Source organism: Corythoichthys intestinalis, chromosome 17, assembly GCF_030265065.1.
Source record: "Corythoichthys intestinalis isolate RoL2023-P3 chromosome 17, ASM3026506v1, whole genome shotgun sequence".
NCBI classification, from domain to species: domain Eukaryota; kingdom Metazoa; phylum Chordata; class Actinopteri; order Syngnathiformes; family Syngnathidae; genus Corythoichthys; species Corythoichthys intestinalis.
The window spans coordinates 48,847,947-48,920,035 of NC_080411.1; positions in this window are offsets into that span (position 1 = coordinate 48,847,947).

Consider the following 72,089-nt stretch of genomic DNA (forward strand, 5'->3'; position numbering starts at 1 on the left):
TTTTCAAATGTAACTACTAGAATGTGATACAATACACTATTGGGTGAAGTTTAGTTGACTTCTGCGCAGCGGTTTGGGAGTTAACATCAAAATTACATTTCTCGGCCATATCGCATAGATCTCACTGTGAAAAGGCTTAAATGGCTTTTTTGACCTAAATTTAATGATTGCGCTCAAACCAAATGTCCTAGAACGAAATTTTCAAATGTAACTACTAGAATGTGATACAATACACTATTGGGTGAAGTTTGGTTGACTTCTGTGCAGCGGTTTGGGAGTTAACATCAAAATTACATTTCTCGGCCATATCGCATAGATCTCACTGTGAAAAGGCTTAAATGACTTTTTTGACCTAAGTTTAATGATTGCGCTCAAACCAAATGTCCAATAACCAAATTTCCACATGTAACTACTAGATTGTGATACAATACACTAATGGGTGAAGTTTGGTTGACTTCTGCGAGGCGGTTTGGGAGTTAACATCAAAATTACATTTCTCGGCCATATCGCATAGATCTCACTGTGAAAAGGCTTAAATGACTTTTTTAATTAAGTTTGATGATTGCGTTCAAACAAAATGTCATAGAACAAAATTTTCAAATGTAACTACTAGATTGTGATACAATACACTATTGGGTGAAGTTTGGTTGACTTCTGCGCAGCGGTTTGGGAGTTAACATCAAAATTACATTTCTCGGCCATATCGCATAGATCTCACTGTGAAAAGGCTTAAATGGCTTTTTTGACCTAAGTTTGAGGATTGCGCTCAAATCAAATGTCCTAGAACCAAATTTCCACATGTAACTACTAGATTGTGATACAATACACTAATGGGTGAAGTTTGGTTGACTTCTGCGCAGAGGTTTGGGAGTTAACATCAAAATTACATTTCTCGGCCATATCGCATAGATCTCACTGTGAAAAGGCTTAAATGACTTTTTTAATTAAGTTTGATGATTGCGCTCAAACAAAATTTCCTAGAACAAAATTTTCAAATGTAACTACTAGATTGTGATACAATACACTATTGGGTGAAGTTTGGTTGACTTCTGCGCAGCGGTTTGGGAGTTAACATCAAAATTACATTTCTCGGCCATATCGCATAGATCTCACTGTGAAAAGGCTTAAATGGCTTTTTTGACCTAAGTTTGAGGATTGCGCTCAAATCAAATGTCCTAGAACCAAATTTCCACATGTAATTACTAGATTGTGATACAATACACTAATGGGTGAAGTTTGGTTGACTTCTGCGCAGCGGTTTGGGAGTTAACATCAAAATTACATTTCTCGGCCATATCGCATAGATCTCACTGTGAAAAGGCTTAAATGACTTTTTTAATTAAGTTTAATGATTGCGCTCAAATCAAATGTCCAAGAACTAAATTTCCAAATGTAACTACTAGATTGTGATAAAATACACTATTGGGTGAAGTTTGGTTGACTTCTGCGCAGCGGTTTGGGAGTTAACATCAAAATTACATTTCTCGGCCATATCGCATAGATCTCACTGTGAAAAGGCTTAAATGACTTTTTTAATTAAGTTTGATGATTGCGTTCAAACAAAATGTCCTAGAACAAAATTTTCAAATGTAACTACTAGATTTTGATACAATACACTATTGGGTGAAGTTTGGTTGACTTCTGCGCAGCGGTTTTGGAGTTAACATCAAAATTACATTTCTCGGCCATATCGCATAGATCTCACTGTGAAAAGGCTTAAATGGCTTTTTTGACCTAAGTTTGAGGATTGCGCTCAAATCAAATGTCCAAGAACCAAATTTCCAAATGTAACTACTAGATTGTGATACAATACACTATTGGGTGAAGTTTGGTTGACTTCTGCGCAGCGGTTTGGGAGTTAACATCAAAATTACATTTCTCGGCAATATCGCATAGATCTCACTGTGAAAAGGCTTAAATGACTTTTTTAATTAAGTTTGATGATTGCGTTCAAACAAAATGTCCTAGAACAAAATTTTCAAATGTAACTACTAGATTGTGATACAATACACTATTGGGTGAAGTTTGGTTGACTTCTGCGCAGCGGTTTGGGAGTTAACATCAAAATTACATTTCTCGGCCATATCGCATAGATCTCACTGTGAAAAGGCTTAAATGGCTTTTTTGACCTAAGTTTAAAGATTGCGCTCAAACCAAATGTCCTAGAACGAAATTTTCAAATGTAACTACTAGAATGTGATACAATACACTATTGGGTGAAGTTTGGTTGACTTCTGCGCAGCGGTTTGGGAGTTAACATCAAAATTACATTTCTCGGCCATATCGCATAGATCTCACTGTGAAAAGGCTTAAATGGCTTTTTTGACCTAAGTTTGAGGATTGCGCTCAAATCAAATGTCCTAGAACCAAATTTCCACATGTAACTACTAGATTGTGATACAATACACTAATGGGTGAAGTTTGGTTGACTTCTGCGCAGAGGTTTGGGAGTTAACATCAAAATTACATTTCTCGGCCATATCGCATAGATCTCACTGTGAAAAGGCTTAAATGACTTTTTTAATTAAGTTTGATGATTGCGCTCAAACAAAATTTCCTAGAACAAAATTTTCAAATGTAACTACTAGATTGTGATACAATACACTATTGGGTGAAGTTTGGTTGACTTCTGCGCAGCGGTTTGGGAGTTAACATCAAAATTACATTTCTCGGCCATATCGCATAGATCTCACTGTGAAAAGGCTTAAATGGCTTTTTTGACCTAAGTTTAATGATTGCGCTCAAACCAAATGTCCAATAACCAAATTTCCACATGTAACTACTAGATTGTGATACAATACACTAATGGGTGAAGTTTGGTTGACTTCTGCGCAGCGGTTTGGGAGTTAACATCAAAATTACATTTCTCGGCCATATCGCATAGATCTCACTGTGAAAAGGCTTAAATGACTTTTTTAATTAAGTTTGATGATTGCGTTCAAACAAAATGTCATAGAACAAAATTTTCAAATGTAACTACTAGATTGTGATACAATACACTATTGGGTGAAGTTTGGTTGACTTCTGCGCAGCGGTTTGGGAGTTAACATCAAAATTACATTTCTCGGCCATATCGCATAGATCTCACTGTGAAAAGGCTTAAATGGCTTTTTTGACCTAAGTTTGAGGATTGCGCTCAAATCAAATGTCCTAGAACCAAATTTCCACATGTAATTACTAGATTGTGATACAATACACTAATGGGTGAAGTTTGGTTGACTTCTGCGCAGCGGTTTGGGAGTTAACATCAAAATTACATTTCTCGGCCATATCGCATAGATCTCACTGTGAAAAGGCTTAAATGACTTTTTTAATTAAGTTTAATGATTGCGCTCAAACCAAATGTCCTAGAACAAAATTTTCAAATGTAACTACTAGAATGTGATACAATACACTATTGGGTGAAGTTTAGTTGACTTCTGCGCAGCGGTTTGGGAGTTAACATCAAAATTACATTTCTCGGCCATATCGCATAGATCTCACTGTGAAAAGGCTTAAATGGCTTTTTTGACCTAAGTTTAATGATTGCGCTCAAACCAAATGTCCTAGAACGAAATTTTCAAATGTAACTACTAGAATGTGATACAATACACTATTGGGTGAAGTTTGGTTGACTTCTGCGCAGCGGTTTGGGAGTTAACATCAAAATTACATTTCTTGGCCATATCGCATAGATCTCACCGTGAAAAGGCTTAAATGACTTTTTTAATTAAGTTTGATGATTGCGTTCAAACAAAATGTCCTAGAACAAAATTTTCAAATGTAACTACTAGATTGTGATACAATACACTATTGGGTGAAGTTTGGTTGACTTCTGCGCAGCGGTTTGGGAGTTAACATCAAAATTACATTTCTCGGCCATATCGCATAGATCTCACTGTGAAAAGGCTTAAATGGCTTTTTTGACCTAAGTTTAAAGATTGCGCTCAAACCAAATGTCCTAGAACGAAATTTTCAAATGTAACTACTAGAATGTGATACAATACACTATTGGGTGAAGTTTGGTTGACTTCTGCGCAGCGGTTTGGGAGTTAACATCAAAATTACATTTCTCGGCCATATCGCATAGATCTCACTGTGAAAAGGCTTAAATGGCTTTTTTGACCTAAGTTTGAGGATTGCGCTCAAATCAAATGTCCTAGAACCAAATTTTCACATGTAACTACTAGATTGTGATACAATACACTAATGGGTGAAGTTTGGTTGACTTCTGCGCAGCGGTTTGGGAGTTAACATCAAAATTACATTTCTCGGCCATATCGCATAGATCTCACTGTGAAAAGGCTTAAATGACATTTTTAATTAAGTTTGATGATTGCGCTCAGACAAAATTTCCTAGAAGAAAATTTTCAAATGTAACTACTAGATTGTGATACAATACACTATTGGGTGAAGTTTGGTTGACTTCTGCGCAGCGGTTTGGGAGTTAACATCAAAATTACATTTCTCGGCCATATCGCATAGATCTCACTGTGAAAAGGCTTAAATGGCTTTTTTGACCTAAGTTTAATGATTGCGCTCAAACCAAATGTCCTAGAACGAAATTTTCAAATGTAACTACTAGAATGTGATACAATACACTATTGGGTGAAGTTTGGTTGACTTCTGCGCAGCGGTTTGGGAGTTAACATCAAAATTACATTTCTCGGCCATATCGCATAGATCTCACTGTGAAAAGGCTTAAATGACTTTTTTAATTAAGTTTGATGATTGCGTTCAAACAAAATGTCCTAGAACAAAATTTTCAAATGTAACTACTAGATTGTGATACAATACACTATTGGGTGAAGTTTGGTTGACTTCTGCGCAGCGGTTTGGGAGTTAACATCAAAATTACATTTCTCGGCCATATCGCATAGATCTCACTGTGAAAAGGCTTAAATGGCTTTTTTGACCTAAGTTTGAGGATTGCGCTCAAATCAAATGTCCAAGAACCAAATTTCCAAATGTAACTACTAGATTGTGATACAATACACTATTGGGTGAAGTTTGGTTGACTTCTGCGCAGCGGTTTGGGAGTTAACATCAAAATTACATTTCTCGGCCATATCGCATAGATCTCACTGTGAAAAGGCTTAAATGGCTTTTTTGACCTAAGTTTGAGGACTGCGCTCAAATCAAATGTCCTAGAACCAAATTTCCACATGTAACTACTAGATTGTGATACAATACACTAATGGGTGAAGTTTGGTTGACTTCTGCGCAGAGGTTTGGGAGTTAACATCAAAATTACATTTCTCGGCCATATCGCATAGATCTCACTGTGAAAAGGCTTAAATGACTTTTTTAATTAAGTTTGATGATTGCGCTCAAACAAAATTTCCTAGAACAAAATTTTCAAATGTAACTACTAGATTGTGATACAATACACTATTGGGTGAAGTTTAGTTGACTTCTGCGCAGCGGTTTGGGAGTTAACATCAAAATTACATTTCTCGGCCATATCGCATAGATCTCACTGTGAAAAGGCTTAAATGACTTTTTTAATTAAGTTTGATGATTGCGCTCAAACAAAATTTCCTAGAACAAAATTTTCAAATGTAACTACTAGATTGTGATACAATACACTATTGGGTGAAGTTTGGTTGACTTCTGCGCAGCGGTTTGGGAGTTAACATCAAAATTACATTTCTCGGCCATATCGCATAGATCTCACTGTGAAAAGGCTTAAATGGCTTTTTTGACCTAAGTTTAATGATTGCGCTCAAACCAAATGTCCAATAACCAAATTTCCACATGTAACTACTAGATTGTGATACAATACACTAATGGGTGAAGTTTGGTTGACTTCTGCGCAGCGGTTTGGGAGTTAACATCAAAATTACATTTCTCGGCCATATCGCATAGATCTCACTGTGAAAAGGCTTAAATGACTTTTTTAATTAAGTTTGATGATTGCGTTCAAACAAAATGTCCTAGAACAAAATTTTCAAATGTAACTACTAGATTGTGATACAATACACTATTGGGTGAAGTTTGGTTGACTTCTGCGCAGCGGTTTGGGAGTTAACATCAAAATTACATTTCTCGGCCATATCGCATAGATCTCACTGTGAAAAGGCTTAAATGGCTTTTTTGACCTAAGTTTAAAGATTGCTCTCAAATCAAATGTCCTAGAACCAAATTTCCACATGTAACTACTAGATTGTGATACAATACACTATTGGGTGAAGTTTGGTTGACTTCTGCGCAGAGGTTTGGGAGTTAACATCAAAATTACATTTCTCGGCCATATCGCATAGATCTCACTGTGAAAAGGCTTAAATGACTTTTTTAATTAAGTTTGATGATTGCGCTCAAACAAAATTTCCTAGAACAAAATTTTCAAATGTAACTACTAGATTGTGATACAATACACTATTGGGTGAAGTTTGGTTGACTTCTGCGCAGCGGTTTGGGAGTTAACATCAAAATTACATTTCTCGGCCATATCGCATAGATCTCACTGTGAAAAGGCTTAAATGGCTTTTTTGACCTAAGTTTGATGATTGCGCTCAAACCAAATGTCCAATAACCAAATTTCCACATGTAACTACTAGATTGTGATACAATACACTAATGGGTGAAGTTTGGTTGACTTCTGCGCAGCGGTTTGGGAGTTAACATCAAAATTACATTTCTCGGCCATATCGCATAGATCTCACTGTGAAAAGGCTTAAATGACTTTTTTAATTAAGTTTGATGATTGCGTTCAAACAAAATGTCATAGAACAAAATTTTCAAATGTAACTACTAGATTGTGATACAATACACTATTGGGTGAAGTTTGGTTGACTTCTGCGCAGCGGTTTGGGAGTTAACATCAAAATTACATTTCTCGGCCATATCGCATAGATCTCACTGTGAAAAGGCTTCAATGACTTTTTTAATTAAGTTTGATGATTGCGTTCAAACAAAATGTCCTAGAACAAAATTTTCAAATGTAACTACTAGATTGTGATACAATACACTATTGGGTGAAGTTTGGTTGACTTCTGCGCAGCGGTTTTGGAGTTAACATCAAAATTACATTTCTCGGCCATATCGCATAGATCTCACTGTGAAAAGGCTTAAATGGCTTTTTTGACCTAAGTTTAATGATTGCGCTCAAACCAAATGTCCAATAACCAAATTTCCACATGTAACTACTAGATTGTGATACAATACACTAATGGGTGAAGTTTGGTTGACTTCTGCGAGGCGGTTTGGGAGTTAACATCAAAATTACATTTCTTGGCCATATCGCATAGATCTCACTGTGAAAAGGCTTAAATGACTTTTTTAATTAAGTTTGATGATTGCGTTCAAACAAAATGTCATAGAATAAAATTTTCAAATGTAACTACTAGATTGTGATACAATACACTATTGGGTGAAGTTTGGTTGACTTCTGCGCAGCGGTTTGGGAGTTAACATCAAAATTACATTTCTCGGCCATATCGCATAGATCTCACTGTGAAAAGGCTTAAATGGCTTTTTTGACCTAAGTTTGAGGATTGCGCTCAAATCAAATGTCCTAGAACCAAATTTCCACATGTAATTACTAGATTGTGATACAATACACTAATGGGTGAAGTTTGGTTGACTTCTGCGCAGCGGTTTGGGAGTTAACATCAAAATTACATTTCTCGGCCATATCGCATAGATCTCACTGTGAAAAGGCTTAAATGACTTTTTTAATTAAGTTTAATGATTGCGCTCAAACCAAATGTCCTAGAACGAAATTTTCAAATGTAACTACTAGAATGTGATACAATACACTATTGGGTGAAGTTTAGTTGACTTCTGCGCAGCGGTTTGGGAGTTAACATCAAAATTACATTTCTCGGCCATATCGCATAGATCTCACTGTGAAAAGGCTTAAATGGCTTTTTTGACCTAAATTTAATGATTGCGCTCAAACCAAATGTCCTAGAACGAAATTTTCAAATGTAACTACTAGAATGTGATACAATACACTATTGGGTGAAGTTTGGTTGACTTCTGCGCAGCGGTTTGGGAGTTAACATCAAAATTACATTTCTCGGCCATATCGCATAGATCTCACTGTGAAAAGGCTTAAATGACTTTTTTGACCTAAGTTTAATGATTGCGCTCAAACCAAATGTCCAATAACCAAATTTCCACATGTAACTACTAGATTGTGATACAATACACTAATGGGTGAAGTTTGGTTGACTTCTGCGAGGCGGTTTGGGAGTTAACATCAAAATTACATTTCTCGGCCATATCGCATAGATCTCACTGTGAAAAGGCTTAAATGACTTTTTTAATTAAGTTTGATGATTGCGTTCAAACAAAATGTCATAGAACAAAATTTTCAAATGTAACTACTAGATTGTGATACAATACACTATTGGGTGAAGTTTGGTTGACTTCTGCGCAGCGGTTTGGGAGTTAACATCAAAATTACATTTCTCGGCCATATCGCATAGATCTCACTGTGAAAAGGCTTAAATGGCTTTTTTGACCTAAGTTTGAGGATTGCGCTCAAATCAAATGTCCTAGAACCAAATTTCCACATGTAACTACTAGATTGTGATACAATACACTAATGGGTGAAGTTTGGTTGACTTCTGCGCAGAGGTTTGGGAGTTAACATCAAAATTACATTTCTCGGCCATATCGCATAGATCTCACTGTGAAAAGGCTTAAATGACTTTTTTAATTAAGTTTGATGATTGCGCTCAAACAAAATTTCCTAGAACAAAATTTTCAAATGTAACTACTAGATTGTGATACAATACACTATTGGGTGAAGTTTGGTTGACTTCTGCGCAGCGGTTTGGGAGTTAACATCAAAATTACATTTCTCGGCCATATCGCATAGATCTCACTGTGAAAAGGCTTAAATGGCTTTTTTGACCTAAGTTTAAAGATTGCGCTCAAACCAAATGTCCTAGAACGAAATTTTCAAATGTAACTACTAGAATGTGATACAATACACTATTGGGTGAAGTTTGGTTGACTTCTGCGCAGCGGTTTGGGAGTTAACATCAAAATTACATTTCTCGGCCATATCGCATAGATCTCACTGTGAAAAGGCTTAAATGGCTTTTTTGACCTAAGTTTGAGGATTGCGCTCAAATCAAATGTCCTAGAACCAAATTTCCACATGTAACTACTAGATTGTGATACAATACACTAATGGGTGAAGTTTGGTTGACTTCTGCGCAGAGGTTTGGGAGTTAACATCAAAATTACATTTCTCGGCCATATCGCATAGATCTCACTGTGAAAAGGCTTAAATGACTTTTTTAATTAAGTTTGATGATTGCGCTCAAACAAAATTTCCTAGAACAAAATTTTCAAATGTAACTACTAGATTGTGATACAATACACTATTGGGTGAAGTTTGGTTGACTTCTGCGCAGCGGTTTGGGAGTTAACATCAAAATTACATTTCTCGGCCATATCGCATAGATCTCACTGTGAAAAGGCTTAAATGGCTTTTTTGACCTAAGTTTAATGATTGCGCTCAAACCAAATGTCCAATAACCAAATTTCCACATGTAACTACTAGATTGTGATACAATACACTAATGGGTGAAGTTTGGTTGACTTCTGCGCAGCGGTTTGGGAGTTAACATCAAAATTACATTTCTCGGCCATATCGCATAGATCTCACTGTGAAAAGGCTTAAATGACTTTTTTAATTAAGTTTGATGATTGCGTTCAAACAAAATGTCATAGAACAAAATTTTCAAATGTAACTACTAGATTGTGATACAATACACTATTGGGTGAAGTTTGGTTGACTTCTGCGCAGCGGTTTGGGAGTTAACATCAAAATTACATTTCTCGGCCATATCGCATAGATCTCACTGTGAAAAGGCTTAAATGGCTTTTTTGACCTAAGTTTAATGATTGCGCTCAAACCAAATGTCCTAGAACGAAATTTTCAAATGTAACTACTAGAATGTGATACAATACACTATTGGGTGAAGTTTGGTTGACTTCTGCGCAGCGGTTTGGGAGTTAACATCAAAATTACATTTCTTGGCCATATCGCATAGATCTCACCGTGAAAAGGCTTAAATGACTTTTTTAATTAAGTTTGATGATTGCGTTCAAACAAAATGTCCTAGAACAAAATTTTCAAATGTAACTACTAGATTGTGATACAATACACTATTGGGTGAAGTTTGGTTGACTTCTGCGCAGCGGTTTGGGAGTTAACATCAAAATTACATTTCTCGGCCATATCGCATAGATCTCACTGTGAAAAGGCTTAAATGGCTTTTTTGACCTAAGTTTAAAGATTGCGCTCAAACCAAATGTCCTAGAACGAAATTTTCAAATGTAACTACTAGAATGTGATACAATACACTATTGGGTGAAGTTTGGTTGACTTCTGCGCAGCGGTTTGGGAGTTAACATCAAAATTACATTTCTCGGCCATATCGCATAGATCTCACTGTGAAAAGGCTTAAATGGCTTTTTTGACCTAAGTTTGAGGATTGCGCTCAAATCAAATGTCCTAGAACCAAATTTTCACATGTAACTACTAGATTGTGATACAATACACTAATGGGTGAAGTTTGGTTGACTTCTGCGCAGCGGTTTGGGAGTTAACATCAAAATTACATTTCTCGGCCATATCGCATAGATCTCACTGTGAAAAGGCTTAAATGACATTTTTAATTAAGTTTGATGATTGCGCTCAGACAAAATTTCCTAGAAGAAAATTTTCAAATGTAACTACTAGATTGTGATACAATACACTATTGGGTGAAGTTTGGTTGACTTCTGCGCAGCGGTTTGGGAGTTAACATCAAAATTACATTTCTCGGCCATATCGCATAGATCTCACTGTGAAAAGGCTTAAATGGCTTTTTTGACCTAAGTTTAATGATTGCGCTCAAACCAAATGTCCTAGAACGAAATTTTCAAATGTAACTACTAGAATGTGATAAAATACACTATTGGGTGAAGTTTGGTTGACTTCTGCGCAGCGGTTTGGGAGTTAACATCAAAATTACATTTCTCGGCCATATCGCATAGATCTCACTGTGAAAAGGCTTAAATGACTTTTTTAATTAAGTTTGATGATTGCGTTCAAACAAAATGTCCTAGAACAAAATTTTCAAATGTAACTACTAGATTGTGATACAATACACTATTGGGTGAAGTTTGGTTGACTTCTGCGCAGCGGTTTGGGAGTTAACATCAAAATTACATTTCTCGGCCATATCGCATAGATCTCACTGTGAAAAGGCTTAAATGGCTTTTTTGACCTAAGTTTGAGGATTGCGCTCAAATCAAATGTCCAAGAACCAAATTTCCAAATGTAACTACTAGATTGTGATACAATACACTATTGGGTGAAGTTTGGTTGACTTCTGCGCAGCGGTTTGGGAGTTAACATCAAAATTACATTTCTCGGCCATATCGCATAGATCTCACTGTGAAAAGGCTTAAATGGCTTTTTTGACCTAAGTTTGAGGACTGCGCTCAAATCAAATGTCCTAGAACCAAATTTCCACATGTAACTACTAGATTGTGATACAATACACTAATGGGTGAAGTTTGGTTGACTTCTGCGCAGAGGTTTGGGAGTTAACATCAAAATTACATTTCTCGGCCATATCGCATAGATCTCACTGTGAAAAGGCTTAAATGACTTTTTTAATTAAGTTTGATGATTGCGCTCAAACAAAATTTCCTAGAACAAAATTTTCAAATGTAACTACTAGATTGTGATACAATACACTATTGGGTGAAGTTTAGTTGACTTCTGCGCAGCGGTTTGGGAGTTAACATCAAAATTACATTTCTCGGCCATATCGCATAGATCTCACTGTGAAAAGGCTTAAATGACTTTTTTAATTAAGTTTGATGATTGCGCTCAAACAAAATTTCCTAGAACAAAATTTTCAAATGTAACTACTAGATTGTGATACAATACACTATTGGGTGAAGTTTGGTTGACTTCTGCGCAGCGGTTTGGGAGTTAACATCAAAATTACATTTCTCGGCCATATCGCATAGATCTCACTGTGAAAAGGCTTAAATGGCTTTTTTGACCTAAGTTTAATGATTGCGCTCAAACCAAATGTCCAATAACCAAATTTCCACATGTAACTACTAGATTGTGATACAATACACTAATGGGTGAAGTTTGGTTGACTTCTGCGCAGCGGTTTGGGAGTTAACATCAAAATTACATTTCTCGGCCATATCGCATAGATCTCACTGTGAAAAGGCTTAAATGACTTTTTTAATTAAGTTTGATGATTGCGTTCAAACAAAATGTCATAGAACAAAATTTTCAAATGTAACTACTAGATTGTGATACAATACACTATTGGGTGAAGTTTGGTTGACTTCTGCGCAGCGGTTTGGGAGTTAACATCAAAATTACATTTCTCGGCCATATCGCATAGATCTCACTGTGAAAAGGCTTAAATGGCTTTTTTGACCTAAGTTTGAGGATTGCGCTCAAATCAAATGTCCTAGAACCAAATTTCCACATGTAATTACTAGATTGTGATACAATACACTAATGGGTGAAGTTTGGTTGACTTCTGCGCAGCGGTTTGGGAGTTAACATCAAAATTACATTTCTCGGCCATATCGCATAGATCTCACTGTGAAAAGGCTTAAATGACTTTTTTAATTAAGTTTAATGATTGCGCTCAAACCAAATGTCCTAGAACAAAATTTTCAAATGTAACTACTAGAATGTGATACAATACACTATTGGGTGAAGTTTAGTTGACTTCTGCGCAGCGGTTTGGGAGTTAACATCAAAATTACATTTCTCGGCCATATCGCATAGATCTCACTGTGAAAAGGCTTAAATGGCTTTTTTGACCTAAGTTTAATGATTGCGCTCAAACCAAATGTCCTAGAACGAAATTTTCAAATGTAACTACTAGAATGTGATACAATACACTATTGGGTGAAGTTTGGTTGACTTCTGCGCAGCGGTTTGGGAGTTAACATCAAAATTACATTTCTTGGCCATATCGCATAGATCTCACCGTGAAAAGGCTTAAATGACTTTTTTAATTAAGTTTGATGATTGCGTTCAAACAAAATGTCCTAGAACAAAATTTTCAAATGTAACTACTAGATTGTGATACAATACACTATTGGGTGAAGTTTGGTTGACTTCTGCGCAGCGGTGTGGGAGTTAACATCAAAATTACATTTCTCGGCCATATCGCATAGATCTCACTGTGAAAAGGCTTAAATGGCTTTTTTGACCTAAGTTTAAAGATTGCGCTCAAACCAAATGTCCTAGAACGAAATTTTCAAATGTAACTACTAGAATGTGATACAATACACTATTGGGTGAAGTTTGGTTGACTTCTGCGCAGCGGTTTGGGAGTTAACATCAAAATTACATTTCTCGGCCATATCGCATAGATCTCACTGTGAAAAGGCTTAAATGGCTTTTTTGACCTAAATTTGAGGATTGCGCTCAAATCAAATGTCCTAGAACCAAATTTTCACATGTAACTACTAGATTGTGATACAATACACTAATGGGTGAAGTTTGGTTGACTTCTGCGCAGCGGTTTGGGAGTTAACATCAAAATTACATTTCTCGGCCATATCGCATAGATCTCACTGTGAAAAGGCTTAAATGACATTTTTAATTAAGTTTGATGATTGCGCTCAGACAAAATTTCCTAGAAGAAAATTTTCAAATGTAACTACTAGATTGTGATACAATACACTATTGGGTGAAGTTTGGTTGACTTCTGCGCAGCGGTTTGGGAGTTAACATCAAAATTACATTTCTCGGCCATATCGCATAGATCTCACTGTGAAAAGGCTTAAATGGCTTTTTTGACCTAAGTTTAATGATTGCGCTCAAACCAAATGTCCTAGAACGAAATTTTCAAATGTAACTACTAGAATGTGATACAATACACTATTGGGTGAAGTTTGGTTGACTTCTGCGCAGCGGTTTGGGAGTTAACATCAAAATTACATTTCTCGGCCATATCGCATAGATCTCACTGTGAAAAGGCTTAAATGACTTTTTTAATTAAGTTTGATGATTGCGTTCAAACAAAATGTCCTAGAACAAAATTTTCAAATGTAACTACTAGATTGTGATACAATACACTATTGGGTGAAGTTTGGTTGACTTCTGCGCAGCGGTTTGGGAGTTAACATCAAAATTACATTTCTCGGCCATATCGCATAGATCTCACTGTGAAAAGGCTTAAATGGCTTTTTTGACCTAAGTTTGAGGATTGCGCTCAAATCAAATGTCCAAGAACCAAATTTCCAAATGTAACTACTAGATTGTGATACAATACACTATTGGGTGAAGTTTGGTTGACTTCTGCGCAGCGGTTTGGGAGTTAACATCAAAATTACATTTCTCGGCCATATCGCATAGATCTCACTGTGAAAAGGCTTAAATGGCTTTTTTGACCTAAATTTGAGGATTGCGCTCAAATCAAATGTCCTAGAACCAAATTTCCACATGTAACTACTAGATTGTGATACAATACACTAATGGGTGAAGTTTGGTTGACTTCTGCGCAGAGGTTTGGGAGTTAACATCAAAATTACATTTCTCGGCCATATCGCATAGATCTCACTGTGAAAAGGCTTAAATGACTTTTTTAATTAAGTTTGATGATTGCGCTCAAACAAAATTTCCTAGAACAAAATTTTCAAATGTAACTACTAGATTGTGATACAATACACTATTGGGTGAAGTTTAGTTGACTTCTGCGCAGCGGTTTGGGAGTTAACATCAAAATTACATTTCTCGGCCATATCGCATAGATCTCACTGTGAAAAGGCTTAAATGGCTTTTTTGACCTAAGTTTAATGATTGCGCTCAAACCAAATGTCCAATAACCAAATTTCCACATGTAACTACTAGATTGTGATACAATACACTAATGGGTGAAGTTTGGTTGACTTCTGCGCAGCGGTTTGGGAGTTAACATCAAAATTACATTTCTCGGCCATATCGCATAGATCTCACTGTGAAAAGGCTTAAATGACTTTTTTAATTAAGTTTGATGATTGCGTTCAAACAAAATGTCATAGAACAAAATTTTCAAATGTAACTACTAGATTGTGATACAATACACTATTGGGTGAAATTTGGTTGACTTCTGCGCAGCGGTTTGGGAGTTAACATCAAAATTACATTTCTCGGCCATATCGCATAGATCTCACTGTGAAAAGGCTTAAATGGCTTTTTTGACCTAAGTTTGAGGATTGCGCTCAAATCAAATGTCCTAGAACCAAATTTCCACATGTAATTACTAGATTGTGATACAATACACTAATGGGTGAAGTTTGGTTGACTTCTGCGCAGCGGTTTGGGAGTTAACATCAAAATTACATTTCTCGGCCATATCGCATAGATCTCACTGTGAAAAGGCTTAAATGACTTTTTTAATTAAGTTTAATGATTGCGCTCAAACCAAATGTCCTAGAACGAAATTTTCAAATGTAACTACTAGAATGTGATACAATACACTATTGGGTGAAGTTTAGTTGACTTCTGCGCAGCGGTTTGGGAGTTAACATCAAAATTACATTTCTCAGCCATATCGCATAGATCTCACTGTGAAAAGGCTTAAATGGCTTTTTTGACCTAAGTTTAATGATTGCGCTCAAACCAAATGTCCTAGAACGAAATTTTCAAATGTAACTACTAGAATGTGATACAATACACTATTGGGTGAAGTTTGGTTGACTTCTGCGCAGCGGTTTGGGAGTTAACATCAAAATTACATTTCTCGGCCATATCGCATAGATCTCACTGTGAAAAGGCTTAAATGGCTTTTTTGACCTAAGTTTGAGGATTGCGCTCAAATCAAATGTCCTAGAACCAAATTTTCACATGTAACTACTAGATTGTGATACAATACACTAATGGGTGAAGTTTGGTTGACTTCTGCGCAGCGGTTTGGGAGTTAACATCAAAATTACATTTCTCGGCCATATCGCATAGATCTCACTGTGAAAAGGCTTAAATGACTTTTTTAATTAAGTTTGATGATTGCGCTCAAACAAAATTTCCTAGAACAAAATTTTCAAATGTAACTACTAGACTGTGATACAATACACTATTGGGTGAAGTTTGGTTGACTTCTGCGCAGCGGTTTGGGAGTTAACATCAAAATTACATTTCTCGGCCATATCGCATAGATCTCACTGTGAAAAGGCTTAAATGGCTTTTTTGACCTAAGTTTAATGATTGCGCTCAAACCAAATGTCCTAGAACGAAATTTTCAAATGTAACTACTAGAATGTGATACAATACACTATTGGGTGAAGTTTGGTTGACTTCTGCGCAGCGGTTTGGGAGTTAACATCAAAATTACATTTCTCGGCCATATCGCATAGATCTCACTGTGAAAAGGCTTAAATGACTTTTTTAATTGAGTTTGATGATTGCGTTCAAACAAAATGTCCTAGAACAAAATTTTCAAATGTAACTACTAGATTGTGATACAATACACTATTGGGTGAAGTTTGGTTGACTTCTGCGCAGCGGTTTGGGAGTTAACATCAAAATTACATTTCTCGGCCATATCGCATAGATCTCACTGTGAAAAGGCTTAAATGGCTTTTTTGACCTAAGTTTGAGGATTGCGCTCAAATCAAATGTCCAAGAACCAAATTTCCAAATGTAACTACTAGATTGTGATACAATACACTATTGGGTGAAGTTTGGTTGACTTCTGCGCAGCGGTTTGGGAGTTAACATCAAAATTACATTTCTCGGCCATATCGCATAGATCTCACTGTGAAAAGGCTTAAATGACTTTTTTAATTAAGTTTGATGATTGCGTTCAAACAAAATGTCATAGAACAAAATTTTCAAATGTAACTACTAGATTGTGATACAATACACTATTGGGTGAAGTTTGGTTGACTTCTGCGCAGCGGTTTTGGAGTTAACATCAAAATTACATTTCTCGGCCATATCGCATAGATCTCACTGTGAAAAGGCTTAAATGGCTTTTTTGACCTAAGTTTGAGGATTGCGCTCAAATCAAATGTCCTAGAACCAAATTTTCACATGTAATTACTAGATTGTGATACAATACACTAATGGGTGAAGTTTGGTTGACTTCTGCGCAGCGGTTTGGGAGTTAACATCAAAATTACATTTCTCGGCCATATCGCATAGATCTCACTGTGAAAAGGCTTAAATGACTTTTTTAAGTTTAATGATTGCGCTCAAACCAAATGTCCTAGAACGAAATTTTCAAATGTAACTACTAGAATGTGATACAATACACTATTGGGTGGTTTAGTTGACTTCTGCGCAGCGGTTTGGGAGTTAACATCAAAATTACATTTCTCGGCCATATCGCATAGATCTCACTGTGAAAAGGCTTAAATGGCTTTTTTGACCTAAGTTTAATGATTGCGCTCAAACCAAATGTCCTAGAACGAAATTTTCAAATGTAACTACTAGAATGTGATACAATACACTATTGGGTGAAGTTTGGTTGACTTCTGCGCAGCGGTTTGGGAGTTAACATCAAAATTATATTTCTCGGCCATATCGCATAGATCTCACTGTGAAAAGGCTTAAATGGCTTTTTTGACCTAAGTTTGAGGATTGCGCTCAAATCAAATGTCCTAGAACCAAATTTTCACATGAAACTACTAGATTGTGATACAATACACTAATGGGTGAAGTTTGGTTGACTTCTGCGCAGCGGTTTGGGAGTTAACATCAAAATTACATTTCTCGGCCATATCGCATAGATCTCACTGTGAAAAGGCTTAAATGACTTTTTTAATTAAGTTTGATGATTGCGCTCAAACAAAATTTCCTAGAACAAAATTTTCAAATGTAACTACTAGATTGTGATACAATACACTATTGGGTGAAGTTTAGTTGACTTCTGCGCAGCGGTTTGGGAGTTAACATCAAAATTACATTTCTCGGCCATATCGCATAGATCTCACTGTGAAAAGGCTTAAATGGCTTTTTTGACCTAAGTTTAATGATTGCGCTCAAACCAAATGTCCTAGAACGAAATTTTCAAATGTAACTACTAGAATGTGATACAATACACTATTGGGTGAAGTTTGGTTGACTTCTGCGCAGCGGTTTGGGAGTTAACATCAAAATTACATTTCTCGGCCATATCGCATAGATCTCACTGTGAAAAGGCTTAAATGGCTTTTTTGACCTAAGTTTGAGGATTGCGCTCAAATCAAATGTCCTAGAACCAAATTTCCACATGTAATTACTAGATTGTGATACAATACACTAATGGGTGAAGTTTGGTTGACTTCTGCGCAGCGGTTTGGGAGTTAACATCAAAATTACATTTCTCGGCCATATCGCATAGATCTCACTGTGAAAAGGCTTAAATGACTTTTTTAATTAAGTTTAATGATTGCGCTCAAACCAAATGTCCTAGAACAAAATTTTCAAATGTAACTACTAGAATGTGATACAATACACTATTGGGTGAAGTTTAGTTGACTTCTGCGCAGCGGTTTGGGAGTTAACATCAAAATTACATTTCTCGGCCATATCGCATAGATCTCACTGTGAAAAGGCTTAAATGGCTTTTTTGACCTAAGTTTAATGATTGCGCTCAAACCAAATGTCCTAGAACGAAATTTTCAAATGTAACTACTAGAATGTGATACAATACACTATTGGGTGAAGTTTGGTTGACTTCTGCGCAGCGGTTTGGGAGTTAACATCAAAATTACATTTCTTGGCCATATCGCATAGATCTCACCGTGAAAAGGCTTAAATGACTTTTTTAATTAAGTTTGATGATTGCGTTCAAACAAAATGTCCTAGAACAAAATTTTCAAATGTAACTACTAGATTGTGATACAATACACTATTGGGTGAAGTTTGGTTGACTTCTGCGCAGCGGTTTGGGAGTTAACATCAAAATTACATTTCTCGGCCATATCGCATAGATCTCACTGTGAAAAGGCTTAAATGGCTTTTTTGACCTAAGTTTAAAGATTGCGCTCAAACCAAATGTCCTAGAACGAAATTTTCAAATGTAACTACTAGAATGTGATACAATACACTATTGGGTGAAGTTTGGTTGACTTCTGCGCAGCGGTTTGGGAGTTAACATCAAAATTACATTTCTCGGCCATATCGCATAGATCTCACTGTGAAAAGGCTTAAATGGCTTTTTTGACCTAAGTTTGAGGATTGCGCTCAAATCAAATGTCCTAGAACCAAATTTTCACATGTAACTACTAGATTGTGATACAATACACTAATGGGTGAAGTTTGGTTGACTTCTGCGCAGCGGTTTGGGAGTTAACATCAAAATTACATTTCTCGGCCATATCGCATAGATCTCACTGTGAAAAGGCTTAAATGACTTTTTTAATTAAGTTTGATGATTGCGCTCAAACAAAATTTCCTAGAACAAAATTTTCAAATGTAACTACTAGACTGTGATACAATACACTATTGGGTGAAGTTTGGTTGACTTCTGCGCAGCGGTTTGGGAGTTAACATCAAAATTACATTTCTCGGCCATATCGCATAGATCTCACTGTGAAAAGGCTTAAATGGCTTTTTTGACCTAAGTTTAATGATTGCGCTCAAACCAAATGTCCTAGAACGAAATTTTCAAATGTAACTACTAGAATGTGATACAATACACTATTGGGTGAAGTTTGGTTGACTTCTGCGCAGCGGTTTGGGAGTTAACATCAAAATTACATTTCTCGGCCATATCGCATAGATCTCACTGTGAAAAGGCTTAAATGACTTTTTTAATTAAGTTTGATGATTGCGTTCAAACAAAATGTCCTAGAACAAAATTTTCAAATGTAACTACTAGATTGTGATACAATACACTATTGGGTGAAGTTTGGTTGACTTCTGCGCAGCGGTTTGGGAGTTAACATCAAAATTACATTTCTCGGCCATATCGCATAGATCTCACTGTGAAAAGGCTTAAATGGCTTTTTTGACCTAAGTTTGAGGATTGCGCTCAAATCAAATGTCCAAGAACCAAATTTCCAAATGTAACTACTAGATTGTGATACAATACACTATTGGGTGAAGTTTGGTTGACTTCTGCGCAGCGGTTTGGGAGTTAACATCAAAATTACATTTCTCAGCCATATCGCATAGATCTCACTGTGAAAAGGCTTAAATGACTTTTTTAATTAAGTTTGATGATTGCGTTCAAACAAAATGTCATAGAACAAAATTTTCAAATGTAACTACTAGATTGTGATACAATACACTATTGGGTGAAGTTTGGTTGACTTCTGCGCAGCGGTTTTGGAGTTAACATCAAAATTACATTTCTCGGCCATATCGCATAGATCTCACTGTGAAAAGGCTTAAATGGCTTTTTTGACCTAAGTTTGAGGATTGCGCTCAAATCAAATGTCCTAGAACCAAATTTCCACATGTAATTACTAGATTGTGATACAATACACTAATGGGTGAAGTTTGGTTGACTTCTGCGCAGCGGTTTGGGAGTTAACATCAAAATTACATTTCTCGGCCATATCGCATAGATCTCACTGTGAAAAGGCTTAAATGACTTTTTTAATTAAGTTTAATGATTGCGCTCAAACCAAATGTCCTAGAACGAAATTTTCAAATGTAACTACTAGAATGTGATACAATACACTATTGGGTGGTTTAGTTGACTTCTGCGCAGCGGTTTGGGAGTTAACATCAAAATTACATTTCTCGGCCATATCGCATAGATCTCACTGTGAAAAGGCTTAAATGGCTTTTTTGACCTAAGTTTAATGATTGCGCTCAAACCAAATGTCCTAGAACGAAATTTTCAAATGTAACTACTAGAATGTGATACAATACACTATTGGGTGAAGTTTGGTTGACTTCTGCGCAGCGGTTTGGGAGTTAACATCAAAATTATATTTCTCGGCCATATCGCATAGATCTCACTGTGAAAAGGCTTAAATGGCTTTTTTGACCTAAGTTTAATGATTGCGCTCAAACCAAATGTCCTAGAACGAAATTTTCAAATGTAACTACTAGAATGTGATACAATACACTATTGGGTGAAGTTTGGTTGACTTCTGCGCAGCGGTTTGGGAGTTAACATCAAAATTACATTTCTCGGCCATATCGCATAGATCTCACTGTGAAAAGGCTTAAATGACTTTTTTAATTAAGTTTGATGATTGCGCTCAAACAAAATTTCCTAGAACAAAATTTTCAAATGTAACTACTAGATTGTGATACAATACACTATTGGGTGAAGTTTGGTTGACTTCTGCGCAGCGGTTTGGGAGTTAACATCAAAATTACATTTCTCGGCCATATCGCATAGATCTCACTGTGAAAAGGCTTAAATGGCTTTTTTGACCTAAGTTTAAAGATTGCGCTCAAACCAAATGTCCTAGAACGAAATTTTCAAATGTAACTACTAGAATGTGATACAATACACTATTGGGTGAAGTTTGGTTGACTTCTGCGCAGCGGTTTGGGAGTTAACATCAAAATTACATTTCTCGGCCATATCGCATAGATCTCACTGTGAAAAGGCTTAAATGGCTTTTTTGACCTAAGTTTGAGGATTGCGCTCAAATCAAATGTCCTAGAACCAAATTTCTACATGTAACTACTAGATTGTGATACAATACACTAATGGGTGAAGTTTGGTTGACTTCTGCGCAGAGGTTTGGGAGTTAACATCAAAATTACATTTCTCGGCCATATCGTATAGATCTCACTGTGAAAAGGCTTAAATGACTTTTTTAATTAAGTTTGATGATTGCGCTCAAACAAAATTTCCTAGAACAAAATTTTCAAATGTAACTACTAGATTGTGATACAATACACTATTGGGTGAAGTTTGGTTGACTTCTGCGCAGCGGTTTGGGAGTTAACATCAAAATTACATTTCTCGGCCATATCGCATAGATCTCACTGTGAAAAGGCTTAAATGGCTTTTTTGACCTAAGTTTAATGATTGCGCTCAAACCAAATGTCCAATAACCAAATTTCCACATGTAACTACTAGATTGTGATACAATACACTAATGGGTGAAGTTTGGTTGACTTCTGCGCAGCGGTTTGGGAGTTAACATCAAAATTACATTTCTCGGCCATATCGCATAGATCTCACTGTGAAAAGGCTTAAATGACTTTTTTAATTAAGTTTGATGATTGCGTTCAAACAAAATGTCATAGAACAAAATTTTCAAATGTAACTACTAGATTGTGATACAATACACTATTGGGTGAAGTTTGGTTGACTTCTGCGCAGCGGTTTGGGAGTTAACATCAAAATTACATTTCTCGGCCATATCGCATAGATCTCACTGTGAAAAGGCTTAAATGGCTTTTTTGACCTAAGTTTAATGATTGCGCTCAAACCAAATGTCCTAGAACGAAATTTTCAAATGTAACTACTAGAATGTGATACAATACACTATTGGGTGAAGTTTGGTTGACTTCTGCGCAGCGGTTTGGGAGTTAACATTAAAATTACATTTCTCGGCCATATCGCATAGATCTCACCGTGAAAAGGCTTAAATGACTTTTTTAATTAAGTTTGATGATTGCGTTCAAACAAAATGTCCTAGAACAAAATTTTCAAATGTAACTACTAGATTGTGATACAATACACTATTGGGTGAAGTTTGGTTGACTTCTGCGCAGCGGTTTGGGAGTTAACATCAAAATTACATTTCTCGGCCATATCGCATAGATCTCACTGTGAAAAGGCTTAAATGACTTTTTTAATTAAGTTTGATGATTGCGTTCAAACAAAATGTCCTAGAACAAAATTTTCAAATGTAACTACTAGATTGTGATACAATACACTATTGGGTGAAGTTTGGTTGACTTCTGCGCAGCGGTTTGGGAGTTAACATCAAAATTACATTTCTCGGCCATATCGCATAGATCTCACTGTGAAAAGGCTTAAATGGCTTTTTTGACCTAAGTTTAAAGATTGCGCTCAAACCAAATGTCCTAGAACGAAATTTTCAAATGTAACTACTAGAATGTGATACAATACACTATTGGGTGAAGTTTGGTTGACTTCTGCGCAGCGGTTTGGGAGTTAACATCAAAATTACATTTCTCGGCCATATCGCATAGATCTCACTGTGAAAAGGCTTAAATGGCTTTTTTGACCTAAGTTTGAGGATTGCGCTCAAATCAAATGTCCTAGAACCAAATTTCCACATGTAACTACTAGATTGTGATACAATACACTAATGGGTGAAGTTTGGTTGACTTCTGCGCAGAGGTTTGGGAGTTAACATCAAAATTACATTTCTCGGCCATATCGCATAGATCTCACTGTGAAAAGGCTTAAATGACTTTTTTAATTAAGTTTGATGATTGCGCTCAAACAAAATTTCCTAGAACAAAATTTTCAAATGTAACTACTAGATTGTGATACAATACACTATTGGGTGAAGTTTGGTTGACTTCTGCGCAGCGGTTTTGGAGTTAACATCAAAATTACATTTCTCGGCCATATCGCATAGATCTCACTGTGAAAAGGCTTAAATGGCTTTTTTGACCTAAGTTTAATGATTGCGCTCAAACCAAATGTCCAATAACCAAATTTCCACATGTAACTACTATATTGTGATACAATACACTAATGGGTGAAGTTTGGTTGACTTCTGCGAGGCGGTTTGGGAGTTAACATCAAAATTACATTTCTTGGCCATATCGCATAGATCTCACTGTGAAAAGGCTTAAATGACTTTTTTAATTAAGTTTGATGATTGCGTTCAAACAAAATGTCATAGAACAAAATTTTCAAATGTAACTACTAGATTGTGATACAATACACTATTGGGTGAAGTTCGGTTGACTTCTGCGCAGCGGTTTGGGAGTTAACATCAAAATTACATTTCTCGGCCATATCGCATAGATCTCACTGTGAAAAGGCTTAAATGGCTTTTTTGACCTAAGTTTGAGGATTGCGCTCAAATCAAATGTCCTAGAACCAAATTTCCACATGTAATTACTAGATTGTGATACAATACACTAATGGGTTAAGTTTGGTTGACTTCTGCGCAGCGGTTTGGGAGTTAACATCAAAATTACATTTCTCGGCCATATCGCAAAAATCTCACTGTGAAAAGGCTTAAATGACTTTTTTAATTAAGTTTAATGATTGCGCTCAAACCAAATGTCCTAGAACGAAATTTTCAAATGTAACTACTAGAATGTGATACAATACACTATTGGGTGAAGTTTAGTTGACTTCTGCGCAGCGGTTTGGGAGTTAACATCAAAATTACATTTCTCGGCCATATCGCATAGATCTCACTGTGAAAAGGCTTAAATGGCTTTTTTGACCTAAATTTAATGATTGCGCTCAAACCAAATGTCCTAGAACGAAATTTTCAAATGTAACTACTAGAATGTGATACAATACACTATTGGGTGAAGTTTGGTTGACTTCTGCGCAGCGGTTTGGGAGTTAACATCAAAATTACATTTCTCGGCCATATCGCATAGATCTCACTGTGAAAAGGCTTAAATGACTTTTTTGACCTAAGTTTAATGATTGCGCTCAAACCAAATGTCCAATAACCAAATTTCCACATGTAACTACTAGATTGTGATACAATACACTAATGGGTGAAGTTTGGTTGACTTCTGCGAGGCGGTTTGGGAGTTAACATCAAAATTACATTTCTCGGCCATATCGCATAGATCTCACTGTGAAAAGGCTTAAATGACTTTTTTAATTAAGTTTGATGATTGCGTTCAAACAAAATGTCATAGAACAAAATTTTCAAATGTAACTACTAGATTGTGATACAATACACTATTGGGTGAAGTTTGGTTGACTTCTGCGCAGCGGTTTGGGAGTTAACATCAAAATTACATTTCTCGGCCATATCGCATAGATCTCACTGTGAAAAGGCTTAAATGGCTTTTTTGACCTAAGTTTGAGGATTGCGCTCAAATCAAATGTCCTAGAACCAAATTTCCACATGTAATTACTAGATTGTGATACAATACACTAATGGGTGAAGTTTGGTTGACTTCTGCGCAGCGGTTTGGGAGTTAACATCAAAATTACATTTCTCGGCCATATCGCATAGATCTCACTGTGAAAAGGCTTAAATGACTTTTTTTATTAAGTTTAATGATTGCGCTCAAACCAAATGTCCTAGAACGAAATTTTCAAATGTAACTACTAGAATGTGATACAATACACTATTGGGTGAAGTTTAGTTGACTTCTGCGCAGCGGTTTGGGAGTTATCAAAATTACATTTCTCGGCCATATCGCATAGATCTCACTGTGAAAAGGCTTAAATGGCTTTTTTGACCTAAGTTTAATGATTGCGCTCAAACCAAATGTCCTAGAACGAAATTTTCAAATGTAACTACTAGAATGTGATACAATACACTATTGGGTGAAGTTTGGTTGACTTCTGCGCAGCGGTTTGGGAGTTAACATCAAAATTACATTTCTCGGCCATATCGCATAGATCTCACTGTGAAAAGGCTTAAATGACTTTTTTAATTAAGTTTGATGATTGCGTTCAAACAAAATGTCCTAGAACAAAATTTTCAAATGTAACTACTAGATTGTGATACAATACACTATTGGGTGAAGTTTGGTTGACTTCTGCGCAGCGGTTTGGGAGTTAACATCAAAATTACATTTCTCGGCCATATCGCATAGATCTCACTGTGAAAAGGCTTAAATGGCTTTTTTGACCTAAGTTTGAGGATTGCACTCAAATCAAATGTCCAAGAACAAAATTTCCAAATGTAACTACTAGATTGTGATACAATACACTATTGGGTGAAGTTTGGTTGACTTCTGCGCAGCGGTTTGGGAGTTAACATCAAAATTACATTTCTCGGCCATATCGCATAGATCTCACTGTGAAAAGGCTTAAATGACTTTTTTAATTAAGTTTGATGATTGCGTTCAAACAAAATGTCCTAGAACAAAACTTTCAAATGTAACTACTAGATTGTGATACAATACACTATTGGGTGAAGTTTGGTTGACTTCTGCGCAGCGGTTTGGGAGTTAACATCAAAATTACATTTCTCGGCCATATCGCATAGATCTCACTGTGAAAAGGCTTAAATGGCTTTTTTGACCTAAGTTTAAAGATTGCTCTCAAATCAAATGTCCTAGAACCAAATTTCCACATGTAACTACTAGATTGTGATACAATACACTATTGGGTGAAGTTTGGTTGACTTCTGCGCAGAGGTTTGGGAGTTAACATCAAAATTACATTTCTCGGCCATATCGCATAGATCTCACTGTGAAAAGGCTTAAATGACTTTTTTAATTAAGTTTGATGATTGCGCTCAAACAAAATTTCCTAGAACAAAATTTTCAAATGTAACTACTAGATTGTGATACAATACACTATTGGGTGAAGTTTGGTTGACTTCTGCGCAGCGGTTTGGGAGTTAACATCAAAATTACATTTCTCGGCCATATCGCATAGATCTCACTGTGAAAAGGCTTAAATGGCTTTTTTGACCTAAGTTTGAGGATTGCGCTCAAATCAAATGTCCTAGAACCAAATTTCCACATGTAACTACTAGATTGTGATACAATACACTAATGGGTGAAGTTTGGTTGACTTCTGCGCAGAGGTTTGGGAGTTAACATCAAAATTACATTTCTCGGCCATATCGTATAGATCTCACTGTGAAAAGGCTTAAATGACTTTTTTAATTAAGTTTGATGATTGCGCTCAAACAAAATTTCCTAGAACAAAATTTTCAAATGTAACTACTAGATTGTGATACAATATACTATTGGGTGAAGTTTGGTTGACTTCAGCGCAGCGGTTTGGGAGTTAACATCAAAATTACATTTCTCGGCCATATCGCATAGATCTCACTGTGAAAAGGCTTAAATGGCTTTTTTGACCTAAGTTTAATGATTGCGCTCAAACCAAATGTCCTAGAACGAAATTTTTAAATGTAACTACTAGAATGTGATACAATACACTATTGGGTGAAGTTTGGTTGACTTCTGCGCAGCGGTTTGGGAGTTAACATCAAAATTACATTTCTCGGCCATATCGCATAGATCTCACCGTGAAAAGGCTTAAATGACTTTTTTAATTAAGTTTGATGATTGCGTTCAAACAAAATGTCCTAGAACAAAATTTTCAAATGTAACTACTAGATTGTGATACAATACACTATTGGGTGAAGTTTGGTTGACTTCTGCGCAGCGGTTTGGGAGTTAACATCAAAATTACATTTCTCGGCCATATCGCATAGATCTCACTGTGAAAAGGCTTAAATGACTTTTTTAATTAAGTTTGATGATTGCGTTCAAACAAAATGTCCTAGAACAAAATTTTCAAATGTAACTACTAGATTGTGATACAATACACTATTGGGTGAAGTTTGGTTGACTTCTGCGCAGCGGTTTGGGAGTTAACATCAAAATTACATTTCTCGGCCATATCGCATAGATCTCACTGTGAAAAGGCTTAAATGGCTTTTTTGACATAAGTTTAAAGATTGCGCTCAAACCAAATGTCCTAGAACGAAATTTTCAAATGTAACTACTAGAATGTGATACAATACACTATTGGGTGAAGTTTGGTTGACTTCTGCGCAGCGGTTTGGGAGTTAACATCAAAATTACATTTCTCGGCCATATCGCATAGATCTCACTGTGAAAAGGCTTAAATGGCTTTTTTGACCTAAGTTTGAGGATTGCGCTCAAATCAAATGTCCTAGAACCAAATTTCCACATGTAACTACTAGATTGTGATACAATACACTAATGGGTGAAGTTTGGTTGACTTCTGCGCAGAGGTTTGGGAGTTAACATCAAAATTACATTTCTCGGCCATATCGCATAGATCTCACTGTGAAAAGGCTTAAATGACTTTTTTAATTAAGTTTGATGATTGCGTTCAAACAAAATGTCCTAGAACAAAATTTTCAAATGTAACTACTAGATTGTGATACAATACACTATTGGGTGAAGTTTGGTTGACTTCTGCGCAGCGGTTTGGGAGTTAACATCAAAATTACATTTCTCGGCCATATCGCATAGATCTCACTGTGAAAAGGCTTAAATGACTTTTTTAATTAAGTTTGATGATTGCGTTCAAACAAAATGTCCTAGAACAAAATTTTCAAATGTAACTACTAGATTGTGATACAATACACTATTGGGTGAAGTTTGGTTGACTTCTGCGCAGCGGTTTGGGAGTTAACATCAAAATTACATTTCTCGGCCATATCGCATAGATCTCACTGTGAAAAGGCTTAAATGGCTTTTTTGACCTAAGTTTAAAGATTGCGCTCAAACCAAATGTCCTAGAACGAAATTTTCAAATGTAACTACTAGAATGTGATACAATACACTATTGGGTGAAGTTTGGTTGACTTCTGCGCAGCGGTTTGGGAGTTAACATCAAAATTACATTTCTCGGCCATATTGCATAGATCTCACTGTGAAAAGGCTTAAATGGCTTTTTTGACCTAAGTTTGAGGATTGCGCTCAAATCAAATGTCCTAGAACCAAATTTCCACATGTAACTACTAGATTGTGATACAATACACTAATGGGTGAAGTTTGGTTGACTTCTGCGCAGAGGTTTGGGAGTTAACATCAAAATTACATTTCTCGGCCATATCGCATAGATCTCACTGTGAAAAGGCTTAAATGACTTTTTTAATTAAGTTTGATGATTGCGCTCAAACAAAATTTCCTAGAACAAAATTTTCAAATGTAACTATTAGATTGTGATACAATACACTATTGGGTGAAGTTTGGTTGACTTCTGCGCAGCGGTTTGGGAGTTAACATCAAAATTACATTTCTCGGCCATATCGCATAGATCTCACTGTGAAAAGGCTTAAATGGCTTTTTTGACCTAAGTTTAATGATTGCGCTCAAACCAAATGTCCAAAAACCAAATTTCCACATGTAACTACTAGATTGTGATACAATACACTAATGGGTGAAGTTTGGTTGACTTCTGCGCAGCGGTTTGGGAGTTAACATCAAAATTACATTTCTCGGCCATATCGCATAGATCTCACTGTGAAAAGGCTTAAATGGCTTTTTTGACCTAAGTTTGAGGATTGCGCTCAAACCAAATGTCCTAGAACGAAATTTTCAAATGTAACTACTAGAATGTGATACAATACACTATTGGGTGAAGTTTGGTTGACTTCTGCGCAGCGGTTTGGGAGTTAACATCAAAATTACATTTCTCGGCCATATCGCATAGATCTCACTGTGAAAAGGCTTAAATGGCTTTTTTGACCTAAGTTTGAGGATTGCGCTCAAATCAAATGTCCTAGAACCAAATTTTCACATGTAACTACTAGATTGTGATACAATACACTAATGGGTGAAGTTTGGTTGACTTCTGCGCAGCGGTTTGGGAGTTAACATCAAAATTACATTTCTCGGCCATATCGCATAGATCTCACTGTGAAAAGGCTTAAATGACTTTTTTAATTAAGTTTGATGATTGCGCTCAAACAAAATTTCCTAGAACAAAATTTTCAAATGTAACTACTAGATTGTGATACAATACACTATTGGGTGAAGTTTGGTTGACTTCTGCGCAGCGGTTTGGGAGTTAACATCAAAATTACATTTCTCGGCCATATCGCATAGATCTCACTGTGAAAAGGCTTAAATGGCTTTTTTGACCTAAGTTTAATGATTGCGCTCAAACCAAATGTCCTAGAACGAAATTTTCAAATGTAACTACTAGAATGTGATACAATACACTATTGGGTGAAGTTTGGTTGACTTCTGCGCAGCGGTTTGGGAGTTAACATCAAAATTACATTTCTCGGCCATATCGCATAGATCTCACTGTGAAAAGGCTTAAATGACTTTTTTAATTAAGTTTGATGATTGCGTTCAAACAAAATGTCCTAGAACAAAATTTTCAAATGTAACTACTAGATTGTGATACAATACACTATTGGGTGAAGTTTGGTTGACTTCTGCGCAGCGGTTTGGGAGTTAACATCAAAATTACATTTCTCGGCCATATCGCATAGATCTCACTGTGAAAAGGCTTAAATGGCTTTTTTGACCTAAGTTTGAGGATTGCGCTCAAATCAAATGTCCAAGAACCAAATTTCCAAATGTAACTACTAGATTGTGATACAATACACTATTGGGTGAAGTTTGGTTGACTTCTGCGCAGCGGTTTGGGAGTTAACATCAAAATTACATTTCTCGGCCATATCGTATAGATCTCACTGTGAAAAGGCTTAAATGACTTTTTTAATTAAGTTTGATGATTGCGTTCAAACAAAATGTCATAGAACAAAATTTTCAAATGTAACTACTAGATTGTGATACAATACACTATTGGGTGAAGTTTGGTTGACTTCTGCGCAGCGGTTTGGGAGTTAACATCAAAATTACATTTCTCGGCCATATCGCATAGATCTCACTGTGAAAAGGCTTAAATGGCTTTTTTGACCTAAGTTTGAGGATTGCGCTCAAATCAAAAGTCCTACAACCAAATTTCCACATGTAATTACTAGATTGTGATACAATACACTAATGGGTGAAGTTTGGTTGACTTCTGCGCAGCGGTTTGGGAGTTAACATCAAAATTACATTTCTCGGCCATATCGCATAGATCTCACTGTGAAAAGGCTTAAATGACTTTTTTAATTAAGTTTAATGATTGCGCTCAAACCAAATGTCCTAGAACGAAATTTTCAAATGTAACTACTAGAATGTGATACAATACACTATTGGGTGAAGTTTAGTTGACTTCTGCGCAGCGGTTTGGGAGTTAACATCAAAATTACATTTCTCGGCCATATCGCATAGATCTCACTGTGAAAAGGCTTAAATGGCTTTTTTGACCTAAGTTTAATGATTGCGCTCAAACCAAATGTCCTAGAACGAAATTTTCAAATGTAACTACTAGAATGTGATACAATACACTATTGGGTGAAGTTTGGTTGACTTCTGCGCAGCGGTTTGGGAGTTAACATCAAAATTACATTTCTCGGCCATATCGCATAGATCTCACCGTGAAAAGGCTTAAATGACTTTTTTAATTAAGTTTGATGATTGCGTTCAAACAAAATGTCCTAGAACAAAATTTTAAAATGTAACTACTAGATTGTGATACAATACACTATTGGGTGAAGTTTGGTTGACTTCTGCGCAGCGGTTTGGGAGTTAACATCAAAATTACATTTCTCGGCCATATCGCATAGATCTCACTGTGAAAAGGCTTAAATGACTTTTTTAATTAAGTTTGATGATTGCGTTCAAACAAAATGTCCTAGAACAAAATTTTCAAATGTAACTACTAGATTGTGATACAATACACTATTGGGTGAAGTTTGGTTGACTTCTGCGCAGCGGTTTGGGAGTTAACATCAAAATTACATTTCTCGGCCATATCGCATAGATCTCACTGTGAAAAGGCTTAAATGGCTTTTTTGACCTAAGTTTAAAGATTGCGCTCAAACCAAATGTCCTAGAACGAAATTTTCAAATGTAACTACTAGAATGTGATACAATACACTATTGGGTGAAGTTTGGTTGACTTCTGCGCAGCGGTTTGGGAGTTAACATCAAAATTACATTTCTCGGCCATATCGCATAGATCTCACTGTGAAAAGGCTTAAATGGCTTTTTTGACCTAAGTTTGAGGATTGCGCTCAAATCAAATGTCCTAGAACCAAATTTCCACATGTAACTACTAGATTGTGATACAATACACTAATGGGTGAAGTTTGGTTGACTTCTGCGCAGAGGTTTGGGAGTTAACATCAAAATTACATTTCTCGGCCATATCGCATAGATCTCACTGTGAAAAGGCTCAAATGACTTTTTTAATTAAGTTTGATGATTGCGCTCAAACAAAATTTCCTAGAACAAAATTTTCAAATGTAACTACTAGATTGTGATACAATACACTATTGGGTGAAGTTTGGTTGACTTCTGCGCAGCGGTTTTGGAGTTAACATCAAAATTACATTTCTCGGCCATATCGCATAGATCTCACTGTGAAAAGGCTTAAATGGCTTTTTTGACCTAAGTTTAATGATTGCGCTCAAACCAAATGTCCAATAACCAAATTTCCACATGTAACTACTAGATTGCGATACAATACACTAATGGGTGAAGTTTGGTTGACTTCTGCGAGGCGGTTTGGGAGTTAACATCAAAATTACATTTCTTGGCCATATCGCATAGATCTCACTGTGAAAAGGCTTAAATGACTTTTTTAATTAAGTTTGATGATTGCGTTCAAACAAAATGTCATAGAACAAAATTTTCAAATGTAACTACTAGATTGTGATACAATACACTATTGGGTGAAGTTTGGTTGACTTCTGCGCAGCGGTTTGGGAGTTAACATCAAAATTACATTTCTTGGCCATATCGCATAGATCTCACTGTGAAAAGGCTTAAATGGCTTTTTTGACCTAAGTTTGAGGATTGCGCTCAAATCAAATGTCCTAGAACCAAATTTCCACATGTAATTACTAGATTGTGATACAATACACTAATGGGTGAAGTTTGGTTGACTTCTGCGCAGCGGTTTGGGAGTTAACATCAAAATTACATTTCTCGGCCATATCGCATAGATCTCACTGTGAAAAGGCTTAAATGACTTTTTTAATTAAGTTTAATGATTGCGCTCAAACCAAATGTCCTAGAACGAAATTTTCAAATGTAACTACTAGAATGTGATACAATACACTATTGGGTGAAGTTTAGTTGACTTCTGCGCAGCGGTTTGGGAGTTAACATCAAAATTACATTTCTCGGCCATATCGCATAGATCTCACTGTGAAAAGGCTTAAATGGCTTTTTTGACCTAAATTTAATGATTGCGCTCAAACCAAATGTCCTAGAACGAAATTTTCAAATGTAACTACTAGAATGTGATACAATACACTATTGGGTGAAGTTTGGTTGACTTCTGCGCAGCGGTTTGGGAGTTAACATCAAAATTACATTTCTCGGCCATATCGCATAGATCTCACTGTGAAAAGGCTTAAATGACTTTTTTGACCTAAGTTTAATGATTGCGCTCAAACCAAATGTCCAATAACCAAATTTCCACATGTAACTACTAGATTGTGATACAATACACTAATGGGTGAAGTTTGGTTGACTTCTGCGCAGAGGTTTGGGAGTTAACATCAAAATTACATTTCTCGGCCATATCGCATAGATCTCACTGTGAAAAGGCTTAAATGACTTTTTTAATTAAGTTTGATGATTGCGCTCAAACAAAATTTCCTAGAACAAAATTTTCAAATGTAACTACTAGATTGTGATACAATACACTATTGGGTGAAGTTTGGTTGACTTCTGCGCAGCGGTTTGGGAGTTAACATCAAAATTACATTTCTCGGCCATATCGCATAGATCTCACCGTGAAAAGGCTTAAATGACTTTTTTAATTAAGTTTGATGATTGCGTTCAAACAAAATGTCCTAGAACAAAATTTTCAAATGTAACTACTAGATTGTGATACAATACACTATTGGGTGAAGTTTGGTTGACTTCTGCGCAGCGGTTTGGGAGTTAACATCAAAATTACATTTCTCGGCCATATCGCATAGATCTCACTGTGAAAAGGCTTAAATGACTTTTTTAATTAAGTTTGATGATTGCGTTCAAACAAAATGTCCTAGAACAAAATTTTCAAATGTAACTACTAGATTGTGATACAATACACTATTGGGTGAAGTTTGGTTGACTTCTGCGCAGCGGTTTGGGAGTTAACATCAAAATTACATTTCTCGGCCATATCGCATAGATCTCACTGTGAAAAGGCTTAAATGGCTTTTTTGACATAAGTTTAAAGATTGCGCTCAAACCAAATGTCCTAGAACGAAATTTTCAAATGTAACTACTAGAATGTGATACAATACACTATTGGGTGAAGTTTGGTTGACTTCTGCGCAGCGGTTTGGGAGTTAACATCAAAATTACATTTCTCGGCCATATCGCATAGATCTCACTGTGAAAAGGCTTAAATGGCTTTTTTGACCTAAGTTTGAGGATTGCGCTCAAATCAAATGTCCTAGAACCAAATTTCCACATGTAACTACTAGATTGTGATACAATACACTAATGGGTGAAGTTTGGTTGACTTCTGCGCAGAGGTTTGGGAGTTAACATCAAAATTACATTTCTCGGCCATATCGCATAGATCTCACTGTGAAAAGGCTTAAATGACTTTTTTAATTAAGTTTGATGATTGCGTTCAAACAAAATGTCCTAGAACAAAATTTTCAAATGTAACTACTAGATTGTGATACAATACACTATTGGGTGACGTTTGGTTGACTTCTGCGCAGCGGTTTGGGAGTTAACATCAAAATTACATTTCTCGGCCATATCGCATAGATCTCACTGTGAAAAGGCTTAAATGACTTTTTTAATTAAGTTTGATGATTGCGTTCAAACAAAATGTCCTAGAACAAAATATTCAAATGTAACTACTAGATTGTGATACATACACTATTGGGTGAAGTTTGGTTGACTTCTGCGCAGCGGTTTGGGAGTTAACATCAAAATTACATTTCTCGGCCATATCGCATAGATCTCACTGTGAAAAGGCTTAAATGGCTTTTTTGACCTAAGTTTAAAGATTGCGCTCAAACCAAATGTCCTAGAACGAAATTTTCAAATGTAACTACTAGAATGTGATACAATACACTATTGGGTGAAGTTTGGTTGACTTCTGCGCAGCGGTTTGGGAGTTAACATCAAAATTACATTTCTCGGCCATATCGCATAGATCTCACTGTGAAAAGGCTTAAATGGCTTTTTTGACCTAAGTTTGAGGATTGCGCTCAAATCAAATGTCCTAGAACCAAATTTTCACATGTAACTACTAGATTGTGATACAATACACTAATGGGTGAAGTTTGGTTGACTTCTGCGCAGCGGTTTGGGAGTTAACATCAAAATTACATTTCTCGGCCATATCGCATAGATCTCACTGTGAAAAGGCTTAAATGACTTTTTTAATTAAGTTTGATGATTGCGCTCAAACAAAATTTCCTAGAACAAAATTTTCAAATGTAACTACTAGATTGTGATACAATACACTATTGGGTGAAGTTTGGTTGACTTCTGCGCAGCGGTTTGGGAGTTAACATCAAAATTACATTTCTCGGCCATATCGCATAGATCTCACTGTGAAAAGGCTTAAATGGCTTTTTTGACCTAAGTTTAATGATTGCGCTCAAACCAAATGTCCTAGAACGAAATTTTCAAATGTAACTACTAGAATGTGATACAATACACTATTGGGTGAAGTTTGGTTGACTTCTGCGCAGCGGTTTGGGAGTTAACATCAAAATTACATTTCTCGGCCATATCGCATAGATCTCACTGTGAAAAGGCTTAAATGACTTTTTTAATTAAGTTTAATGATTGCGCTCAAACCAAATGTCCTAGAACGAAATTTTCAAATGTAACTACTAGAATGTGATACAATACACTATTGGGTGAAGTTTAGTTGACTTCTGCGCAGCGGTTTGGGAGTTAACATCAAAATTACATTTCTCGGCCATATCGCATAGATCTCACTGTGAAAAGGCTTAAATGGCTTTTTTGACCTAAGTTTAATGATTGCGCTCAAACCAAATGTCCTAGAACGAAATTTTCAAATGTAACTACTAGAATGTGATACAATACACTATTGGGTGAAGTTTGGTTGACTTCTGCGCAGCGGTTTGGGAGTTAACATCAAAATTACATTTCTCGGCCATATCGCATAGATCTCACTGTGAAAAGGCTTAAATGACTTTTTTGACCTAAGTTTAATGATTGCGCTCAAACCAAATGTCCAATAACCAAATTTCCACATGTAACTACTAGATTGTGATACAATACACTAATGGGTGAAGTTTGGTTGACTTCTGCGAGGCGGTTTGGGAGTTAACATCAAAATTACATTTCTCGGCCATATCGCATAGATCTCACTGTGAAAAGGCTTAAATGACTTTTTTAATTAAGTTTGATGATTGCGTTCAAACAAAATGTCATAGAACAAAATTTTCAAATGTAACTACTAGATTGTGATACAATACACTATTGGGTGAAGTTTGGTTGACTTCTGCGCAGCGGTTTGGGAGTTAACATCAAAATTACATTTCTCGGCCATATCGCATAGATCTCACTGTGAAAAGGCTTAAATGGCTTTTTTGACCTAAGTTTGAGGATTGCGCTCAAATCAAATGTCCTAGAACCAAATTTCCACATGTAATTACTAGATTGTGATACAATACACTAATGGGTGAAGTTTGGTTGACTTCTGCGCAGCGGTTTGGGAGTTAACATCAAAATTACATTTCTCGGCCATATCGCATAGATCTCACTGTGAAAAGGCTTAAATGACTTTTTTAATTAAGTTTAATGATTGCGCTCAAACCAAATGTCCTAGAACGAAATTTTCAAATGTAACTACTAGAATGTGATACAATACACTATTGGGTGAAGTTTAGTTGACTTCTTCGCAGCGGTTTGGGAGTTAACATCAAAATTACATTTCTCGGCCATATCGCATAGATCTCACTGTGAAAAGGCTTAAATGGCTTTTTTGACCTAAGTTTAATGATTGCGCTCAAACCAAATGTCCTAGAACGAAATTTTCAAATGTAACTACTAGAATGTGATACAATACACTATTGGGTGAAGTTTGGTTGACTTCTGCGCAGCGGTTTGGGAGTTAACATCAAAATTACATTTCTCGGCCATATCGCATAGATCTCACTGTGAAAAGGCTTAAATGACTTTTTTAATTAAGTTTGATGATTGCGTTCAAACAAAATGTCCTAGAACAAAATTTTCAAATGTAACTACTAGATTGTGATACAATACACTATTGGGTGAAGTTTGGTTGACTTCTGCGCAGCGGTTTGGGAGTTAACATCAAAATTACATTTCTCGGCCATATCGCATAGATCTCACTGTGAAAAGGCTTAAATGACTTTTTTAATTAAGTTTGATGATTGCGTTCAAACAAAATGTCCTAGAACAAAATTTTCAAATGTAACTACTAGATTGTGATACAATACACTATTGGGTGAAGTTTGGTTGACTTCTGCGCAGCGGTTTGGGAGTTAACATCAAAATTACATTTCTCGGCCATATCGCATAGATCTCACTGTGAAAAGGCTTAAATGGCTTTTTTGACCTAAGTTTAAAGATTGCTCTCAAATCAAATGTCCTAGAACCAAATTTCCACATGTAACTACTAGATTGTGATACAATACACTATTGGGTGAAGTTTGGTTGACTTCTGCGCAGAGGTTTGGGAGTTAACATCAAAATTACATTTCTCGGCCATATCGCATAGATCTCACTGTGAAAAGGCTTAAATGACTTTTTTAATTAAGTTTGATGATTGCGCTCAAACAAAATTTCTTAGAACAAAATTTTCAAATGTAACTACTAGATTGTGATACAATACACTATTGGGTGAAGTTTGGTTGACTTCTGCGCAGCGGTTTGGGAGTTAACATCAAAATTACATTTCTCGGCCATATCGCATAGATCTCACTGTGAAAAGGCTTAAATGGCTTTTTTGACCTAAGTTTGATGATTGCGCTCAAACCAAATGTCCAATAACCAAATTTCCACATGTAACTACTAGATTGTGATACAATACACTAATGGGTGAAGTTTGGTTGACTTCTGCGCAGCGGTTTGGGAGTTAACATCAAAATTACATTTCTCGGCCATATCGCATAGATCTCACTGTGAAAAGGCTTAAATGACTTTTTTAATTAAGTTTGATGATTGCGTTCAAACAAAATGTCATAGAACAAAATTTTCAAATGTAACTACTAGATTGTGATACAATACACTATTGGGTGAAGTTTGGTTGACTTCTGCGCAGCGGTTTGGGAGTTAACATCAAAATTACATTTCTCGGCCATATCGCATAGATCTCACTGTGAAAAGGCTTAAATGACTTTTTTAATTAAGTTTGATGATTGCGTTCAAACAAAATGTCCTAGAACAAAATTTTCAAATGTAACTACTAGATTGTGATACAATACACTATTGGGTGAAGTTTGGTTGACTTCTGCGCAGCGGTTTGGGAGTTAACATCAAAATTACATTTCTCGGCCATATCGCATAGATCTCACTGTGAAAAGGCTTAAATGGCTTTTTTGACCTAAGTTTGAGAATTGCGCTCAAATCAAATGTCCTAGAACCAAATTTCCACATGTAACTACTAGATTGTGATACAATACACTATTGGGTGAAGTTTGGTTGACTTCTGCGCAGCGGTTTGGGAGTTAACATCAAAATTACATTTCTCGGCCATATCGCATAGATCTCACTGTGAAAAGGCTTAAATGGCTTTTTTGACCTAAGTTTGAGGATTGCGCTCAAATCAAATGTCCTAGAACCAAATTTCCACATGTAACTACTAGATTGTGATACAATACACTATTGGGTGAAGTTTGGTTGACTTCTGCGCAGCGGTTTGGGAGTTAACATCAAAATTACATTTCTCAGCCATATCGCATAGATCTCACTGTGAAAAGGCTTAAATGACTTTTTTAATTAAGTTTGATGATTGCGCTCAAACCAAATGTTCTAGAACTAAATTTCCAAATGTAACTACTAGATTATGATAAAATACACTATCGGGTGAAGTTTGGTTGACTTCTGCGCAGCGGTTTGGGAGTTAACATCAAAATTACATTTCTCAGCCATATCGCATAGATCTCACTGTGAAAAGGCTTAAATGACTTTTTTTAATTAAGTTTGAAGATTGCGCTCAAACCAAATGTCCTAGAACTAAATTTCCAAATGTAACTACTAGATTATGATAAAATACACTATTGGGTGAAGTTTGGTTGACTTCTGCGCAGCGTTTTGGGAGTTAACATCAAAATTACATTTCTCGGCCATATCGCATAGAACTCACTGTGAAAAGGCTTAAATGGCTTTTTTGACCTAAGTTTGAGGATTGCGCTCAAATCAAATGTCCTAGAACCAAATTTCCACATGTAACTACTAGATTGTGATACAATACACTAATGGGTGAAGTTTGGTTGACTTCTGCGCAGCGGTTTGGGAGTGAACATCAAAATTACATTTCTCGGCCATATCGCATAGATCTCACTGTGAAAAGGCTTAAATGAATTTTTTTAATTAAGTTTGAAGATTGCGCTCAAACCAAATGTCCTAAAACTAAATTTCCAAATGTAACTACTAGATTGTGATAAAATACACTATTGGGTGAAGTTTGGTTGACTTCTGCGCAGCGGTTTGGGAGTTAACATCAAAATTACATTTCTCGGCCATATCGCATAGATCTCACTGTGAAAAGGCTTAAATGACTTTTTTAATTAAGTTTAATGATTGCGCTCAAACCAAATGTCCTAGAACGAAATTTTCAAATGTAACTACTAGAATGTGATACAATACACTATTGGGTGAAGTTTAGTTGACTTCTGCGCAGCGGTTTGGGAGTTAACATCAAAATTACATTTCTCGGCCATATCGCATAGATCTCACTGTGAAAAGGCTTAAATGGCTTTTTTGACCTAAGTTTAATGATTGCGCTCAAACCAAATGTCCTAGAACGAAATTTTCAAATGTAACTACTAGAATGTGATACAATACACTATTGGGTGAAGTTTGGTTGACTTCTGCGCAGCGGTTTGGGAGTTAACATCAAAATTACATTTCTCGGCCATATCGCATAGATCTCACCGTGAAAAGGCTTAAATGACTTTTTTAATTAAGTTTGATGATTGCGTTCAAACAAAATGTCCTAGAACAAAATTTTAAAATGTAACTACTAGATTGTGATACAATACACTATTGGGTGAAGTTAGGTTGACTTCTGCGCAGCGGTTTGGGAGTTAACATCAAAATTACATTTCTCGGCCATATCGCATAGATCTCACTGTGAAAAGGCTTAAATGACTTTTTTAATTAAGTTTGATGATTGCGTTCAAACAAAATGTCCTAGAACAAAATTTTCAAATGTAACTACTAGATTGTGATACAATACACTATTGGGTGAAGTTTGGTTGACTTCTGCGCAGCGGTTTGGGAGTTAACATCAAAATTACATTTCTCGGCCATATCGCATAGATCTCACTGTGAAAAGGCTTAAATGGCTTTTTTGACCTAAGTTTAAAGATTGCGCTCAAACCAAATGTCCTAGAACGAAATTTTCAAATGTAACTACTAGAATGTGATACAATACACTATTGGGTGAAGTTTGGTTGACTTCTGCGCAGCGGTTTGGGAGTTAACATCAAAATTACATTTCTCGGCCATATCGCATAGATCTCACTGTGAAAAGGCTTAAATGGCTTTTTTGACCTAAGTTTGAGGATTGCGCTCAAATCAAATGTCCTAGAACCAAATTTCCACATGTAACTACTAGATTGTGATACAATACACTAATGGGTGAAGTTTGGTTGACTTCTGCGCAGAGGTTTGGGAGTTAACATCAAAATTACATTTCTCGGCCATATCGCATAGATCTCACTGTGAAAAGGCTCAAATGACTTTTTTAATTAAGTTTGATGATTGCGCTCAAACAAAATTTCCTAGAACAAAATTTTCAAATGTAACTACTAGATTGTGATACAATACACTATTGGGTGAAGTTTGGTTGACTTCTGCGCAGCGGTTTTGGAGTTAACATCAAAATTACATTTCTCGGCCATATCGCATAGATCTCACTGTGAAAAGGCTTAAATGGCTTTTTTGACCTAAATTTAATGATTGCGCTCAAACCAAATGTCCTAGAACGAAATTTTCAAATGTAACTACTAGAATGTGATACAATACACTATTGGGTGAAGTTTGGTTGACTTCTGCGCAGCGGTTTGGGAGTTAACATCAAAATTACATTTCTCGGCCATATCGCATAGATCTCACTGTGAAAAGGCTTAAATGACTTTTTTGACCTAAGTTTAATGATTGCGCTCAAACCAAATGTCCAATAACCAAATTTCCACATGTAACTACTAGATTGTGATACAATACACTAATGGGTGAAGTTTGGTTGACTTCTGCGAGGCGGTTTGGGAGTTAACATCAAAATTACATTTCTCGGCCATATCGCATAGATCTCACTGTGAAAAGGCTTAAATGACTTTTTTAATTAAGTTTGATGATTGCGTTCAAACAAAATGTCATAGAACAAAATTTTCAAATGTAACTACTAGATTGTGATACAATACACTATTGGGTGAAGTTTGGTTGACTTCTGCGCAGCGGTTTGGGAGTTAACATCAAAATTACATTTCTCGGCCATATCGCATAGATCTCACTGTGAAAAGGCTTAAATGGCTTTTTTGACCTAAGTTTGAGGATTGCGCTCAAATCAAATGTCCTAGAACCAAATTTCCACATGTAATTACTAGATTGTGATACAATACACTAATGGGTGAAGTTTGGTTGACTTCTGCGCAGCGGTTTGGGAGTTAACATCAAAATTACATTTCTCGGCCATATCGCATAGATCTCACTGTGAAAAGGCTTAAATGACTTTTTTAATTAAGTTTAATGATTGCGCTCAAACCAAATGTCCTAGAACGAAATTTTCAAATGTAACTACTAGAATGTGATACAATACACTATTGGGTGAAGTTTAGTTGACTTCTGCGCAGCGGTTTGGGAGTTAACATCAAAATTACATTTCTCGGCCATATCGCATAGATCTCACTGTGAAAAGGCTTAAATGGCTTTTTTGACCTAAGTTTAATGATTGCGCTCAAACCAAATGTCCTAGAACGAAATTTTCAAATGTAACTACTAGAATGTGATACAATACACTATTGGGTGAAGTTTGGTTGACTTCTGCGCAGCGGTTTGGGAGTTAACATCAAAATTACATTTCTCGGCCATATCGCATAGATCTCACTGTGAAAAGGCTTAAATGACTTTTTTAATTAAGTTTGATGATTGCGTTCAAACAAAATGTCCTAGAACAAAATTTTCAAATGTAACTACTAGATTGTGATACAATACACTATTGGGTGAAGTTTGGTTGACTTCTGCGCAGCGGTTTGGGAGTTAACATCAAAATTACATTTCTCGGCCATATCGCATAGATCTCACTGTGAAAAGGCTTAAATGGCTTTTTTGACCTAAGTTTGAGGATTGCACTCAAATCAAATGTCCAAGAACAAAATTTCCAAATGTAACTACTAGATTGTGATACAATACACTATTGGGTGAAGTTTGGTTGACTTCTGCGCAGCGGTTTGGGAGTTAACATCAAAATTACATTTCTCGGCCATATCGCATAGATCTCACTGTGAAAAGGCTTAAATGACTTTTTTAATTAAGTTTGATGATTGCGTTCAAACAAAATGTCCTAGAACAAAATTTTCAAATGTAACTACTAGATTGTGATACAATACACTATTGGGTGAAGTTTGGTTGACTTCTGCGCAGCGGTTTGGGAGTTAACATCAAAATTACATTTCTCGGCCATATCGCATAGATCTCACTGTGAAAAGGCTTAAATGGCTTTTTTGACCTAAGTTTAAAGATTGCTCTCAAATCAAATGTCCTAGAACCAAATTTCCACATGTAACTACTAGATTGTGATACAATACACTATTGGGTGAAGTTTGGTTGACTTCTGCGCAGAGGTTTGGGAGTTAACATCAAAATTACATTTCTCGGCCATATCGCATAGATCTCACTGTGAAAAGGCTTAAATGACTTTTTTAATTAAGTTTGATGATTGCGCTCAAACAAAATTTCCTAGAACAAAATTTTCAAATGTAACTACTAGATTGTGATACAATACACTATTGGGTGAAGTTTGGTTGACTTCTGCGCAGCGGTTTGGGAGTTAACATCAAAATTACATTTCTCGGCCATATCGCATAGATCTCACTGTGAAAAGGCTTAAATGGCTTTTTTGACCTAAGTTTGATGATTGCGCTCAAACCAAATGTCCAATAACCAAATTTCCACATGTAACTACTAGATTGTGATACAATACACTAATGGGTGAAGTTTGGTTGACTTCTGCGCAGCGGTTTGGGAGTTAACATCAAAATTACATTTCTCGGCCATATCGCATAGATCTCACTGTGAAAAGGGTTAAATGACTTTTTTAATTAAGTTTGATGATTGCGTTCAAACAAAATGTCATAGAACAAAATTTTCAAATGTAACTACTAGATTGTGATACAATACACTATTGGGTGAAGTTTGGTTGACTTCTGCGCAGCGGTTTGGGAGTTAACATCAAAATTACATTTCTCGGCCATATCGCATAGATCTCACTGTGAAAAGGCTTAAATGACTTTTTTAATTAAGTTTGATGATTGCGTTCAAACAAAATGTCCTAGAACAAAATTTTCAAATGTAACTACTAGATTGTGATACAATACACTATTGGGTGAAGTTTGGTTGACTTCTGCGCAGCGGTTTTGGAGTTAACATCAAAATTACATTTCTCGGCCATATCGCATAGATCTCACTGTGAAAAGGCTTAAATGGCTTTTTTGACCTAAGTTTAATGATTGCGCTCAAACCAAATGTCCAATAACCAAATTTCCACATGTAACTACTAGATTGTGATACAATACACTAATGGGTGAAGTTTGGTTGACTTCTGCGAGGCGGTTTGGGAGTTAACATCAAAATTACATTTCTTGGCCATATCGCATAGATCTCACTGTGAAAAGGCTTAAATGACTTTTTTAATTAAGTTTGATGATTGCGTTCAAACAAAATGTCATAGAACAAAATTTTCAAATGTAACTACTAGATTGTGATACAATACACTATTGGGTGAAGTTTGGTTGACTTCTGCGCAGCGGTTTGGGAGTTAACATCAAAATTACATTTCTCGGCCATATCGCATAGATCTCACTGTGAAAAGGCTTAAATGGCTTTTTTGACCTAAGTTTGAGGATTGCGCTCAAATCAAATGTCCTAGAACCAAATTTCCACATGTAATTACTAGATTGTGATACAATACACTAATGGGTGAAGTTTGGTTGACTTCTGCGCAGCGGTTTGGGAGTTAACATCAAAATTACATTTCTCGGCCATATCGCATAGATCTCACTGTGAAAAGGCTTAAATGACTTTTTTAATTAAGTTTAATGATTGCGCTCAAACCAAATGTCCTAGAACGAAATTTTCAAATGTAACTACTAGAATGTGATACAATACACTATTGGGTGAAGTTTAGTTGACTTCTGCGCAGCGGTTTGGGAGTTAACATCAAAATTACATTTCTCGGCCATATCGCATAGATCTCACTGTGAAAAGGCTTAAATGGCTTTTTTGACCTAAATTTAATGATTGCGCTCAAACCAAATGTCCTAGAACGAAATTTTCAAATGTAACTACTAGAATGTGATACAATACACTATTGGGTGAAGTTTGGTTGACTTCTGCGCAGCGGTTTGGGAGTTAACATCAAAATTACATTTCTCGGCCATATCGCATAGATCTCACTGTGAAAAGGCTTAAATGACTTTTTTGACCTAAGTTTAATGATTGCGCTCAAACCAAATGTCCAATAACCAAATTTCCACATGTAACTACTAGATTGTGATACAATACACTAATGGGTGAAGTTTGGTTGACTTCTGCGAGGCGGTTTGGGAGTTAACATCAAAATTACATTTCTCGGCCATATCGCATAGATCTCACTGTGAAAAGGCTTAAATGACTTTTTTAATTAAGTTTGATGATTGCGTTCAAACAAAATGTCATAGAACAAAATTTTCAAATGTAACTACTAGATTGTGATACAATACACTATTGGGTGAAGTTTGGTTGACTTCTGCGCAGCGGTTTGGGAGTTAACATCAAAATTACATTTCTCGGCCATATCGCATAGATCTCACTGTGAAAAGGCTTAAATGGCTTTTTTGACCTAAGTTTGAGGATTGCGCTCAAATCAAATGTCCTAGAACCAAATTTCCACATGTAACTACTAGATTGTGATACAATACACTAATGGGTGAAGTTTGGTTGACTTCTGCGCAGAGGTTTGGGAGTTAACATCAAAATTACATTTCTCGGCCATATCGCATAGATCTCACTGTGAAAAGGCTTAAATGACTTTTTTAATTAAGTTTGATGATTGCGCTCAAACAAAATTTCCTAGAACAAAATTTTCAAATGTAACTACTAGATTGTGATACAATACACTATTGGGTGAAGTTTGGTTGACTTCTGCGCAGCGGTTTGGGAGTTAACATCAAAATTACATTTCTCGGCCATATCGCATAGATCTCACTGTGAAAAGGCTTAAATGGCTTTTTTGACCTAAGTTTGAGGATTGCGCTCAAATCAAATGTCCTAGAACCAAATTTCCACATGTAATTACTAGATTGTGATACAATACACTAATGGGTGAAGTTTGGTTGACTTCTGCGCAGCGGTTTGGGAGTTAACATCAAAATTACATTTCTCGGCCATATCGCATAGATCTCACTGTGAAAAGGCTTAAATGACTTTTTTAATTAAGTTTAATGATTGCGCTCAAATCAAATGTCCAAGAACTAAATTTCCAAATGTAACTACTAGATTGTGATAAAATACACTATTGGGTGAAGTTTGGTTGACTTCTGCGCAGCGGTTTGGGAGTTAACATCAAAATTACATTTCTCGGCCATATCGCATAGATCTCACTGTGAAAAGGCTTAAATGACTTTTTTAATTAAGTTTGATGATTGCGTTCAAACAAAATGTCCTAGAACAAAATTTTCAAATGTAACTACTAGATTGTGATACAATACACTATTGGGTGAAGTTTGGTTGACTTCTGCGCAGCGGTTTTGGAGTTAACATCAAAATTACATTTCTCGGCCATATCGCATAGATCTCACTGTGAAAAGGCTTAAATGGCTTTTTTGACCTAAGTTTGAGGATTGCGCTCAAATCAAATGTCCAAGAACCAAATTTCCAAATGTAACTACTAGATTGTGATACAATACACTATTGGGTGAAGTTTGGTTGACTTCTGCGCAGCGGTTTGGGAGTTAACATCAAAATTACATTTCTCGGCAATATCGCATAGATCTCACTGTGAAAAGGCTTAAATGACTTTTTTAATTAAGTTTGATGATTGCGTTCAAACAAAATGTCCTAGAACAAAATTTTCAAATGTAACTACTAGATTGTGATACAATACACTATTGGGTGAAGTTTGGTTGACTTCTGCGCAGCGGTTTGGGAGTTAACATCAAAATTACATTTCTCGGCCATATCGCATAGATCTCACTGTGAAAAGGCTTAAATGGCTTTTTTGACCTAAGTTTAAAGATTGCGCTCAAACCAAATGTCCTAGAACGAAATTTTCAAATGTAACTACTAGAATGTGATACAATACACTATTGGGTGAAGTTTGGTTGACTTCTGCGCAGCGGTTTGGGAGTTAACATCAAAATTACATTTCTCGGCCATATCGCATAGATCTCACTGTGAAAAGGCTTAAATGGCTTTTTTGACCTAAGTTTGAGGATTGCGCTCAAATCAAATGTCCTAGAACCAAATTTCCACATGTAACTACTAGATTGTGATACAATACACTAATGGGTGAAGTTTGGTTGACTTCTGCGCAGAGGTTTGGGAGTTAACATCAAAATTACATTTCTCGGCCATATCGCATAGATCTCACTGTGAAAAGGCTTAAATGACTTTTTTAATTAAGTTTGATGATTGCGCTCAAACAAAATTTCCTAGAACAAAATTTTCAAATGTAACTACTAGATTGTGATACAATACACTATTGGGTGAAGTTTGGTTGACTTCTGCGCAGCGGTTTGGGAGTTAACATCAAAATTACATTTCTCGGCCATATCGCATAGATCTCACTGTGAAAAGGCTTAAATGGCTTTTTTGACCTAAGTTTAATGATTGCGCTCAAACCAAATGTCCAATAACCAAATTTCCACATGTAACTACTAGATTGTGATACAATACACTAATGGGTGAAGTTTGGTTGACTTCTGCGCAGCGGTTTGGGAGTTAACATCAAAATTATATTTCTCGGCCATATCGCATAGATCTCACTGTGAAAAGGCTTAAATGACTTTTTTAATTAAGTTTGATGATTGCGTTCAAACAAAATGTCATAGAACAAAATTTTCAAATGTAACTACTAGATTGTGATACAATACACTATTGGGTGAAGTTTGGTTGACTTCTGCGCAGCGGTTTGGGAGTTAACATCAAAATTACATTTCTCGGCCATATCGCATAGATCTCACTGTGAAAAGGCTTAAATGGCTTTTTTGACCTAAGTTTGAGGATTGCGCTCAAATCAAATGTCCTAGAACCAAATTTCCACATGTAATTACTAGATTGTGATACAATACACTAATGGGTGAAGTTTGGTTGACTTCTGCGCAGCGGTTTGGGAGTTAACATCAAAATTACATTTCTCGGCCATATCGCATAGATCTCACTGTGAAAAGGCTTAAATGACTTTTTTAATTAAGTTTAATGATTGCACTCAAACCAAATGTCCTAGAACAAAATTTTCAAATGTAACTACTAGAATGTGATACAATACACTATTGGGTGAAGTTTAGTTGACTTCTGCGCAGCGGTTTGGGAGTTAACATCAAAATTACATTTCTCGGCCATATCGCATAGATCTCACTGTGAAAAGGCTTAAATGGCTTTTTTGACCTAAGTTTAATGATTGCGCTCAAACCAAATGTCCTAGAACGAAATTTTCAAATGTAACTACTAGAATGTGATACAATACACTATTGGGTGAAGTTTGGTTGACTTCTGCGCAGCGGTTTGGGAGTTAACATCAAAATTACATTTCTTGGCCATATCGCATAGATCTCACCGTGAAAAGGCTTAAATGACTTTTTTAATTAAGTTTGATGATTGCGTTCAAACAAAATGTCCTAGAACAAAATTTTCAAATGTAACTACTAGATTGTGATACAATACACTATTGGGTGAAGTTTGGTTGACTTCTGCGCAGCGGTTTGGGAGTTAACATCAAAATTACATTTCTCGGCCATATCGCATAGATCTCACTGTGAAAAGGCTTAAATGGCTTTTTTGACCTAAGTTTAAAGATTGCGCTCAAACCAAATGTCCTAGAACGAAATTTTCAAATGTAACTACTAGAATGTGATACAATACACTATTGGGTGAAGTTTGGTTGACTTCTGCGCAGCGGTTTGGGAGTTAACATCAAAATTACATTTCTCGGCCATATCGCATAGATCTCACTGTGAAAAGGCTTAAATGGCTTTTTTGACCTAAGTTTGAGGATTGCGCTCAAATCAAATGTCCTAGAACCAAATTTTCACATGTAACTACTAGATTGTGATACAATACACTAATGGGTGAAGTTTGGTTGACTTCTGCGCAGCGGTTTGGGAGTTAACATCAAAATTACATTTCTCGGCCATATCGCATAGATCTCACTGTGAAAAGGCTTAAATGACATTTTTAATTAAGTTTGATGATTGCGCTCAGACAAAATTTCCTAGAAGAAAATTTTCAAATGTAACTACTAGATTGTGATACAATACACTATTGGGTGAAGTTTGGTTGACTTCTGCGCAGCGGTTTGGGAGTTAACATCAAAATTACATTTCTCGGCCATATCGCATAGATCTCACTGTGAAAAGGCTTAAATGGCTTTTTTGACCTAAGTTTAATGATTGCGCTCAAACCAAATGTCCTAGAACGAAATTTTCAAATGTAACTACTAGAATGTGATACAATACACTATTGGGTGAAGTTTGGTTGACTTCTGCGCAGCGGTTTGGGAGTTAACATCAAAATTACATTTCTCGGCCATATCGCATAGATCTCACTGTGAAAAGGCTTAAATGACTTTTTTAATTAAGTTTGATGATTGCGTTCAAACAAAATGTCCTAGAACAAAATTTTCAAATGTAACTACTAGATTGTGATACAATACACTATTGGGTGAAGTTTGGTTGACTTCTGCGCAGCGGTTTGGGAGTTAACATCAAAATTACATTTCTCGGCCATATCGCATAGATCACTGTGAAAAGGCTTAAATGGCTTTTTTGACCTAAGTTTGAGGATTGCGCTCAAATCAAATGTCCAAGAACCAAATTTCCAAATGTAACTACTAGATTGTGATACAATACACTATTGGGTGAAGTTTGGTTGACTTCTGCGCAGCGGTTTGGGAGTTAACATCAAAATTACATTTCTCGGCCATATCGCATAGATCTCACTGTGAAAAGGCTTAAATGGCTTTTTTGACCTAAGTTTGAGGATTGCGCTCAAATCAAATGTCCTAGAACCAAATTTCCACATGTAACTACTAGATTGTGATACAATACACTAATGGGTGAAGTTTGGTTGACTTCTGCGCAGAGGTTTGGGAGTTAACATCAAAATTACATTTCTCGGCCATATCGCATAGATCTCACTGTGAAAAGGCTTAAATGACTTTTTTAATTAAGTTTGATGATTGCGCTCAAACAAAATTTCCTAGAACAAAATTTTCAAATGTAACTACTAGATTGTGATACAATACACTATTGGGTGAAGTTTAGTTGACTTCTGCGCAGCGGTTTGGGAGTTAACATCAAAATTACATTTCTCGGCCATATCGCATAGATCTCACTGTGAAAAGGCTTAAATGGCTTTTTTGACCTAAGTTTAATGATTGCGCTCAAACCAAATGTCCAATAACCAAATTTCCACATGTAACTACTAGATTGTGATACAATACACTAATGGGTGAAGTTTGGTTGACTTCTGCGCAGCGGTTTGGGAGTTAACATCAAAATTACATTTCTCGGCCATATCGCATAGATCTCACTGTGAAAAGGCTTAAATGACTTTTTTAATTAAGTTTGATGATTGCGTTCAAACAAAATGTCATAGAACAAAATTTTCAAATGTAACTACTAGATTGTGATACAATACACTATTGGGTGAAATTTGGTTGACTTCTGCGCAGCGGTTTGGGAGTTAACATCAAAATTACATTTCTCGGCCATATCGCATAGATCTCACTGTGAAAAGGCTTAAATGGCTTTTTTGACCTAAGTTTGAGGATTGCGCTCAAATCAAATGTCCTAGAACCAAATTTCCACATGTAATTACTAGATTGTGATACAATACACTAATGGGTGAAGTTTGGTTGACTTCTGCGCAGCGGTTTGGGAGTTAACATCAAAATTACATTTCTCGGCCATATCGCATAGATCTCACTGTGAAAAGGCTTAAATGACTTTTTTAATTAAGTTTAATGATTGCGCTCAAACCAAATGTCCTAGAACGAAATTTTCAAATGTAACTACTAGAATGTGATACAATACACTATTGGGTGAAGTTTAGTTGACTTCTGCGCAGCGGTTTGGGAGTTAACATCAAAATTACATTTCTCAGCCATATCGCATAGATCTCACTGTGAAAAGGCTTAAATGGCTTTTTTGACCTAAGTTTAATGATTGCGCTCAAACCAAATGTCCTAGAACGAAATTTTCAAATGTAACTACTAGAATGTGATACAATACACTATTGGGTGAAGTTTGGTTGACTTCTGCGCAGCGGTTTGGGAGTTAACATCAAAATTACATTTCTCGGCCATATCGCATAGATCTCACTGTGAAAAGGCTTAAATGGCTTTTTTGACCTAAGTTTGAGGATTGCGCTCAAATCAAATGTCCTAGAACCAAATTTTCACATGTAACTACTAGATTGTGATACAATACACTAATGGGTGAAGTTTGGTTGACTTCTGCGCAGCGGTTTGGGAGTTAACATCAAAATTACATTTCTCGGCCATATCGCATAGATCTCACTGTGAAAAGGCTTAAATGACTTTTTTAATTAAGTTTGATGATTGCGCTCAAACAAAATTTCCTAGAACAAAATTTTCAAATGTAACTACTAGACTGTGATACAATACACTATTGGGTGAAGTTTGGTTGACTTCTGCGCAGCGGTTTGGGAGTTAACATCAAAATTACATTTCTCGGCCATATCGCATAGATCTCACTGTGAAAAGGCTTAAATGGCTTTTTTGACCTAAGTTTAATGATTGCGCTCAAACCAAATGTCCTAGAACGAAATTTTCAAATGTAACTACTAGAATGTGATACAATACACTATTGGGTGAAGTTTGGTTGACTTCTGCGCAGCGGTTTGGGAGTTAACATCAAAATTACATTTCTCGGCCATATCGCATAGATCTCACTGTGAAAAGGCTTAAATGACTTTTTTAATTAAGTTTGATGATTGCGTTCAAACAAAATGTCCTAGAACAAAATTTTCAAATGTAACTACTAGATTGTGATACAATACACTATTGGGTGAAGTTTGGTTGACTTCTGCGCAGCGGTTTGGGAGTTAACATCAAAATTACATTTCTCGGCCATATCGCATAGATCTCACTGTGAAAAGGCTTAAATGGCTTTTTTGACCTAAGTTTGAGGATTGCGCTCAAATCAAATGTCCAAGAACCAAATTTCCAAATGTAACTACTAGATTGTGATACAATACACTATTGGGTGAAGTTTGGTTGACTTCTGCGCAGCGGTTTGGGAGTTAACATCAAAATTACATTTCTCGGCCATTTCGCATAGATCTCACTGTGAAAAGGCTTAAATGACTTTTTTAATTAAGTTTGATGATTGCGTTCAAACAAAATGTCATAGAACAAAATTTTCAAATGTAACTACTAGATTGTGATACAATACACTATTGGGTGAAGTTTGGTTGACTTCTGCGCAGCGGTTTTGGAGTTAACATCAAAATTACATTTCTCGGCCATATCGCATAGATCTCACTGTGAAAAGGCTTAAATGGCTTTTTTGACCTAAGTTTGAGGATTGCGCTCAAATCAAATGTCCTAGAACCAAATTTCCACATGTAATTACTAGATTGTGATACAATACACTAATGGGTGAAGTTTGGTTGACTTCTGCGCAGCGGTTTGGGAGTTAACATCAAAATTACATTTCTCGGCCATATCGCATAGATCTCACTGTGAAAAGGCTTAAATGACTTTTTTAATTAAGTTTAATGATTGCGCTCAAACCAAATGTCCTAGAACGAAATTTTCAAATGTAACTACTAGAATGTGATACAATACACTATTGGGTGGTTTAGTTGACTTCTGCGCAGCGGTTTGGGAGTTAACATCAAAATTACATTTCTCGGCCATATCGCATAGATCTCACTGTGAAAAGGCTTAAATGGCTTTTTTGACCTAAGTTTAATGATTGCGCTCAAACCAAATGTCCTAGAACGAAATTTTCAAATGTAACTACTAGAATGTGATACAATACACTATTGGGTGAAGTTTGGTTGACTTCTGCGCAGCGGTTTGGGAGTTAACATCAAAATTATATTTCTCGGCCATATCGCATAGATCTCACTGTGAAAAGGCTTAAATGGCTTTTTTGACCTAAGTTTGAGGATTGCGCTCAAATCAAATGTCCTAGAACCAAATTTTCACATGAAACTACTAGATTGTGATACAATACACTAATGGGTGAAGTTTGGTTGACTTCTGCGCAGCGGTTTGGGAGTTAACATCAAAATTACATTTCTCGGCCATATCGCATAGATCTCACTGTGAAAAGGCTTAAATGACTTTTTTAATTAAGTTTGATGATTGCGCTCAAACAAAATTTCCTAGAACAAAATTTTCAAATGTAACTACTAGATTGTGATACAATACACTATTGGGTGAAGTTTAGTTGACTTCTGCGCAGCGGTTTGGGAGTTAACATCAAAATTACATTTCTCGGCCATATCGCATAGATCTCACTGTGAAAAGGCTTAAATGGCTTTTTTGACCTAAGTTTAATGATTGCGCTCAAACCAAATGTCCTAGAACGAAATTTTCAAATGTAACTACTACAATGTGATACAATACACTATTGGGTGAAGTTTGGTTGACTTCTGCGCAGCGGTTTGGGAGTTAACATCAAAATTACATTTCTCGGCCATATCGCATAGATCTCACTGTGAAAAGGCTTAAATGGCTTTTTTGACCTAAGTTTGAGGATTGCGCTCAAATCAAATGTCCTAGAACCAAATTTTCACATGTAACTACTAGATTGTGATACAATACACTAATGGGTGAAGTTTGGTTGACTTCTGCGCAGCGGTTTGGGAGTTAACATCAAAATTACATTTCTCGGCCATATCGCATAGATCTCACTGTGAAAAGGCTTAAATGACTTTTTTAATTAAGTTTGATGATTGCGCTCAAACAAAATTTCCTAGAACAAAATTTTCAAATGTAACTACTAGACTGTGATACAATACACTATTGGGTGAAGTTTGGTTGACTTCTGCGCAGCGGTTTGGGAGTTAACATCAAAATTACATTTCTCGGCCATATCGCATAGATCTCACTGTGAAAAGGCTTAAATGGCTTTTTTGACCTAAGTTTAATGATTGCGCTCAAACCAAATGTCCTAGAACGAAATTTTCAAATGTAACTACTAGAATGTGATACAATACACTATTGGGTGAAGTTTGGTTGACTTCTGCGCAGCGGTTTGGGAGTTAACATCAAAATTACATTTCTCGGCCATATCGCATAGATCTCACTGTGAAAAGGCTTAAATGACTTTTTTAATTAAGTTTGATGATTGCGTTCAAACAAAATGTCCTAGAACAAAATTTTCAAATGTAACTACTAGATTGTGATACAATACACTATTGGGTGAAGTTTGGTTGACTTCTGCGCAGCGGTTTGGGAGTTAACATCAAAATTACATTTCTCGGCCATATCGCATAGATCTCACTGTGAAAAGGCTTAAATGGCTTTTTTGACCTAAGTTTGAGGATTGCGCTCAAATCAAATGTCCAAGAACCAAATTTCCAAATGTAACTACTAGATTGTGATACAATACACTATTGGGTGAAGTTTGGTTGACTTCTGCGCAGCGGTTTGGGAGTTAACATCAAAATTACATTTCTCGGCCATTTCGCATAGATCTCACTGTGAAAAGGCTTAAATGACTTTTTTAATTAAGTTTGATGATTGCGTTCAAACAAAATGTCATAGAACAAAATTTTCAAATGTAACTACTAGATTGTGATACAATACACTATTGGGTGAAGTTTGGTTGACTTCTGCGCAGCGGTTTTGGAGTTAACATCAAAATTACATTTCTCGGCCATATCGCATAGATCTCACTGTGAAAAGGCTTAAATGGCTTTTTTGACCTAAGTTTGAGGATTGCGCTCAAATCAAATGTCCTAGAACCAAATTTCCACATGTAATTACTAGATTGTGATACAATACACTAATGGGTGAAGTTTGGTTGACTTCTGCGCAGCGGTTTGGGAGTTAACATCAAAATTACATTTCTCGGCCATATCGCATAGATCTCACTGTGAAAAGGCTTAAATGACTTTTTTAATTAAGTTTAATGATTGCGCTCAAACCAAATGTCCTAGAACGAAATTTTCAAATGTAACTACTAGAATGTGATACAATACACTATTGGGTGGTTTAGTTGACTTCTGCGCAGCGGTTTGGGAGTTAACATCAAAATTACATTTCTCGGCCATATCGCATAGATCTCACTGTGAAAAGGCTTAAATGGCTTTTTTGACCTAAGTTTAATGATTGCGCTCAAACCAAATGTCCTAGAACGAAATTTTCAAATGTAACTACTAGAATGTGATACAATACACTATTGGGTGAAGTTTGGTTGACTTCTGCGCAGCGGTTTGGGAGTTAACATCAAAATTATATTTCTCGGCCATATCGCATAGATCTCACTGTGAAAAGGCTTAAATGGCTTTTTTGACCTAAGTTTGAGGATTGCGCTCAAATCAAATGTCCTAGAACCAAATTTTCACATGAAACTACTAGATTGTGATACAATACACTAATGGGTGAAGTTTGGTTGACTTCTGCGCAGCGGTTTGGGAGTTAACATCAAAATTACATTTCTCGGCCATATCGCATAGATCTCACTGTGAAAAGGCTTAAATGACTTTTTTAATTAAGTTTGATGATTGCGCTCAAACAAAATTTCCTAGAACAAAATTTTCAAATGTAACTACTAGATTGTGATACAATACACTATTGGGTGAAGTTTAGTTGACTTCTGCGCAGCGGTTTGGGAGTTAACATCAAAATTACATTTCTCGGCCATATCGCATAGATCTCACTGTGAAAAGGCTTAAATGGCTTTTTTGACCTAAGTTTAATGATTGCGCTCAAACCAAATGTCCTAGAACGAAATTTTCAAATGTAACTACTACAATGTGATACAATACACTATTGGGTGAAGTTTGGTTGACTTCTGCGCAGCGGTTTGGGAGTTAACATCAAAATTACATTTCTCGGCCATATCGCATAGATCTCACTGTGAAAAGGCTTAAATGGCTTTTTTGACCTAAGTTTGAGGATTGCGCTCAAATCAAATGTCCTAGAACCAAATTTCCACATGTAATTACTAGATTGTGATACAATACACTAATGGGTGAAGTTTGGTTGACTTCTGCGCAGCGGTTTGGGAGTTAACATCAAAATTACATTTCTCGGCCATATCGCATAGATCTCACTGTGAAAAGGCTTAAATGACTTTTTTAATTAAGTTTAATGATTGCGCTCAAACCAAATGTCCTAGAACAAAATTTTCAAATGTAACTACTAGAATGTGATACAATACACTATTGGGTGAAGTTTAGTTGACTTCTGCGCAGCGGTTTGGGAGTTAACATCAAAATTACATTTCTCGGCCATATCGCATAGATCTCACTGTGAAAAGGCTTAAATGGCTTTTTTGACCTAAGTTTAATGATTGCGCTCAAACCAAATGTCCTAGAACGAAATTTTCAAATGTAACTACTAGAATGTGATACAATACACTATTGGGTGAAGTTTGGTTGACTTCTGCGCAGCGGTTTGGGAGTTAACATCAAAATTACATTTCTTGGCCATATCGCATAGATCTCACCGTGAAAAGGCTTAAATGACTTTTTTAATTAAGTTTGATGATTGCGTTCAAACAAAATGTCCTAGAACAAAATTTTCAAATGTAACTACTAGATTGTGATACAATACACTATTGGGTGAAGTTTGGTTGACTTCTGCGCAGCGGTTTGGGAGTTAACATCAAAATTACATTTCTCGGCCATATCGCATAGATCTCACTGTGAAAAGGCTTAAATGGCTTTTTTGACCTAAGTTTAAAGATTGCGCTCAAACCAAATGTCCTAGAACGAAATTTTCAAATGTAACTACTAGAATGTGATACAATACACTAATGGGTGAAGTTTGGTTGACTTCTGCGCAGCGGTTTGGGAGTTAACATCAAAATTACATTTCTCGGCCATATCGCATAGATCTCACTGTGAAAAGGCTTAAATGGCTTTTTTGACCTAAGTTTGAGGATTGCGCTCAAATCAAATGTCCTAGAACCAAATTTTCACATGTAACTACTAGATTGTGATACAATACACTAATGGGTGAAGTTTGGTTGACTTCTGCGCAGCGGTTTGGGAGTTAACATCAAAATTACATTTCTCGGCCATATCGCATAGATCTCACTGTGAAAAGGCTTAAATGACATTTTTAATTAAGTTTGATGATTGCGCTCAGACAAAATTTCCTAGAAGAAAATTTTCAAATGTAACTACTAGATTGTGATACAATACACTATTGGGTGAAGTTTGGTTGACTTCTGCGCAGCGGTTTGGGAGTTAACATCAAAATTACATTTCTCGGCCATATCGCATAGATCTCACTGTGAAAAGGCTTAAATGGCTTTTTTGACCTAAGTTTAATGATTGCGCTCAAACCAAATGTCCTAGAACGAAATTTTCAAATGTAACTACTAGAATGTGATACAATACACTATTGGGTGAAGTTTGGTTGACTTCTGCGCAGCGGTTTGGGAGTTAACATCAAAATTACATTTCTCGGCCATATCGCATAGATCTCACTGTGAAAAGGCTTAAATGACTTTTTTAATTAAGTTTGATGATTGCGTTCAAACAAAATGTCCTAGAACAAAATTTTCAAATGTAACTACTAGATTGTGATACAATACACTATTGGGTGAAGTTTGGTTGACTTCTGCGCAGCGGTTTGGGAGTTAACATCAAAATTACATTTCTCGGCCATATCGCATAGATCTCACTGTGAAAAGGCTTAAATGGCTTTTTTGACCTAAGTTTGAGGATTGCGCTCAAATCAAATGTCCAAGAACCAAATTTCCAAATGTAACTACTAGATTGTGATACAATACACTATTGGGTGAAGTTTGGTTGACTTCTGCGCAGCGGTTTGGGAGTTAACATCAAAATTACATTTCTCGGCCATATCGCATAGATCTCACTGTGAAAAGGCTTAAATGGCTTTTTTGACCTAAGTTTGAGGATTGCGCTCAAATCAAATGTCCTAGAACCAAATTTCCACATGTAACTACTAGATTGTGATACAATACACTAATGGGTGAAGTTTGGTTGACTTCTGCGCAGAGGTTTGGGAGTTAACATCAAAATTACATTTCTCGGCCATATCGCATAGATCTCACTGTGAAAAGGCTTAAATGACTTTTTTAATTAAGTTTGATGATTGCGCTCAAACAAAATTTCCTAGAACAAAATTTTCAAATGTAACTACTAGATTGTGATACAATACACTATTGGGTGAAGTTTAGTTGACTTCTGCGCAGCGGTTTGGGAGTTAACATCAAAATTACATTTCTCGGCCATATCGCATAGATCTCACTGTGAAAAGGCTTAAATGGCTTTTTTGACCTAAGTTTAATGATTGCGCTCAAACCAAATGTCCAATAACCAAATTTCCACATGTAACTACTAGATTGTGATACAATACACTAATGGGTGAAGTTTGGTTGACTTCTGCGCAGCGGTTTGGGAGTTAACATCAAAATTACATTTCTCGGCCATATCGCATAGATCTCACTGTGAAAAGGCTTAAATGACTTTTTTAATTAAGTTTGATGATTGCGTTCAAACAAAATGTCATAGAACAAAATTTTCAAATGTAACTACTAGATTGTGATACAATACACTATTGGGTGAAATTTGGTTGACTTCTGCGCAGCGGTTTGGGAGTTAACATCAAAATTACATTTCTCGGCCATATCGCATAGATCTCACTGTGAAAAGGCTTAAATGGCTTTTTTGACCTAAGTTTGAGGATTGCGCTCAAATCAAATGTCCTAGAACCAAATTTCCACATGTAATTACTAGATTGTGATACAATACACTAATGGGTGAAGTTTGGTTGACTTCTGCGCAGCGGTTTGGGAGTTAACATCAAAATTACATTTCTCGGCCATATCGCATAGATCTCACTGTGAAAAGGCTTAAATGACTTTTTTAATTAAGTTTAATGATTGCGCTCAAACCAAATGTCCTAGAACGAAATTTTCAAATGTAACTACTAGAATGTGATACAATACACTATTGGGTGAAGTTTAGTTGACTTCTGCGCAGCGGTTTGGGAGTTAACATCAAAATTACATTTCTCAGCCATATCGCATAGATCTCACTGTGAAAAGGCTTAAATGGCTTTTTTGACCTAAGTTTAATGATTGCGCTCAAACCAAATGTCCTAGAACGAAATTTTCAAATGTAACTACTAGAATGTGATACAATACACTATTGGGTGAAGTTTGGTTGACTTCTGCGCAGCGGTTTGGGAGTTAACATCAAAATTACATTTCTCGGCCATATCGCATAGATCTCACTGTGAAAAGGCTTAAATGGCTTTTTTGACCTAAGTTTGAGGATTGCGCTCAAATCAAATGTCCTAGAACCAAATTTTCACATGTAACTACTAGATTGTGATACAATACACTAATGGGTGAAGTTTGGTTGACTTCTGCGCAGCGGTTTGGGAGTTAACATCAAAATTACATTTCTCGGCCATATCGCATAGATCTCACTGTGAAAAGGCTTAAATGACTTTTTTAATTAAGTTTGATGATTGCGCTCAAACAAAATTTCCTAGAACAAAATTTTCAAATGTAACTACTAGACTGTGATACAATACACTATTGGGTGAAGTTTGGTTGACTTCTGCGCAGCGGTTTGGGAGTTAACATCAAAATTACATTTCTCGGCCATATCGCATAGATCTCACTGTGAAAAGGCTTAAATGGCTTTTTTGACCTAAGTTTAATGATTGCGCTCAAACCAAATGTCCTAGAACGAAATTTTCAAATGTAACTACTAGAATGTGATACAATACACTATTGGGTGAAGTTTGGTTGACTTCTGCGCAGCGGTTTGGGAGTTAACATCAAAATTACATTTCTCGGCCATATCGCATAGATCTCACTGTGAAAAGGCTTAAATGACTTTTTTAATTAAGTTTGATGATTGCGTTCAAACAAAATGTCCTAGAACAAAATTTTCAAATGTAACTACTAGATTGTGATACAATACACTATTGGGTGAAGTTTGGTTGACTTCTGCGCAGCGGTTTGGGAGTTAACATCAAAATTACATTTCTCGGCCATATCGCATAGATCTCACTGTGAAAAGGCTTAAATGGCTTTTTTGACCTAAGTTTGAGGATTGCGCTCAAATCAAATGTCCAAGAACCAAATTTCCAAATGTAACTACTAGATTGTGATACAATACACTATTGGGTGAAGTTTGGTTGACTTCTGCGCAGCGGTTTGGGAGTTAACATCAAAATTACATTTCTCGGCCATATCGCATAGATCTCACTGTGAAAAGGCTTAAATGACTTTTTTAATTAAGTTTGATGATTGCGTTCAAACAAAATGTCATAGAACAAAATTTTCAAATGTAACTACTAGATTGTGATACAATACACTATTGGGTGAAGTTTGGTTGACTTCTGCGCAGCGGTTTTGGAGTTAACATCAAAATTACATTTCTCGGCCATATCGCATAGATCTCACTGTGAAAAGGCTTAAATGGCTTTTTTGACCTAAGTTTGAGGATTGCGCTCAAATCAAATGTCCTAGAACCAAATTTCCACATGTAATTACTAGATTGTGATACAATACACTAATGGGTGAAGTTTGGTTGACTTCTGCGCAGCGGTTTGGGAGTTAACATCAAAATTACATTTCTCGGCCATATCGCATAGATCTCACTGTGAAAAGGCTTAAATGACTTTTTTAATTAAGTTTAATGATTGCGCTCAAACCAAATGTCCTAGAACGAAATTTTCAAATGTAACTACTAGAATGTGATACAATACACTATTGGGTGGTTTAGTTGACTTCTGCGCAGCGGTTTGGGAGTTAACATCAAAATTACATTTCTCGGCCATATCGCATAGATCTCACTGTGAAAAGGCTTAAATGGCTTTTTTGACCTAAGTTTAATGATTGCGCTCAAACCAAATGTCCTAGAACGAAATTTTCAAATGTAACTACTAGAATGTGATACAATACACTATTGGGTGAAGTTTGGTTGACTTCTGCGCAGCGGTTTGGGAGTTAACATCAAAATTATATTTCTCGGCCATATCGCATAGATCTCACTGTGAAAAGGCTTAAATGGCTTTTTTGACCTAAGTTTGAGGATTGCGCTCAAATCAAATGTCCTAGAACCAAATTTTCACATGAAACTACTAGATTGTGATACAATACACTAATGGGTGAAGTTTGGTTGACTTCTGCGCAGCGGTTTGGGAGTTAACATCAAAATTACATTTCTCGGCCATATCGCATAGATCTCACTGTGAAAAGGCTTAAATGACTTTTTTAATTAAGTTTGATGATTGCGCTCAAACAAAATTTCCTAGAACAAAATTTTCAAATGTAACTACTAGATTGTGATACAATACACTATTGGGTGAAGTTTGGTTGACTTCTGCGCAGCGGTTTGGGAGTTAACATCAAAATTACATTTCTCGGCCATATCGCATAGATCTCACTGTGAAAAGGCTTAAATGGCTTTTTTGACCTAAGTTTAATGATTGCGCTCAAACCAAATGTCCTAGAACGAAATTTTCAAATGTAACTACTAGATTGTGATACAATACACTAATGGGTGAAGTTTGGTTGACTTCTGCGCAGCGGTTTGGGAGTTAACATCAAAATTACATTTCTCGGCTATATCGCATAGATCTCACTGTGAAAAGGCTTAAATGACTTTTTTAATTAAGTTTAATGATTGCGCTCAAACCAAATGTCCTAGAACGAAATTTTTAAATGTAACTACTAGAATGTGATACAATACACTGTTGGGTGAAGTTTAGTTGACTTCTGCGCAGCGGTTTGGGAGTTAACATCAAAATTACATTTCTCGGCCATATCGCATAGATCTCACTGTGAAAAGGCTTAAATGGCTTTTTTGACCTAAGTTTAATGATTGCGCTCAAACCAAATGTCCTAGAACGAAATTTTCAAATGTAACTACTAGAATGTGATACAATACACTATTGGGTGAAGTTTGGTTGACTTCTGCGCAGCGGTTTGGGAGTTAACATCAAAATTACATTTCTCGGCCATATCGCATAGATCTCACTGTGAAAAGGCTTAAATGACTTTTTTAATTAAGTTTGATGATTGCGCTCAAACAAAATGTCATAGAACAAAATTTTCAAATGTAACTACTAGATTGTGATACAATACACTATTGGGTGAAGTTTGGTTGACTTCTGCGCAGCGGTTTGGGAGTTAACATCAAAATTACATTTCTCGGCCATATCGCATAGATCTCACTGTGAAAAGGCTTGATGGCTTTTTTGACCTAAGTTTGAGGATTGCGCTCAAATCAAATGTCCTAGAACCAAATTTCCACATGTAACTACTAGATTGTGATACAATACACTAATGGGTGAAGTTTGGTTGACTTCTGCGCAGCGGTTTGGGAGTTAACATCAAAATTACATTTCTCGGCCATATCGCATAGATCTCACTGTGAAAAGGCTTAAATGGCTTTTTTGACCTAAGTTTGAGGATTGCGCTCAAATCAAATGTCCAATAACCAAATTTCTACATGTAACTACTAGATTGTGATACAATACACTAATGGGTGAAGTTTGGTTGACTTCTGCGCAGCGGTTTGGGAGTTAACATCAAAATTACATTTCTCGGCCATATCGCATAGATCTCACTGTGAAAAGGCTTAAATGACTTTTTTAATTAAGTTTGATGATTGCGTTCAAACAAAATGTCATAGAACAAAATTTTCAAATGTAACTACTAGATTGTGATACAATACACTATTGGGTGAAGTTTGGTTGACTTCTGCGCAGCGGTTTGGGAGTTAACATCAAAATTACATTTCTCGGCCATATCGCATAGATCTCACTGTGAAAAGGCTTAAATGGCTTTTTTGACCTAAGTTTGAGGATTGCGCTCAAATCAAATGTCCTAGAACCAAATTTCCACATGTAATTACTAGATTGTGATACAATACACTAATGGGTGAAGTTTGGTTGACTTCTGCGCAGCGGTTTGGGAGTTAACATCAAAATTACATTTCTCGGCCATATCGCATAGATCTCACTGTGAAAAGGCTTAAATGACTTTTTTAATTAAGTTTAATGATTGCGCTCAAACCAAATGTCCTAGAACGAAATTTTCAAATGTAACTACTAGAATGTGATACAATACACTATTGGGTGAAGTTTAGTTGACTTCTGCGCAGCGGTTTGGGAGTTAACATCAAAATTACATTTCTCGGCCATATCGCATAGATCTCACTGTGAAAAGGCTTAAATGGCTTTTTTGACCTAAGTTTAATGATTGCGCTCAAACCAAATGTCCTAGAACGAAATTTTCAAATGTAACTACTAGAATGTGATACAATACACTATTGGGTGAAGTTTGGTTGACTTCTGCGCAGCGGTTTGGGAGTTAACATCAAAATTACATTTCTCGGCCATATCGCATAGATCTCACTGTGAAAAGGCTTAAATGGCTTTTTTGACCTAAGTTTGAGGATTGCGCTCAAATCAAATGTCCTAGAACCAAATTTTCACATGTAACTACTAGATTGTGATACAATACACTAATGGGTGAAGTTTGGTTGACTTCTGCGCAGCGGTTTGGGAGTTAACATCAAAATTACATTTCTCGGCCATATCGCATAGATCTCACTGTGAAAAGGCTTAAATGACATTTTTAATTAAGTTTGATGATTGCGCTCAAACAAAATTTCCTAGAAGAAAATTTTCAAATGTAACTACTAGATTGTGATACAATACACTATTGGGTGAAGTTTGGTTGACTTCTGCGCAGCGGTTTGGGAGTTAACATCAAAATTACATTTCTCGGCCATATCGCATAGATCTCACTGTGAAAAGGCTTAAATGGCTTTTTTGACCTAAGTTTAATGATTGCGCTCAAACCAAATGTCCTAGAACGAAATTTTCAAATGTAACTACTAGAATGTGATACAATACACTAATGGGTGAAGTTTGGTTGACTTCTGCGCAGCGGTTTGGGAGTTAACATCAAAATTACATTTCTCGGCCATATCGCATAGATCTCACTGTGAAAAGGCTTAAATGACTTTTTTAATTAAGTTTGATGATTGCGTTCAAACAAAATGTCATAGAACAAAATTTTCAAATGTAACTACTAGATTGTGATACAATACACTATTGGGTGAAGTTTGGTTGACTTCTGCGCAGCGGTTTGGGAGTTAACATCAAAATTACATTTCTCGGCCATATCGCATAGATCTCACTGTGAAAAGGCTTAAATGGCTTTTTTGACCTAAGTTTGAGGATTGCGCTCAAATCAAATGTCCTAGAACCAAATTTCCACATGTAATTACTAGATTGTGATACAATACACTAATGGGTGAAGTTTGGTTGACTTCTGCGCAGCGGTTTGGGAGTTAACATCAAAATTACATTTCTCGGCCATATCGCATAGATCTCACTGTGAAAAGGCTTAAATGACTTTTTTAATTAAGTTTAATGATTGCGCTCAAACCAAATGTCCTAGAACGAAATTTTCAAATGTAACTACTAGAATGTGATACAATACACTATTGGGTGAAGTTTAGTTGACTTCTGCGCAGCGGTTTGGGAGTTAACATCAAAATTACATTTCTCGGCCATATCGCATAGATCTCACTGTGAAAAGGCTTAAATGGCTTTTTTGACCTAAGTTTAATGATTGCGCTCAAACCAAATGTCCTAGAACGAAATTTTCAAATGTAACTACTAGAATGTGATACAATACACTATTGGGTGAAGTTTGGTTGACTTCTGCGCAGCGGTTTGGGAGTTAACATCAAAATTACATTTCTCGGCCATATCGCATAGATCTCACTGTGAAAAGGCTTAAATGGCTTTTTTGACCTAAGTTTGAGGATTGCGCTCAAATCAAATGTCCTAGAACCAAATTTTCACATGTAACTACTAGATTGTGATACAATACACTAATGGGTGAAGTTTGGTTGACTTCTGCGCAGCGGTTTGGGAGTTAACATCAAAATTACATTTCTCGGCCATATCGCATAGATCTCACTGTGAAAAGGCTTAAATGACATTTTTAATTAAGTTTGATGATTGCGCTCAAACAAAATTTCCTAGAAGAAAATTTTCAAATGTAACTACTAGATTGTGATACAATACACTATTGGGTGAAGTTTGGTTGACTTCTGCGCAGCGGTTTGGGAGTTAACATCAAAATTACATTTCTCGGCCATATCGCATAGATCTCACTGTGAAAAGGCTTAAATGGCTTTTTTGACCTAAGTTTAATGATTGCGCTCAAACCAAATGTCCTAGAACGAAATTTTCAAATGTAACTACTAGAATGTGATACAATACACTATTGGGTGAAGTTTGGTTGACTTCTGCGCAGCGGTTTGGGAGTTAACATCAAAATTACATTTCTCGGCCATATCGCATAGATCTCACTGTGAAAAGGCTTAAATGACTTTTTTAATTAAGTTTGATGATTGCGTTCAAACAAAATGTCCTAGAACAAAATTTTCAAATGTAACTACTAGATTGTGATACAATACACTATTGGGTGAAGTTTGGTTGACTTCTGCGCAGCGGTTTGGGAGTTAACATCAAAATTACATTTCTCGGCCATATCGCATAGATCTCACTGTGAAAAGGCTTAAATGGCTTTTTTGACCTAAGTTTGAGGATTGCGCTCAAATCAAATGTCCAAGAACCAAATTTCCAAATGTAACTACTAGATTGTGATACAATACACTATTGGGTGAAGTTTGGTTGACTTCTGCGCAGCGGTTTGGGAGTTAACATCAAAATTACATTTCTCGGCCATATCGCATAGATCTCACTGTGAAAAGGCTTAAATGGCTTTTTTGACCTAAGTTTGAGGATTGCGCTCAAATCAAATGTCCTAGAACCAAATTTCCACATGTAACTACTAGATTGTGATACAATACACTAATGGGTGAAGTTTGGTTGACTTCTGCGCAGAGGTTTGGGAGTTAACATCAAAATTACATTTCTCGGCCATATCGCATAGATCTCACTGTGAAAAGGCTTAAATGACTTTTTTAATTAAGTTTGATGATTGCGCTCAAACAAAATTTCCTAGAACAAAATTTTCAAATGTAACTACTAGATTGTGATACAATACACTATTGGGTGAAGTTTAGTTGACTTCTGCGCAGCGGTTTGGGAGTTAACATCAAAATTACATTTCTCGGCCATATCGCATAGATCTCACTGTGAAAAGGCTTAAATGGCTTTTTTGACCTAAGTTTAATGATTGCGCTCAAACCAAATGTCCAATAACCAAATTTCCACATGTAACTACTAGATTGTGATACAATACACTAATGGGTGAAGTTTGGTTGACTTCTGCGCAGCGGTTTGGGAGTTAACATCAAAATTACATTTCTCGGCCATATCGCATAGATCTCACTGTGAAAAGGCTTAAATGACTTTTTTAATTAAGTTTGATGATTGCGTTCAAACAAAATGTCATAGAACAAAATTTTCAAATGTAACTACTAGATTGTGATACAATACACTATTGGGTGAAATTTGGTTGACTTCTGCGCAGCGGTTTGGGAGTTAACATCAAAATTACATTTCTCGGCCATATCGCATAGATCTCACTGTGAAAAGGCTTAAATGGCTTTTTTGACCTAAGTTTGAGGATTGCGCTCAAATCAAATGTCCTAGAACCAAATTTCCACATGTAATTACTAGATTGTGATACAATACACTAATGGGTGAAGTTTGGTTGACTTCTGCGCAGCGGTTTGGGAGTTAACATCAAAATTACATTTCTCGGCCATATCGCATAGATCTCACTGTGAAAAGGCTTAAATGACTTTTTTAATTAAGTTTAATGATTGCGCTCAAACCAAATGTCCTAGAACGAAATTTTCAAATGTAACTACTAGAATGTGATACAATACACTATTGGGTGAAGTTTAGTTGACTTCTGCGCAGCGGTTTGGGAGTTAACATCAAAATTACATTTCTCAGCCATATCGCATAGATCTCACTGTGAAAAGGCTTAAATGGCTTTTTTGACCTAAGTTTAATGATTGCGCTCAAACCAAATGTCCTAGAACGAAATTTTCAAATGTAACTACTAGAATGTGATACAATACACTATTGGGTGAAGTTTGGTTGACTTCTGCGCAGCGGTTTGGGAGTTAACATCAAAATTACATTTCTCGGCCATATCGCATAGATCTCACTGTGAAAAGGCTTAAATGGCTTTTTTGACCTAAGTTTGAGGATTGCGCTCAAATCAAATGTCCTAGAACTAAATTTTCACATGTAACTACTAGATTGTGATACAATACACTAATGGGTGAAGTTTGGTTGACTTCTGCGCAGCGGTTTGGGAGTTAACATCAAAATTACATTTCTCGGCCATATCGCATAGATCTCACTGTGAAAAGGCTTAAATGACTTTTTTAATTAAGTTTGATGATTGCGCTCAAACAAAATTTCCTAGAACAAAATTTTCAAATGTAACTACTAGATTGTGATACAATACACTATTGGGTGAAGTTTGGTTGACTTCTGCGCAGCGGTTTGGGAGTTAACATCAAAATTACATTTCTCGGCCATATCGCATAGATCTCACTGTGAAAAGGCTTAAATGGCTTTTTTGACCTAAGTTTAATGATTGCGCTCAAACCAAATGTCCTAGAACGAAATTTTCAAATGTAACTACTAGAATGTGATACAATACACTATTGGGTGAAGTTTGGTTGACTTCTGCGCAGCGGTTTGGGAGTTAACATCAAAATTACATTTCTCGGCCATATCGCATAGATCTCACTGTGAAAAGGCTTAAATGACTTTTTTAATTAAGTTTGATGATTGCGTTCAAACAAAATGTCCTAGAACAAAATTTTCAAATGTAACTACTAGATTGTGATACAATACACTATTGGGTGAAGTTTGGTTGACTTCTGCGCAGCGGTTTGGGAGTTAACATCAAAATTACATTTCTCGGCCATATCGCATAGATCTCACTGTGAAAAGGCTTAAATGGCTTTTTTGACCTAAGTTTGAGGATTGCGCTCAAATCAAATGTCCAAGAACCAAATTTCCAAATGTAACTACTAGATTGTGATACAATACACTATTGGGTGAAGTTTGGTTGACTTCTGCGCAGCGGTTTGGGAGTTAACATCAAAATTACATTTCTCGGCCATATCGCATAGATCTCACTGTGAAAAGGCTTAAATGACTTTTTTAATTAAGTTTGATGATTGCGTTCAAACAAAATGTCATAGAACAAAATTTTCAAATGTAACTACTAGATTGTGATACAATACACTATTGGGTGAAGTTTGGTTGACTTCTGCGCAGCGGTTTGGGAGTTAACATCAAAATTACATTTCTCGGCCATATCGCATAGATCTCACTGTGAAAAGGCTTAAATGGCTTTTTTGACCTAAGTTTGAGGATTGCGCTCAAATCAAATGTCCTAGAACCAAATTTCCACATGTAATTACTAGATTGTGATACAATACACTAATGGGTGAAGTTTGGTTGACTTCTGCGCAGCGGTTTGGGAGTTAACATCAAAATTACATTTCTCGGCCATATCGCATAGATCTCACTGTGAAAAGGCTTAAATGACTTTTTTAATTAAGTTTAATGATTGCGCTCAAACCAAATGTCCTAGAACGAAATTTTCAAATGTAACTACTAGAATGTGATACAATACACTATTGGGTGAAGTTTAGTTGACTTCTGCGCAGCGGTTTGGGAGTTAACATCAAAATTACATTTCTCGGCCATATCGCATAGATCTCACTGTGAAAAGGCTTAAATGGCTTTTTTGACCTAAGTTTAATGATTGCGCTCAAACCAAATGTCCTAGAACGAAATTTTCAAATGTAACTACTAGAATGTGATACAATACACTATTGGGTGAAGTTTGGTTGACTTCTGCGCAGCGGTTTGGGAGTTAACATCAAAATTACATTTCTCGGCCATATCGCATAGATCTCACTGTGAAAAGGCTTAAATGGCTTTTTTGACCTAAGTTTGAGGATTGCGCTCAAATCAAATGTCCTAGAACCAAATTTTCACATGTAACTACTAGATTGTGATACAATACACTAATGGGTGAAGTTTGGTTGACTTCTGCGCAGCGGTTTGGGAGTTAACATCAAAATTACATTTCTCGGCCATATCGCATAGATCTCACTGTGAAAAGGCTTAAATGACATTTTTAATTAAGTTTGATGATTGCGCTCAAACAAAATTTCCTAGAAGAAAATTTTCAAATGTAACTACTAGATTGTGATACAATACACTATTGGGTGAAGTTTGGTTGACTTCTGCGCAGCGGTTTGGGAGTTAACATCAAAATTACATTTCTCGGCCATATCGCATAGATCTCACTGTGAAAAGGCTTAAATGGCTTTTTTGACCTAAGTTTAATGATTGCGCTCAAACCAAATGTCCTAGAACGAAATTTTCAAATGTAACTACTAGAATGTGATACAATACACTATTGGGTGAAGTTTGGTTGACTTCTGCGCAGCGGTTTGGGAGTTAACATCAAAATTACATTTCTCGGCCATATCGCATAGATCTCACTGTGAAAAGGCTTAAATGACTTTTTTAATTAAGTTTGATGATTGCGTTCAAACAAAATGTCCTAGAACAAAATTTTCAAATGTAACTACTAGATTGTGATACAATACACTATTGGGTGAAGTTTGGTTGACTTCTGCGCAGCGGTTTGGGAGTTAACATCAAAATTACATTTCTCGGCCATATCGCATAGATCTCACTGTGAAAAGGCTTAAATGGCTTTTTTGACCTAAGTTTGAGGATTGCGCTCAAATCAAATGTCCAAGAACCAAATTTCCAAATGTAACTACTAGATTGTGATACAATACACTATTGGGTGAAGTTTGGTTGACTTCTGCGCAGCGGTTTGGGAGTTAACATCAAAATTACATTTCTCGGCCATATCGCATAGATCTCACTGTGAAAAGGCTTAAATGGCTTTTTTGACCTAAGTTTGAGGATTGCGCTCAAATCAAATGTCCTAGAACCAAATTTCCACATGTAACTACTAGATTGTGATACAATACACTAATGGGTGAAGTTTGGTTGACTTCTGCGCAGAGGTTTGGGAGTTAACATCAAAATTACATTTCTCGGCCATATCGCATAGATCTCACTGTGAAAAGGCTTAAATGACTTTTTTAATTAAGTTTGATGATTGCGCTCAAACAAAATTTCCTAGAACAAAATTTTCAAATGTAACTACTAGATTGTGATACAATACACTATTGGGTGAAGTTTAGTTGACTTCTGCGCAGCGGTTTGGGAGTTAACATCAAAATTACATTTCTCGGCCATATCGCATAGATCTCACTGTGAAAAGGCTTAAATGGCTTTTTTGACCTAAGTTTAATGATTGCGCTCAAACCAAATGTCCAATAACCAAATTTCCACATGTAACTACTAGATTGTGATACAATACACTAATGGGTGAAGTTTGGTTGACTTCTGCGCAGCGGTTTGGGAGTTAACATCAAAATTACATTTCTCGGCCATATCGCATAGATCTCACTGTGAAAAGGCTTAAATGACTTTTTTAATTAAGTTTGATGATTGCGTTCAAACAAAATGTCATAGAACAAAATTTTCAAATGTAACTACTAGATTGTGATACAATACACTATTGGGTGAAATTTGGTTGACTTCTGCGCAGCGGTTTGGGAGTTAACATCAAAATTACATTTCTCGGCCATATCGCATAGATCTCACTGTGAAAAGGCTTAAATGGCTTTTTTGACCTAAGTTTGAGGATTGCGCTCAAATCAAATGTCCTAGAACCAAATTTCCACATGTAATTACTAGATTGTGATACAATACACTAATGGGTGAAGTTTGGTTGACTTCTGCGCAGCGGTTTGGGAGTTAACATCAAAATTACATTTCTCGGCCATATCGCATAGATCTCACTGTGAAAAGGCTTAAATGACTTTTTTAATTAAGTTTAATGATTGCGCTCAAACCAAATGTCCTAGAACGAAATTTTCAAATGTAACTACTAGAATGTGATACAATACACTATTGGGTGAAGTTTAGTTGACTTCTGCGCAGCGGTTTGGGAGTTAACATCAAAATTACATTTCTCAGCCATATCGCATAGATCTCACTGTGAAAAGGCTTAAATGGCTTTTTTGACCTAAGTTTAATGATTGCGCTCAAACCAAATGTCCTAGAACGAAATTTTCAAATGTAACTACTAGAATGTGATACAATACACTATTGGGTGAAGTTTGGTTGACTTCTGCGCAGCGGTTTGGGAGTTAACATCAAAATTACATTTCTCGGCCATATCGCATAGATCTCACTGTGAAAAGGCTTAAATGGCTTTTTTGACCTAAGTTTGAGGATTGCGCTCAAATCAAATGTCCTAGAACTAAATTTTCACATGTAACTACTAGATTGTGATACAATACACTAATGGGTGAAGTTTGGTTGACTTCTGCGCAGCGGTTTGGGAGTTAACATCAAAATTACATTTCTCGGCCATATCGCATAGATCTCACTGTGAAAAGGCTTAAATGACTTTTTTAATTAAGTTTGATGATTGCGCTCAAACAAAATTTCCTAGAACAAAATTTTCAAATGTAACTACTAGATTGTGATACAATACACTATTGGGTGAAGTTTGGTTGACTTCTGCGCAGCGGTTTGGGAGTTAACATCAAAATTACATTTCTCGGCCATATCGCATAGATCTCACTGTGAAAAGGCTTAAATGGCTTTTTTGACCTAAGTTTAATGATTGCGCTCAAACCAAATGTCCTAGAACGAAATTTTCAAATGTAACTACTAGAATGTGATACAATACACTATTGGGTGAAGTTTGGTTGACTTCTGCGCAGCGGTTTGGGAGTTAACATCAAAATTACATTTCTCGGCCATATCGCATAGATCTCACTGTGAAAAGGCTTAAATGACTTTTTTAATTAAGTTTGATGATTGCGTTCAAACAAAATGTCCTAGAACAAAATTTTCAAATGTAACTACTAGATTGTGATACAATACACTATTGGGTGAAGTTTGGTTGACTTCTGCGCAGCGGTTTGGGAGTTAACATCAAAATTACATTTCTCGGCCATATCGCATAGATCTCACTGTGAAAAGGCTTAAATGGCTTTTTTGACCTAAGTTTGAGGATTGCGCTCAAATCAAATGTCCAAGAACCAAATTTCCAAATGTAACTACTAGATTGTGATACAATACACTATTGGGTGAAGTTTGGTTGACTTCTGCGCAGCGGTTTGGGAGTTAACATCAAAATTACATTTCTCGGCCATATCGCATAGATCTCACTGTGAAAAGGCTTAAATGACTTTTTTAATTAAGTTTGATGATTGCGTTCAAACAAAATGTCATAGAACAAAATTTTCAAATGTAACTACTAGATTGTGATACAATACACTATTGGGTGAAGTTTGGTTGACTTCTGCGCAGCGGTTTTGGAGTTAACATCAAAATTACATTTCTCGGCCATATCGCATAGATCTCACTGTGAAAAGGCTTAAATGGCTTTTTTGACCTAAGTTTGAGGATTGCGCTCAAATCAAATGTCCTAGAACCAAATTTCCACATGTAATTACTAGATTGTGATACAATACACTAATGGGTGAAGTTTGGTTGACTTCTGCGCAGCGGTTTGGGAGTTAACATCAAAATTACATTTCTCGGCCATATCGCATAGATCTCACTGTGAAAAGGCTTAAATGACTTTTTTAATTAAGTTTAATGATTGCGCTCAAACCAAATGTCCTAGAACGAAATTTT